The sequence below is a fragment of the Contarinia nasturtii genome, unplaced genomic scaffold (genome assembly GCF_009176525.2).
Source record: "Contarinia nasturtii isolate CC-2019 unplaced genomic scaffold, AAFC_CNas_1.1 Cnas_scaffold_1037, whole genome shotgun sequence".
Classification (NCBI taxonomy): domain Eukaryota; kingdom Metazoa; phylum Arthropoda; class Insecta; order Diptera; family Cecidomyiidae; genus Contarinia; species Contarinia nasturtii.
The window spans coordinates 9024576-9076007 of NW_022198383.1; the positions used below are offsets into that span (position 1 = coordinate 9024576).

Genomic DNA, 51432 nt, shown 5'->3' on the forward strand with positions numbered 1-51432 from the left:
CATTATGCATTCTTTTCTTCTGGTGTTTCTACCGGTTCACTGATCTTGATGTATGCGCTGATCAGCAGGTTTTAAATAAGTCAATCGTAATTGTGCTACGCAATTTTTCCATTGTGTACAGTCACTCTGCTCGATAGTTTTGATTGCTTGTAATTATTCTCAACAAAAAATCAACAAAGTGAATGAATAGATCGTATTTATTTTGCGTGATTAGACATTATTTATTTGTTAGTTTCTTGTACATTATTTAAGCAACTTATATTGAGTGAATTTTAACTCACTCAGAGCGCTCGTATTTAACTCGCTTACAATACCTAGGTTGTTAATGTCCAATGAATACAAAGAATTCACGCATGCAAAAAACTGAACGACAACGTATTAAGTTCGACTCAGAGTGAGTACTTGTGTGAGCTAAAAACTGCTCGCAAACTGTGAGTCGTGAGTAGTTCTTGTGTATATGAATGCATATCGCTACAACATGCAAGCCAAGGTTTGCTCAATTTAATGAGTTGAATTATGAACTGAGTGATCGTATCGATCATAGTGAAATAAAACAGCAGAATGCACTTGTCATTAGGTATAAATATTAGTATATGTTATCTCGTTGAAGTTTTCACAAGAACATTTATTTCATCCTCAAAAAATGACTGATTTCATACCAAATAAAGTATTTCTGCGAGGAGTTTTACTACATTACTTTAATATAACGCAAGACGCTTCTAAAAGTCACGGTATTTTATTAAAAGTTTATGGTGGGCATGCTATATCGGAGCGAGCGTGTCAAAATTTGTTTAAACTATTTAAAATTGACAATTATTTTGGTTGGGAATGTTATGAGTTTGAAGACGAAGATTTAGAGAAAAAAGTCAATGGACTCAAACACTGGCAAATAAGAGAAAAAGAAGAAGTTGATCCTGAATCGTATGTGCATTATTTTACTGGAAAACAAATAATTCAAGAGAAAAAAAAATATTTACCCAAACCAATACCAACACCAGAGAAATTGTTTTTGCGGAAAGTTTTACTTCATTACTTTAATATGAAGAAAAACGCTTCTGAAAGTCATTTACAATTAGAAGAAGTATATGGTTTGCATGTTCTATCTGAGCGGACATGTCAGAAGTGGTTTAAACGATTTAAAAGCGGTAATTTCTACTTGGAAGATGTAGGGCCGGTTGCTCCACCAAAAAAGTTTGAAGATGAAGATTTGAAGAAGTTACTCCGTGGAAATTTTTCGGTAACGCAAGGAGAACTGGCAAAAACATTTGGAGTTACTCAGCAAACAATTTCACAACGTTTAAAAGCAATGGGGATGATTCGAAAGGAGGGAAAATGGGTCCCATCATCAACACAGATAAAATAAAAAAACTATAAATTAGTCTTCATATATGGAAAATTGTATTTTGTGCGTATAAAAATCTTTATTTCCTATGCATCTCACTTGTTCACCTACTTTTTTTTCTCATTTGTAATAAAATTATTTGCTTTCAATATCTTTGCATTATGTTCATTTTATTATTACATTCAGTATAGATATTTCAATATTCTTGTGGGTGTTGAAAACGTAACAAGATCATGTTGATATTTTGTTACTTCTTAATAAATCATTTTTCTTTTTTGGCTATAATTAAATGTATGTGTGGTAAGAAAAAAAAACATATTGATAACAACATATGAGTTGACTGAACTAAAACCAAACGAACAACTAACGAAAAAATGTATGACATCCATTGGTTTAACTTAAAACAACACAAGAAAAATCACTAAATCGTTGATAATGTACCGAAAATCTAACCATAATTCAGCGAGAAATGTTGTTGTTGTTGTTTAGGTTTAACAGCACATTAAGAGTCAATTATATCAGTAGTTGATATGGGATCAAGTTGTTTGATGACATTGTGATACACACTGTGTGTGTATCATTCATAGAGCGGTTGTAAAAAATAAATGCGTTCGTTTTCATTCTTTTGTTTTCATTTTTTACATGCAATAAGCATAATTTATTTAATTGGAGCAGATGCTCCGCATAACTTGTTCATTTTGTCCATACTAGTCATAAGAAATCATGTGTATGTGGAGCCTCTCCACTGGAGAGCGAGACAACATGATACACGATGATGACCTCTAAATTTTTGCGTGCATACACATGTTTTTCTTATATCTAGTTCTGTCCCGCATTAATTGTGTGAGAACAAGAAAAAGGAGAGACTCTGAACACATGAGTATTGATCTTTCCCTCTCTTTCTAATACAATCGGAACATTCGGGAGGTAATGTACAAGTTCTATCTACTTATGTATGTGTTGTTGGTAAATTCTAAGAATCTCGATGCTTTTTTCGAGCGAGATTTTCCGAGCGCTGCATGTTTTAAGTCAAAACAGTTTTGATTTAGAGTATAACATTTCACATACAAAATATGAAATATACATTAGAAAGCCAACTAAAATACAGACCGAACATAAATTTTATAGATTTTTTGATTGTTTACCGCGCCGCCGTCGTCGTCGATCGTTGTTGCTGCGATTCAGCTTAAAGTGCTAAAAACAATTTTCACTTTAGCTAAAATTCACATAAAAGCAAAGCCTTAGCATCTACGGGCAAGTCAGAGTAAAAAATAAAGGCGCACACAGAACTTTATGAATTGTTTCGTAAATTTTTTCACGATTAGTTTATGTGCATATGAAAAATTATACATGTCTGGATGTAAAGTGCCATAATTCTCGCATTTTATTGAGACGACAATTTTGATTTAAACGCACACAGAGCGGCTCTCTTGGCTGCGACAAAGCATCCATGTACCCATATTGAATTGAATGTGTGATTTTTTTTGGGGTAGAACGTGCCGGCGTTGACTTTCAATTTAGTGGTGAACGAATAGAAAGACGACGCCGACGATACTTGTTGAAAATTAAATTAGTCGATGATTGAGATTGACGCATCGACAAAAAAGAATACTTGGGAACTGAATGAAAACATGAAATGTATTTAAACAAGGTGAATACGACCGAAATTCAGCATCGGCAAAATAAATTCGAAATATGTGTCGAAAATGTTACGTCGAATAAATGGAAATTATTTGGCATATGTTCAATGTTCATGTACCGAATATTTGACGGAAGTCGATGCTAACTTTTAGAGTTAATGAAAGAAGTCGAGTGGAATTCATGTTTTCCGCTGTTCACCATCTCTGCGTTATTGCTACTGTCGTAATCTCTCTCTCTCTCTCTCTCTCTCTCTCTCTCTCTCTCTCCACCCAAGGCGAATAGTAAACGTTTTTAATTTATTGTTCAATCTATTTTCATGTAAAGTTATAAACAAACACTCACAATTCACCGGTAATGTTCCACATAAAATCCATAATATGACTCTGAAATTGAATTTTCTTTGAAGAAAATTGTGTTGCAAAAATTTCGTTTGGATTTTATTTTTGCTACAGTTGAAAATTATTATACCCAAGCGAATGGGATGCACAGAAAAAGGAGAGAGAGAGAGAGAGAGAGAGAGAGAGAGAGAGAGAACGACGATATTTGGAACTGAAAATGTTACTCGATCAACGATTAAAAAAACGCCAAGATTAATAATCAGCGTGCTAAAAGTTTTGCGTATCGTAAGAAATTTTCCCACGGCATGAAGATGTGCAACAAACAAGAATAAAACCACACCATCGCTACTGCCTCAAGTCATACGATGTGTATGTGCCCGTGTTCAACTCGCCAAAACATGCAAAAGAAACAGAAAACCGAAAACAAAACAACATTCTTCAAATGTATGTTGCACCGGGTATCAACGAAAGTTAAGCTTATCCACCATTTTACGTATTTAATAACACAACTTTTCTTCGGCCACAAAACGTAAATACGCAGAGAATAAAAAATATATATATATTCACCAAGTCTCGCTCTGAAAAATCTCTGTTATTTATCGTTGTTTTCTTCTCATCCTTGAGTCGATTACCAGCACGAAGGGACTTAAACTCTCAAAACATAGAAAGACAGAGAGTAAATAAATTTTAACATCAACGAAATGGATAAAATGAGAAAATCCGCTAAATTCCATGGTTTAATAGTTTTCAACATTACATTTATGGAAATACTTTGTTTTTTTCTCTGCTTCGTTCACTGCTTTCGTTCTTGACGGCAAAAAAAAATGATGAAAAATACACTCGAAAAACATTTTTGCTCCTGTTCTATTGCATCGCTGCACATTATTCGTATGAATTGAAAAATGCCAGTTTGAAAGCGATGAGAGTTAAGATATGATGCACGCTTAACAAGATGCAATAACAAACCAAGCAGCTGCATGCTTAACGGAAATGAAAATAAATTTAGCGGAACACCGAAAATTATGGAATGAATACGGCCACATTTCTTTTCTCTCTCTCTCGAAGATCGATAAAAAAAACCACGGACCAAAGTGAAAAGAAAAAAAATTGAGTTTTGAAAGCAATAAAATTACTCGATTTCCACCTCAAAATTATGACAGTTAAAAATGGTGCACCTTTCTCAACGATGTTCCTCCAAAAAAAACGTTGTTTATCAACTCAAACGAAAAAAATATAAATGGACGGGGTTGAGAGAAATTGATTTGATGAAAATTGCTTGAGTTTAACCGGATCGATTTGGTTGTGCCCGAGTTGCGAATTTCAAACCGCGACGAATTGGTTCATTGGATTTGTGGTTAAGAGTCTCGAAAGCAATACATATTACATATATTTGGAGCAACGGCACATCAGCGCATTGGTTGTGTCACGACAGAGTGATCAGAAGAGATTGAAGTGAAAATGTGCACTTTCACCAAATGCAAATTGGAATTGATTGGCACATGCAGTGCGATTTGTCGCGAACAAAGCCATTTTTAGACCGATGAATACCAAATGAAAGCAACTCACTCAACACACATACACATACAACCATAATGGGAGTTTGTTCGCAGTTTCGCCCCATCTCATTCCCACCTCGTCTCCTACACATAACATTCACTATTTTTCATCGATTTTCATGTCTAAGCATGCAGACATTGCCACAGACTACATTATAGATTGACGTGGATTGGCAGGCAGATGAACGATAGCGCCACATCCATTGTATGCTAACGTCGGAGTGCTTTTGGTTTTTTGCCAAAACAAAAACGACCAAGAATGGGCCAGAGAGAGAGAACGGAAAGAAAAAAAAATATATGTACAACACCAAACAACCAACCGACTACTCGCATACATCTCATATATATTAAGCATGACGATATTAATGGACTTAACGTGAACATATATTCTTGACGGCAGCAAAAGAAAAGTTAAAGTAAGCCCAACAAAATCAAGAATATAAAAGGGGAGTCGAGGGTGTGAGATGAGCATGTACATTGAATTCTATTTACGTAATTTTGATATTATTTGGTAGACATGATAGAAATGTGGAGCGAGAGAGAGAGTGATTGAACGGTTATTTGGATTTTGTTATGTTATGCATGGGTTAATCCAAACAAAAATAAAGTGAAATATAATAAGCCTCTTGTCATTGTCGACAACATCATTATCGGTACATCATTATGCTTGGAATGAGGACGTCGAGCAAAAAAAGAGAAGAAGGTACATCGCATTGTCTTCACTCACAATTTATTTACGTGTTGCGAGTATCATTTTACACTTTCTATTTGTACATTCTAATTTCGAACCTTAGGTTCTTACACTCTCATCTCGTGTAATAGCTACGGCGTAAGTTTTCATCTAAAATGTTGAATTTGGTGTGAATGATGTCGAAAAATTCGTTGAATTTGTAAAAACGTCCATGAAATTTTGCATGGAATGAAGTACCACCCTCCGTCCGACTTGAGAACTTTATAAATGTTTTGAATGTTGTGGCATATGCCACATGTCCATGGACGAACTAATTGAAATGAGATACAATCGAACCTCAAATGTTCCCACATATTAATTTCAGATTCATTGTGTATTATTAATAGAACGATGGAGATAGAAGAAAAATGACAATAACAAAATAGTCTAATTAAAACCACTAACCTCTTTTGTGAATAGCCGATTCATGTGATTCAGCTGCCGTGCTCCAGATCCATGAAATCCGATTCACCAATAAAATCATTAAGCACACCAGCATTGATTTTATGTACGACATTTTTTACGAGCTTTAGTTAATTACACGTCCTCGACGGTTAATCTAAAGGAAGTGAGGAAAAATGGCATTTGAAGACTGCAACCGATTAACAACATATATTCACACCCGTAAAAGTAAACGACAGGCATATTTATATGCCGATGGCACAATCGGCGATGTGTGGATGTCTTAATTTACCATCACATACACATATTCTTTCAAAATTAAAGTGTCGTTCAGTGGCTCAAGCAAATGCTGGCACACCATCATAAAAAAACGGGACATAAACGCTATCCGCCAAAGTTGCTACTTCAGTCTCTTGTGTGCTGGCATACACATCGCACGAACGTCATCGACAACGAGCGAGTAGGCCATAAACGGGATTGGTTATAACAAACAACCGAAACCAAGGAATGAGGATAAAATCAACTCAACAACGCAATGACATCAAATTGAAGACAAACGACAAGAAAAATAAGAAGAAGTGAAAGCACAGCATTCGAATCGAAGGCATGTGAATGAATTGCATATAAAAAATCCATATCGACTATATAGATATGTGTGTAAGAGCGAAGAGCGAGCGCGAGAATCACACAAACACCAACGCCCTCACACAGCCTCATCAGTGCCGTGTGTGATTCTTCCACGCAAACAGCATCACATACACACTTTGCTCAAGCTCACGTCTATTACAAGGTTTGGTGATAATAGTACACACAGAGAACGGCCATAAAAATAACAACAATAAACGTGATGGATGTTAATGTAAAAATAAACTCGAAAAAAATGATGAGACTCTAAAAATGTGCCAGCATTTTGCTTGTGAATTACACTTCTTAAGCTTTTTTTTTTCATTTTCTCTCTTGATGTTCGTTTTTCCAGTCCAAATATATAATTCACTAATCCGTCTGGTGGCGTATTGTAAAAATTTACTGGTATGTCGTGATTTTTTTTTTGGTTTAATCGGCAGCGCATCTGCTGCCTGTCATACCTAAAATTCAATTAGCCTTATCAAATTTGCAAGACCACAACAGTGTCTTATTCGGTTATTGGTCAATAACAACAACACGGTGCAACGAACTCAATCTTTAATTTGCATACAATAAAATGCAACTGCATATCGAACAATTATTATTTCGGTTAATATTTTATTATCGATATTATGCAGACTACTTCTTGCACTTGAGATTTTAGAACAGATTTTATTTTTATTTTTAAATTATTGATTTTGAACGCACGAGATTCACTTTGTTTTGATTAAAGAGCACACGTATGTATATATAAAAAAAACGTCAAATACTTTTTGGTGGGGGGCAGTGTAATTTCTTCTTTTTTTATGAATGATTTGTTTTTGATTGTGGTTTAAAACAACACCGGTGTTAATAAACCATTGAAATAACTATTCGTCTTCAATTCGTAATAAGCACACTTGAAAATTTCCACACACTTTCACAGAAAACGTGAATAAATCGTACGCACACAGACACAAAAACATACATGCAAAATCTCTCACGAAAATGTTGTTACACACAAACAGCCTTTCTGCCTGCTGCTGCGGCCCCGTTTAGCTTACAATATATATGAAAAAAGGTGAAACGCGTAAGCAATCCAAAATTGATGTGCACAAATACAATGATATTGTCGTAGCGACCGTCAGGCATCACATGCACAACTCAATACTTTAGTTGACAGTGTTTCTCGCATCCATGGATATGGATGATATAGAGTGTACGAGATATTGTGGAAATGTGTTATTGCGCGAAAATCAACGAATATCATGAATTTTGTTGCTTTTATGAGATGCAGCAATGAGCAACAAAAAATCGAATCACATTGAATGCGTCGGCAGCGCACCGTTGTTGACGAGATGCTGACGAAAAGAGACACAAATCGCGGTCTACACGAAACTCATCCAACTGGAACAAACAACAAAAAAACGCATTCAAATCTGTGCCACTCTAATAAATATGTGGCTCACATGAAAAATATATTTTATCGCTTTCAGTTCGGCCACTGTTTCCAATTTACTTATTCTTTCACACGCATACACACATTCATTTTGAATCTAAATCAGAGACAATTTTCCATGCGGCAACAGCGACCATTGCGAAAATGTATGCGTGGTCGATATGCACGAGATGACCTGTGTGTGATTTTATTTGTTTAATGTGTGCGTCTCCTGCGAGAACATAATTTCGCACCAACAACATAACCACCTAAATCACAAGCACGCATCTAGTGCGCGCATCCCTCACAGCTGAGTGCTTCGTGCAAAATGTTATTGATGCTGCCGCCGTTGTCGCTGCTACTGCCATCGTTCCAGTTGTTTTTTTGTTTCGTAACACCGATATTGTCAAATACTCGGATAATGAACTGATGAACGCAACATGCATTTGGAACATGCTTGCGCAACCGTTGTTAACACAACTTGGCGATTATCATTGCACATTTCTGTGCGGAGATACTGTGTCAACAAACCACCGTTGTGCGCACAACGCAACTGCTATCTCAAATATATTACTTTGTACAAGGGATGCATGTATATTTCCACCCTCGAACTTTTCAGCAGCTTATGGTAGCTTCAATGGACGTTTTGATCAATTTTCCACAGAGAGCGCTACGTTGTTTTTGAGGATTTTGTCGAAAATACATTTTCGAGGGAAAATCCTACATCACAGACGTACATACCCTCTGTTCGCATTCTGTGGAAAGTTTTTCATTTGATTTCAGAAAAGCACATTTAACAAAAATAAGCGACAATCGAGAATTCAAACCATTTTCACGCTTTTAAGAAATTTACTTACTTCAGCCGATTGGTGAGTGTTTTAAACCCTTCAATTTCAGTATTCCGTTTTGATAAAAGTAAAACATTTAAGTGGATTTTAAAACTTAAGACATTTTATTTTCCATTTTTTACAATACAGACACATTTTTTTTTTTGATAATCTAGAAAAGAAATCGAAATCCCTTATGCACAAAAATTATTTCCCGTATTTTATTCAATGGAAATTAAATTAATTTTCTTATTTACATTGCATTTTGTTATTAAAACTACTTCAGATTCATATTTCTTATACATTTCCTGTTTACAAGCACTTACACACGATGTAGTCTCTTCGACTAATGAAATGGATCTGCAAAAAAGAAACTTCATTAGAAAAAAAATGCCAAGAAATGTTAACCTAAAATTCGAATGAAAAAAGAAAAAAAACATTTTTAAGAGAGGAAATCCCCCAAATAACATTCAGTTACCCCCAAATCAGTATAATCGGTCATACTCATTTTATTGAGTTTGAGTAAATCAACGTCGAATAGACAAAAATTTGTTCAAAAGAAGCCCAAAGAGATTCGCGATTTTTTATGAAATGCATTTTTCCAAAGGAGTAACTAGAATCGAGGATTTGTACTTGTAAAATATTTTATTGAATAAACGTAACCATGGTCACTGTGGAATTTATCACTTCCGATTGCGACCCAGTGAAATTTACGATACGTATATCGATTGCGTTGCATTTTCTCAACTGCAAAAAGAATAAGTTTTTATTTTGCATTCAATGCAAAAAGGCGAAGTTTATTTTTATCATTCGTACGGACTGGCTGATACATTGTACGAACATAAATCGGTGTTGTGTTTCATTTGAATCAAAAATAGCAAAAATGTTTTGATGAGAATTTTGAGAATGCAAAAACTTTTGCCTTTGTATGGGCCGAAAGTGTTTTGTTTGAAAAGAGATGTTATTTAAAAGCCTCTTCGTCCAAATGCTGATGAAACAACTTCATTTTTTTGGTTTGGTTTTTGTTCGGGGTTTGTTGTGTGTTTTTTTTTTTCATTTCTCAGTTCCTTTTCCATGAAAATCGGCGAAAAATATAAAGTTTTGCTTTTGCTTTATTCTTCATTTAAATGTCTTTTGCAATGTTGTTAGCATTAGTCCTTTTTCGTAACTTATGATGTTGGTAATTGCCTGATAAAACTCTCTTCATCTGGATTACGTCGTGTTGTTGTTTTTTTGTTGCTTTTGTAAAAGTGAAAAACTATTTACGATTCTCTCAAAGAATTTCATATGTTTTTGATCTATTTTCATCGGGCGCAACAAAACCAAATACCAACAACTTTTGGAATAAAATTCAGCTATAATAACAACAACAAAGACAGAGAATTAAATTCAATGATATAATTTAGTTAGTTCATTGTTGTTGCCTTTGCGAAACTGAGCTCGAAAAGACAATTGATTATATGCTGTTGAAAGGCAATGAAAAGTTCGGTTGATCCAATTGTTGATTTTCGTGAGTTCAGTCACCTTCTCTCTCTCTCACTCTCCCTCTGTGTCCTTCTCTCTTCCCTCTCCATCCATTTGAGAAAAAGTTTAATGATTGTCATGTTTGTGTACAAGTTGTTTTATGTTGCCCATTTTTTGGCTGAATACACTTTCTTTCGATTTTCGTCATCTTTTAACTGTTATTATTAATTAATGCGCCTTTTAAATGCTTGTACTGAAAATATTTCATCGACTGCGGCTGATAGTAATCTGTTGACTAGATCAAAAACACCGATTCATAGATCAAAAATGCGTGAACAACTTTTAGTAAGCATAAAATATAAATCGACTGCCATTAACAATTTTAAATTGAAAGAAAGAGAGAAATAGAGCGATGTCTTAGGATTTCGAATTAGTCGAAAACTTTTTTACCAACCGGATACGAGCTAAAGAACACCTATCATCGTAATGGAAACTCAGCGAATAAGTTGTCTTAACTCGGTGAGTCGATGCATTATCGTTATTGATGCGAAATGGAGTAAATCTTGTCGAAAGTGGCAAAAAGATTGAAGTAGAGAAAACTTGGCAATAACGATGCAAATAAAGCACAGTACTTAAATGCATATACTTAAATACATTTTTAGCGCAATAAAATATTTATGTTGCTAATTTGTTCAAGAAAATTGAAATGAAAGGAAAAACCCCGATTCATTCATTTTCTATCGCATCAAATAGCGTTCAAACACTTTGCGTTGAAATTTTGCATTTGAAACTTTTTCGGTCGTTGAAAAACTCAAAACACACACTTTCTTTACCACATGAATGAGTGAATTGAAACTGAAAATTCCGGTTCGATTCAATTACCAGCGCTTGTGAATGTAAACGCATCGATTTTTGTGAATTTTTTTAAAAAATATCCAAGTTTGAAGTGAGAGTCAGAAAAGTTTGAGCGATGTATTGCGTGTCGTAACGCTTGCAATGTTTAATATGAACGAAATGTGATAGTACTTAACGAGGACTGTGATGACATACTTCAAATATATTGCAGAAAATGATATCGAACAAACTTTAAAGTTGCGAGAAATATTTTTTCAAAAGCTCAATTTGGCAAAAAGAAAGGTCTACGCATAAAACCGATAATTGATAGTAAATGAGTTTGAAAAGTCAATAAAGTAGTAAGAGTAAAATTACAATTTAAATAATTTGATCGATTTTTTCTTAGTATTCATTTATTAAATTGAATGGAATAAAGTTTGAGTCAATTTTAATACTTTGGCCTCCCCAAAAAAATGGACGCCGACAGAAAATATATAGTTGTGAAATCGTAACTTTATCGGCAGTAATTGTTTTAATGCTTTTTACTTGTACTTCATTTAATATAAGACAAAGTAACGATTGAATGAAATTAATTTTACCTACATGATTCTTTCATTTTGTCGCTTCAAAAAGTGGACGAAATGCAGGATGGATGAGCAAAAAATGGAAACCGTCGTGTATTCATTTCATTTTTGGAGAAGAGGAAGTGAGAGAAAGTGGAAAGGGCGTTGCTCTGTGCAGAGCGAGAGAGAGAGAGAGGGTGTATAATGGCAAAAGCATTAGTGTATAGTAGCTAAAGTTTTCCAATGACTGTTCGAAACTGCTTGAAACGGACATGCCCAACCGGTAAATACGAAAATCTATGTACAATTATACCAACAGTTCTTACATGCATAAAACTATCACACGCGTACCCATTTCATGTTCTCGCATACAAAACATATACCCGATGACTATTTGAGAAATCAGACATCCCGACGAATGGCGAAAAAAAAAACACACCAGCGAGCAGAAAAAATGGCGAACCATTTATAATTTGCGAAAATCACGAGAGGGAGAGAGTAGAGTGAGGGAGCATACTAAATCATTGCTATGTTCGCGTCGCACGTGCAAAATTGCCACAGCTCAATAAAAAAAAAGAATGTACAAGTATAAAAAATAAAACTAACCAGAAAGACCGAGAAACAAATAGCATTAACAGCCAACATACAAGCACGAATTCGTGAGAGCTTTTATTACATAGACAAATTCCATGTACCGTGTGTTTTCAACCAACTATCTCGGCATCACCAATTTTTTTTTCTCTTCATTTCTCTCGCTCTTCGTTTCTTTCTCCGAAATTATATTTCATGCGCATGAATTATGTACAACATACATTGAGTGCCATACACACATAAGCATTTATGCAATGGAATCTTTTTTTTCTCTCTGTCATCGTGACGGTTTTTCTTTGGCCGAAAGTTTAGCCTCCACTTTTGGTGTTGAGCTACATTTTAATATGAATCTCTCTTGTGTTGCTGTTGCGTTTTTTTATTTCTCTTTTTAGATCGCTCTCTCGTTCAACATGTCGTGATGGAAATACATTATGAGCTATAATTTCCAATGTGTGTACTGTAAACGATGAGTAGAAAAGCGAAAGAAAAAAAAACGTTAGAAAGCAACCAAATCCCAGCCAACCATATTCAACGCAATAAAAAGCTTTTCATGTTTTGAAACATTGAAAAACGAATTTACGTTTTACGCTATGTTTCACGTATCGAATTGTTGCGTGTATCAGGTGAATTGATAGCAATGACGACCACCGTTACCATCCCCGACTTTTTTTATATTCCGCCCAAGAGCTTGGCGACAGCCACATTCTACGCACATTTATTATTTATGTTTCGTTCGTTTGATTCCCACATAGACTTGGAGGTGAAATACGACTCGTGTAATTCGAAAATGGAAAACAATTGCTTTTCTGACAATTTCATTGGATACGTTTATACACATTTCAAATGCTTTTGCCTACACACACACACTCGAAATGGAATTCAAATCGACAAATCAAATTCAAGAGCAGCAGAGAGAGAAAAAAAGGAAAAAAGCACTCGGAGACAAATGCGAGAAAGAAGCTTGTGTTCAATAGAAAATGGATTGCAATGACGCACACTCGATATGAAATTAGTTCAATTTTTGTTTGTAATTGAATTTGATTTATTGGCGTTGGATGTTCTCTCTCTCTCTCTACCACTCTCTTTTTCTATGCGATTCTATTCAACATTGGAAACTTGTCTCGAAATCCACACTTTTTTCCACACCGTCAATGTGGCAGCGGTGATGGTGAATGTGCGCTGCGCATCACGCTGCTTTACCTATCACCGAATAATTTATGGGTGTGTGTAAGATGCTTTTTGGGAGAAACGAAAAAAAAACTTTTATTTTACAATTTCATCTATTTCTTCTGCATTTTATGTTAAAATCCAATGGAAATTCCATTGTTAAATCCATAGCACACAAACTTTTTTAAAAGCATTCAATTGCACAAATGCGCAAATGATTTTGAAATTTTCACACTTTTCTTTCCTTCACACACTATTCACAAATTATTCCGCAGTTTGAACTTAAACATTTTGTTCGATCGACAAATGTTAATGAATTGAATGAACGCATTAACAAATTTGTTCCGTTGGGTATAAACCCAAAGTCTTTGTGTCAATGTAATGGCAATAAATTAGCGGTTGCATTGAATGTCTACATGGGCGCCATCTCTAAAAATCCTTCAAATGAACGAGAAAAAAAACAACAGCGTCGTAAATCAGTGTCAAGAATTAGTAAAACAGTTCTCACACACAAACACACTACTAATAGACTCTTTTTAATGGATTCGCCTTTTTTTTCACCAAATGAAGGGAAAAAAATCGAAAGTTTTCCATTCAACGTGATATATCATGTGCTTGGCTTTGATTTTGGATTACAATAATGTAGTAATAAATTAAGAAAGAATATGGTGTAAAAATGAATGAAAGTCTTTTCATCGCTGGCGATGACAATCAATGGCGGCGAGCCTCCAAAAGTTTTTTTTATTGTTGAGTCTACATTTTTCTTCTTTTTCTCTGTTCGTTTGCTTTATGCTGATTTTTTTTAGTGCGCTATAGATTTTTAACTAACCAGTCAAATTTTCCCGTTCTTTGTTGTGCACCCTCGCGAGCAGCATACACAACTTTTTCGAACAAAGTTTACCACACAGTGTATAAGACATACAAAGTTTTATTTCTGTTTTTTTTTTCAAGGTCAATAACTTTGTTTTAATCGAAACAGGTGAAAACAGAACGAAAAAAAAAGGAAAATGAATTTACTCTTTGGTGTTGTTGAGAAAAATGTGGCGGGATAACAGTGTGACATAAAAGCCGGTGCTTACAATGAATTTTAAATGGCACCCAGAAAAAAAAGTTTATCAAGCAAAATGATTGTTGTTTGATATTTTTGGGTCGTGTTTAATAATGTTTTCAAACTTCCTACTTTCAAAACTGAGTTCATTGATCATTAGACGATTGTTGACAATGCCGCAGTCACTTTCATTTAGTTTGTCCGACAACCGACGATATGAAAAATGTTGGAAAATCGTTTGGTTTTCGATGCGATGATTGTTGCCAATTTTTGGGCAAGGTATTGAAAATCGTTGCCAATGGCCGTACATAACATTCCGTATTATTGCCAAAAGAAATGTGTAAAAGTTGGAATTTTCTCAATTCCAAAATATTATCGAACATTCCAAGGCGGACAACATTTTAGCATGTAATCACTTTAAATGGCATGTTAGAAAATATTTCGTCATTTGAACCGTAATTTTCGTCGTCGAAAACTTTGTCTCATGCAAAATTGCTTGAGACAAAGCCTAACCCAAATAAATGCATTAAAATGCCTGTTTTTGTTATTTTACAGCGTCTTGATTTCAACTCAAGAGAGCAAGTGAGTGAGTGTTGTGACCAGTGGATGGTTTTCGTATGATGGCAAAGTTGATGTTTAAACCACACAACAAAACATATGTCTTGAAAATGAGCCCACATACCAAACCACTTTTCACATTTCTTGACTTACGTAAGCGACCGTTAAGCGACAAAGAGTCACATAAATTCAGCAGACGCACACAATCACTCCCAACAATTCAGTCAATTTTCTTTGTTTCGTTCTTATTTCGAATGGTGGTTGTTGTCCGTTCATATTTCAAATTCATAGCACAAGACGATGGAAAATATTGTGACAGCTATCCAAATGTGCAGCGAACAATGTACACACTCCATCTTTTCTGCAATTTTCAACGATTGCTCCTTGAATTTTTGTGTATGCCGATGGTATGAGAGTGTGTGCATGTGTCCATGGCAGCATTTTGATGTCGTCGAACTATTTTCTTCTTCATGGTCTTGAGCAAACATACTCTTTTGAAATTCATAAATATGCACTTGCACACACTCCAAACTATTTTGCAGAGAAAATTTGTCATTGCCGGTGTGTGTGTTCACACGAGAGTTGAAAAAAAAGAGAGAGAAGAAATCATACGGTTCGCATAGCTGAATAAGTGAAACGACGACGACAATAACTGCGTCCATTGTATTTGTTTACTTTGTAATTTTGTTGAAGTGGCCAAGCAAAAGACTATAAAACATTTTAGTATAAAACACAATCAATTAAAAAGTTTGCCATTTCTTTGGCATTTTCTTTAGAATGTTCGTCGTGCAGGCCGTTTAATGGCACAGTTTAATGTGAAATTGCATACAGTCCACTTGCAATTGTATAACATAAAAAAAAACAATGGCAAAAATGCAATATTTTCACTTTAAACAAACAACTTTTGTACGGGACCATTATTTATTGTCATTTGAATTTACGGCTGTGCTGGGAACGAGAACTTTTTAATGGCCTAAAGTCCAAAATCGAATTACAAAAGAATATTTACGAAATAAAAAAAAAATATCGAACATTATTACTTATGTTTTGACGACTTCAAATTTTAGATTCAAAGATACGATTGTAGTTGCCACTTTGTTTGATAGTAATTGCAAAATAGGGATACATTATTCAATAATTCAATTAGATGAATTGTCCAATTATTACTTGAATACATTTGAAAAACCGGATCTTATTTGAATTCGAAACACAGAAAAACACATTTTCAATCTGAAAACGGTTTACGCTTCGAAAATTCGAGAGACACGACATATTTTTGAATAATTCAGTATGAATGACACACGCAACTGTTAAACGGGTGAAATGTCAAAGGGTTAAATCGTTTATTGAATACACATAAAGCGCATTACTAAACAAAATGAAACACACTTGCCATTAAGTTTTCATGAATGTTTTGTTTTCTGTTTTGATTTGAAGCCATTTTCGAATGAATCTTCAGCGACTCGCCTTTTTGTAGAGAAATATTTCTCATTAAAAGCGTTACACATGCGCTCCCCCATTAGATATTTCATTTCAAATGCATTCGATTTGAAGAAAATGTGAAACAGGAAATTTGAAAAAGTTGCTTCGTCGCTTCGTTGTTAAATAAAAACTCACCGAAAATTCGAATGTTTTGTGTTTGTCGCACTTTGTGCACTTACCCGAATATCCTTTGGAGTAGCACATTTGAACGTCGTCTAATTTTTCCTTTTTTACGCTCGGTTGCATTGACATTGGACATCCGTTTGTCGATCTATTGTTTGAAACAGTAAAACGAAGTTTTAGCCACCCACTCTGGTCGCGCATTCATTTCAACCGTCATCAAATTAGACGACAACAATTTTTTTATTCGAATGAAAATCTTAAGATTTACCTTTGTGTTAGAAATGCGTTGGTCATGTGTCCGTCACCATCCGTTGATGAGCATGTGTTTCCTTCATATTTCATTGCAGCCGCAGCTGCTGTAGCGGCTGCAATTGCCTGTTTATGTTGCTCAATCGTTCCGCCACTTTCCAAAATTCGCATCTTATTTCGAGCCGCTATTGGACAACCTGACGCACTGAAATTAACAAAGTTATTCTATCAATTTTAAAACCGTCTTATTTAAATTACGAATGCCATTTAAAGTAATTTTTTGCAACTCATTCATTTGAAAGAAAATTAAAGGCAAACCTTCTGTGAGACAAAAATTTTCCCGTTGAATGGCCAGATCCATCGCATCCGGGAATTGGGCATCTGAAAAAATACATAAAACTATTATCCATTTTTTCTCACGCCTCGATCACACTCAAATCATTTTGAATCAAATTCGAAAATAATCCGAAAATATGCATACCTTAGCGGTTCGGATTCCTGGCCATCACGCGGTTTACTTTTCGGTTTATTTGCGCGTGGACATCCGGACAAACTACGATGAGATGAATAATTGCCAGTTACATGGCCAGAGCCATCACTGGAACATTTATTTTATATTTTCGCTAAATTTTCGCATTTTCAGACAAAATTGGAGTGGAATATACTTACCATCCACTTGTCGGACATTTTAACTCTTGAGTGGGCTGTAAATGGCTTCGATCAAAACGACCACATAGCAATAAACTGAAAAAAGAGAAACAAAACATTTCAAGCATGCAATGCCAAACTACACCCGCAAAGGATGTAACCATTTGAGAACAATTAAGATGGTTTTTCCATTCATTTCAATAGAAATTTTCTTGAAATATGTTTTCATGTCTGTTCAGCAGAAATGCATAGAAAAACATAATTAAAATATGTCCACCCCCGAAATTGAAACAAATGCGCTGCCATTAAAATCAAAATAAATAACATGGAAAGTGTTTGTTCCTGTCTGAAATGTATAATGCGTATACGCTGTCATTAACGAATGAATGCTGCCGGTCAAGAAATTATTGGTTGTTTTAATGACAGAAGTCATTATGCTTTTTTCGAAGTGTTCTAACCAAAGCGATAAATTTGTCGCTCACATAAATCTTGGCCAATGTTTTGCTAATGATCCTTTTTTGACTGAAAATTTGTCACAATTGTTGAACATTTGCATAAAATCGAAAATTTCCGTACACGGTTTTGAGCAAAATATTGAAATATTTCAGTGAAAAGTGAAATCCACAGAAAAGTGCGAAGCAAAGTGAGGCCAATTCATAAAAACCATTTTTTTAAAAATGAAATTAATTATATGAAAGTGAAAGTGTTTCGAATAACTCTCGAAAATCAATTATTCTCGAATGAACGAGACATGATTTTAATTATATTGCAATTAATTTATGTTTACATTAAATTACATGACAATATCGAATAAGATTACAATGAAAAGATATGGCTAATAACCAATTCTAATAATCAATTCAATTGAAATGCAATTGAAATGTAATATCAACCCTTTACATTTCAAATATCGTTTCAAATGAATTATGTAATGAATGAGGTCAAACGCAGCACGGTAAGTTTACGCAATTACGCATCGAACACGCATTGAAGTAATTCGATTAGAATGTGATTTGAATAAGTGATAACAGATAAAATCCTCTTTAATATCATTCGATTTGCGATGAATTGATTTTTGATCCGTTGGATTTTCCGCGTAAAATCCGTTTACGAGTGGCAAAAGTCAATCATTTAAATCCTCGGTATGTTGATTGTTTCTTTTTTTTAAATATGAATTGTACTTTAGAGCATTTACATAAATCTACTTGTACACGCAGTAAGCTGTTCAGTCAATCGGCGATACAGTCATAAAAGAGCCTCATAAATACATACAGTCTTCATGTGTAAAAAGTGTACATCGCGTCGAATAAATAAGAAATAAAATTGTTACTATTATTACGGCGGTGTGTGTGCATGTTTCGATTATTGCTTTTTCATATGCAAGTCATATGTGCCGATATCACATGTGTAATATCCGTGCCGTCAATAACGCACGGAATTATAATGTTTTCGTCCCCCCTGCATTTTTTTCTCTCTCTTCTCTTCTTCGTCTTTGTTTGCTTCCTGCAACGATATTATAATCGTATTACGAGTAATATACCTGCTAACACATCGTAAAAACTCAAAAGACCGCATTCGAAAAGAAACAGCACAAGAACAATGCAAAACAAATCGAAGAAACAATTTAGAGAGAAAACCATTTAAACAGTTACAACACATTAAATTGTTGTCTGTTCAATGTACATGCGTGTGAGATATGGATATGTATGCATTACATGCGTCGTCTTAGTGTATATTACAAGAGGAGGATTTGGAGTGTGAGAAAAACTTAGATCGATGTAGATACGGCTAAAAACAATTGCGTGTCAAAAACTTATTATCCTTTAAAATGGCACACGACCAGATAGAAAAATGGTTCGAATTTTTCTAATGTATTCCTATTTCGAGTCAAAATGAATAATATGCAATTAAATCGCGTTCAAATATATCGAATACATATGTTAACATGATAGTAACACACTGTAAATTACCTCTGATTTGGTCGAGAACAAGAGAATTTTTCTCAAAGCAATCGAATATACTTTAGTCGATTTATCGTGCTATTAACGACCGTGTGCCCACTAACACGAGAAATTGTCGAAAATTTTCAATTTAATTCCGAAAAATCAACCAAAAATTGGTTTGTAATAAATAATTTACATTCTAAATTGGACAACTTTTGAAATTTATGTGAACTATCACAATGCTGCTGACTGTCACCGTTCTATATTTTATTGGAATTGTAGTCGTATGCGATTTGGTATCATTGGCTTTGTCTCGGGCGACATTTAATAAATGGCATTGGTCAATGGTACTCATGAAACTTGAATATTTTGTGTGTGCGATTGTAAATCATCTCCACTTGACAAATGTCCAGCTTTTTCTGCTTGAATCTGCTAAAACTATTCAAAAAATATAACCAATTAACATTCGCTTCAATCGAACCAAAAACTCATTCTTCTCACTGCTGCCGCAACACAAGCCAAACTATTTGGCTGAACATGGAAATTAGAATCACCTTTGCCAGAAATAGATTTTATTGCTGTTTAAATCAAGAGGGAGAGTGAGAAAAAGGATGAGAAAGGGAAGGGCATAGCAGCTATACTTAGCATTGTGTGACACACAACTCCGATTGCATGTGTGAAAAGTGGTTAGCTGGCTAAACAACAAATGTCACACTTGAACGAAAATTTATCTTTTGTGTGCTCTTTCGAGCGGCTTGCACTCGAAATGAACGAAAAATAGACAATAAATTCTCGTTTTCACAAAGTATTTGCTAACCCAACTTGCCCCCACATTGAAGGCGAGGGTCATGTTTTTGGGGATAATTTCAAGAGTTGTATTTTTTGGAAAGGCCATTATATTCGTTCGAAACGGACATTGATTGCAGTTGTTTAGAGCTTGTAAATTACCATTTACTGGAAAACCGCATGATGTCCAAACATTTTTCCAACATTCTCAATGGTGTCATTTACATTGGTGTTAATTACATTTTAAACTTGCATATAGACTACAATATATTCGATAGAACAGGAAACTGACATCGAAAAAGTGGAAATAGCATCAAGCATGCAATTGCTGATGCAGCTCGAACCAAATGAATTTTGATTTTTCCAACAATTTATCAGCGTCATGGAAAAAAGAACGCTTTTACACCGTAAATCTTTTGGTTCGTTGGTTTAATAAACACTCACCTCTCTTTTGTACAGTTTTTGTCAGTCGGCAAATGTTGCGACGATGGTATTGGATAGCATGATGATACCGATGGAATTCCACCACTTGAAATCGATAGCACATTTGAATATCCATTCGATGAGCCAATAACTGAACTGGCATATGGATTTACTGTGCCAGCAATGCTACTATTTGTTGTTCCGCTGGCGATTGGACCACCCAACGTTGAATTGCCAGCACTTTGATATGCTGCTATCGAACCATAACTACCATAATTACTACCCGTTGTGTAGTCCGTTTGCGTGATCATGCCGTAGTTTGGATGAGGACTGTAACCTACAGGGTATCGAAACGAAAGAGAGAGAGAAAAAAACACCATATCAGACAAATGCACATACACATACAAACATACTTTTTGTTATTTTAGCAAATGAATAAAGCGGATGGAAACGCGCATTTTCATCTTTTTTTCATTTTTTTTTTTGCTCGCTCTCTTTGTCTATTTTTGTTGCAGGCAATGAAACTTTTTCAAACGGAGAAAAATGCTTTGTAAATAATTTATGGTGTGTATGCGCTTGCAGTATGCGCTACTATTCATTTATTTGTTTTTCACTTCGAAACATACATTTCCGAGTTAGCGAACGATTTTGGCGTAAAATATTGCATTTTACACTGCATAAATAATGAATATATGCGAATACTGCACATTTTTTCATACACAGCGAGCGCACACATACACATTACAAACAACAACAATTCAAATGGCGAAAATACTTCATTTTCAAAAAAAAAAATTGTCTGAAAAAAAACCATCAGAACAATTACAAAACTGCTAGAATCGATTTGAAAAATGTCTTTTGTTGTAAATGCATTTGAAGTTGTTGTTTTTCATTTTTGTTATGACAATAGCCAAAACTTACCCATTGGATCGTTTTTATATGCGTCCACAACATAGGGAGATGCATTACTGTCGGATGTTGAATCGCGACTGTATGGACGATTTTGTGCAGTTTCAATTGAATTATCGCCAGCAAATGTGCCTGGTTTTATCTGACTATTGCATAAATTGACCGGTTCGACCGGTGGAGATCGTGAATTAGGTGCGAAATTTTCACCAGAATATGATTGAATTTTCATACTATTCAATGACATTCGATTACTATTATCAGTTGACTGTTCGGCATTATTTGTTTGTGGACTGAGATTTGGAGTGCGTGATGATTTTGTCGTCGAAATTGTGGTTTGTAGTCGTTGGCCGGTCGAATAAATGGGTGGATTGGCCGAACCGACCAAATTTGACGAAGTAACATTGGCCGAAGTTAAGTCCATGATTGGAAGTGTTCCACTTGCGGCAGCAACGGCCGCGGTTCGTAGACTTAAATTCATCGCTGAAAATCCAGCCAATGGAAATGCGGGATCATAGTGATACATTGGCTTTGGATAATATGGTGTTGAGTTCTCACTTCCGGTGTCATTTTTTAACATGCCCGCTTGCGAGAAATGATGTTCATGCAGATATTTCTGTTGATTTGGATCTTCCGCACCGAATGTATTCAAATATGATGGATATGTTAGATTTGATCGTTGCATCGACAACGATGACGCATACAAATTTCCCAAATTCATATCGTATCGATCAAATGTTGGCGCCGTCGAAATGCCATTCATGGCATTTTCATAGCTTCGAACGGCTGAGTATTCATAATTGGCAACCAAAGCTCGATTTGTCATCATATCATTGGCAAAAGGTACTGCCGGCCTCGAAATATCATTTGAATTTGTGTAACCGCGATAGCATAGCTCATCGTTGTTATTCATTGACTGTTCAATCGATGTATCCATTGCACTTGGATAGCAATTCGACGATGATGCACCCAAATTCATTTGATTTATCGAACTGCCATTATTGTCAGCACGTTGATTCGGTATACTGTCGTTGATGCACACATTTTTACTACCACTTTCACTGAAACTTTTCGATTTCTCACTTTTGATCATATGTTCCATTTTAACGTTGGCTGCCGCCGCCGCTGCTGTGCCACCCATAATGCTGGAAAAGTTTGTGTCATTGCCATAATTGCTGTTGTTTAGAGATTTTGAGTCGCCACTTTCAGACACCAATTTTGTGTTGTTCATCGTAACCTTATCACCGTAAACGTTGGCCGTATGAAGAACATTTATACTTTGGCTGAGATTGGATTTCGCTGAAAATACTGTCGATGAACTTTTGAAGTCGTTTGAGCTATAGTTTGTCACTGAAAAAAAACCGGACATAAACGAAAAAAGGCATAACATTGAAATCAGAGTTTTGCTCAACTTTCACTTTTTGAAAAAAAAAAAAAAAAAAAAACTTTTTGTTGCAGTTGTTGTTCTTGTTTTTTATGGGTCAATGTTTTCGATATAAATACAAACCTGATCCCTGTGTGGGACACTTATGTCGAATAGCAGCATGGCAATTTTGATATTTTGCTTCGCGTAATGCGATTCGTTTGGATGCCGCATGAGGACAACCGGACAAACTACGATGCGAACTTCGTTTTGAATTCACATGGCCATGTCCATTGCAACCGGCTGTCGGGCACTTCAAAATTATTTCATGCGTCGCTAATACTTTTACATTATTTTTTTTTGTTTTCGTTTAATTTTTTGAGTGTGTGTGTGAATGTATTTGATTTCGGATGGTTGTGTGAATGAATGGAGGTGAGAGTGTTTTTTTTTTGGTCAAACCCATGGATGAAATGAAACAAAACACGAAAGAATCGAAAAAAATAATATTAATTCATTTTTTGTCGTTTTTTATTCAAATTTTGTTAATATTGAGCATTAATTGTATTCAGAGAGTAGAGGTGAGAGGGTGAAATTTTAAAATACAGGTTAAGGACACAACACAGAATAATTGATTTAAATGCACTGATCACGAAAAAATACAACTTTTTTCTGCATTATCTGAAGAATAAACAGAGCTGTTAGAGGCACCATGGAAGTGAATGTACTTTTCTTGGAAGTGCTGCCGTTTTTTGTGCAGATCTCGACAAATGTGCAGAAGACGTACCCGCACTTTTTCGGTACCAATAACAGCTCTGGGAACGAACAACGGCCAATCAAACAAGGATTTTGAGATAAGTGTCATACAATTTTATCTTGGATTTTTGGCACTATCTGAATACACTCAATATAGATATCACGATTAGACGGAAGAAATGAATGGTGAAATTAATATTATTTTTTGTCGCCAACGCAAAATAAAAACGAATACAAAATGATGGGATGTGTTTGTGTTTCGCATTCGATCAGATATTTTGAAACCAAATTGGGTTGTATGATAAATGAGCACATTGAAAGCAAATATTGTAATAAAAATAATCATAAACAATGTAGCAGCAATAACAATCGCATTTAATGAGTATGTTACGTGAGGGAAAGTCATCTACTTGATTTTGATTATAGTGTAATTAATCAAAAGCACATTATAATGCCGAAATATATTGAAAATACTTGAATTTATTATATGGTTTAACAATGAGAAGAATTTGTTAAACAATCATAACAAATTAATACACAAACATTTTGCTAGAGTCGAAACAATGGGCAGAGACAGAGAAAAAAAACACAGTAAACAAACCAGAGTTGCTAACTAAATGATGAAATAATGAAAGTCCTATTAATTTTATTTAATGAATGAGCGTGCTTATGCCATACTCAACCACCGTAACAAACGCAACCAGTGAACAAAAAAAAACTATTGACAATCAAGCAGAAGCAAAAACAAAATCAAATTAATCGAAAATAACGTTCTATTATTAGCCACAGTATTTCTAATGCATATAAAAGGTAAGTGAGTGTATCAAAGGAAAAGTGTCCTTTATCACAGCGGATAGTAATTTCAAATTAACAAGACCAACTAAATGTGAAATTTTTTGCTATCTCAATGATCAGAGAGTTACAAAAAGAAGAGGAGGAGGTGCATATTTCTTATAATTTGGTCATTGTTTAGAGTAATAGTTGCATTTACTTACTTTCCGGTGTAATTTTATCGCGTTGTGGACATCCCGATAAACTAAAAACATCAAATCAAATCGATAATGTCAAATAAAAGAACGTCAAGTTAAAATAGGTATTTCATTCACCTTCTGTGATGTGTATACAATCCAGTAATATGGCCCTGCCCTGTACATTGAGGAATCGGACATTTTGCACCTTCTGAAAAAAAATAGTTTTCCAAAAAAAATGTGCTATAAAGAATGTGACAAATTACAAATTCATAAATTCATTCGAAATCCAAATTGTTTGGTGAAATTCTTGAAATTTTACGCTGAAATCTGCATTCATTTACCAGATGCATATATTTCAAACGAAAGAAAATGAAAATAATGAATTTCGACACTTGAAAACGCCACTCAACTCAATTGTAATTTCTCTCTGGTCTTTTACATGAATTTCAAGCGTTTGATGTAATTTGTGAGGTAACAACATACAACACACCTCCAGAAAACTATTTATAGAATCGCATCCATTTCAAAATCTCTCCGGCTTTGTAAAATAGTTTGCATTCGAATGTTTGTATTGTAAATGGCGTTGGTCTACCTTAAAAACCATGAACTATGGCGATACGTTCCATCTGCATACTTTCTGTATGCATTTCCGAGCCAAACTGTCATGGTTTTCAAAGCCAATGAAAACTTTTAGCTTTTGCTACAATCAGAATGGATCTCTTTCAAACGAAGAAAAAAAAAACAGACGGCACAACGGTAGCATTTCTTGTTGTTTTTGGTGTTGAATTTTCACCTCTCCTTTAATTGCTCACATAGAACAGACACATTCCGATGAAAATTGCGATGCAATAACAAGATACACATTTAACAAGCTTGAATCATCGAATCGTATGCAAATAATTTGACCAAAGAAATTACAATTTCAGTCTGGTTTCTGCTTAAAAAGACATGCATTCAAAATTTATTTGCAAAAATATAAAACGATACCAAAAATCATACACAAAATGGTAATATAGATTTTATATTCGGCGAAATTATAGTTAATTTGGCATCGTTCAAATGCAGCCCGCATTTTGTAAAAAGAATGTGTGCGGTGTGTGCGGTTTTGATAAATGATCTGAGTGCAAAATGAATGAAAAATGACGTTTCGAATCGGGTTTTTCGTGTGCATTATTCACCGCAACGCAATCACATTTTGCTCAATGTGTGCACACAGTACAACGGGTCTTGAGGCAGGCCATTGAAGGATTCCAAGTGTGTGCGCGTTATTGTGTGAAATTCGTTTTTGAAAGTTGTTACTTTGTCGGTGGGAAAAACGGGTTGTTATGCAAAATGTTTCCATTGTCGTCACTATCGTTACGTATCCCGCTTTTTCGGGAGTGCACTGACACCAAATTGGCACTGTTGTGTATTGTATTTTTCGAATTGCAGTGTGATGACAATGAATTTTGTGCACGTGCTTTCAATAGCGCTCTTGTATTATGAGAGAATCGCGACGAATTCGCTGAATGTGTTATCTGTTTCATTTCAGCTCCAAAACAATCAGTTCGACGATCTGAGCACATTTGATTCTAGACGATGAGAGAGAAAAATGATTCGAAATTTTTGTCTGTTGAAATGAAGATAATGGTTTTGTGAAGAGCGGCAGCAACAGCACAAGGAATAGAATCGCAACAATGTAATGGCCATAAATGTTTATAGCAGTTTGGATTTCTTCGAAACGAAATCATAAAAGCAGTTCTATCATTTTAATGGGTTTAATTTAAAGGGCGAAACGCGACATCAGGTAATCACATACGAAACACATTCAAACCATATGATAACACACAACAACGGCTATGCGAGAGAGCTAAGGTGAAATCACGCGTCTCCAGTGAATCATAGAGACATAACCTCTGTGTGTATTTCGGTTTGTGAGTGTGTATGATACACATTGTACATAGAATGGTAAGATGTCGATAGAGTAACTAACGTAATAATGGCAAAAAATAAAATGTAATCCAGTGCAAAATTCGTCTAGATCTTGTATAATTCCTTGAGCTAAATGTGTGGAGATAACTTTTTGCGGTAGGTTGTGGATTGGGACGCTTTTGACTTGTCTGAACACGCAAATCGCAACCAAAAGTCATAAAAAATCCATACATAGAAATAGAATGTGATTTTAAAGTTTTGCATTTCGAAGCAGTCGGAAATAGGTGTATGTGTGTGTGTGAGTGTGTGCATTGTGCATGATGGTAGTGTGAGTGTTGAACCCCAAATCGTTGGCCAAAAAGCAATTAGATTTCGTTCTATTTCGACTAATTGCACATGCACACAACGTAATCGAATCGATTAAACATGCAAAAGGCATTTATTTTAGTAGTAAGTAAAATAGTTTTCGTACCTTTGTTGCTGCTTCCAGGTGAGAAAGCAGTCATTGGACGTTCAAGAAAGGCTGTACGGTCGTTCGAAGCTGCCGTTGCCACTGTTACTGTTGTCGATGTTGTTGTACTTTGTACACTTGCATTACTCATGCTATTCATGACAACCACCGAAGAAACGCCGCCACCGTCACGTGTTACGTCCTGAATAACTGATGCCGCCTTTGATCCGGCCGCAACCGGTTGAAGTGTTGTGTATTCTTTGTAGTCGGTGACCGTGCTCATGTCATCGTCTTTTGAAAATGTTTTACCAAACGGTCGTTCACGTTCCGTCGAACTATTCGACGATGCATTCATATCCAACGACGAATATGTTGAATAACCGCTTGAATCAGCATAAGGATATGCCGAATGAGACATTGAACCAAATGAATTTGATTTCTTGCTATCGAACATCGAAGGCGGATGGAATGCTGAATTTTGTGAAAATGACTGAACACTACGATATTCACTACTGTTATTCTCGTATTCACTTTTATCACTGTGCAATGTTAACTTGTCGGTTTGATTGGTGACAGCAGCAGCAGCGACGGCGGCGGTGGTGTTGCCGACAACTAACTCATGAAAGTCGTATTTACCATCATTCAATCGCGGTTTTTTCGATTGTTGTAAACCACTTGATTTTGGTTTACCATTTAAATAATAATAATCGCGATGATTTGCCATTGATTCATTCGCATTGTATGCGGCTGTTGTTGTTATCGGTGACATTGTTTTCATGTCGGCTTTTTCGTCGAATAAATTTTGAAACACCGAATTTTCTTCCGTATTTTGTGAATGGTTTTTCTCATTCCAATTGCCCGATAAGCTCTTTAACGCCGCCTGTGTTTCACGTATTAATGTTTCATCATCTTGTTCGCCGTCAGCATATCGACCATTACACACACCAAACCGATTTATCGTATAGTTTTGAATTCGTTTCTTTTGTACACAAATTGATTTATCGATTTCGTCGCGATAAATACGCTTATGACATTTCACATAATCTAACTCATCGTCTCTACTTCCGGCATTTGACTGTTCTTTCATTTTTCACATTAATACGACAATACTCCGTTCTTTCGATAACTACCACCAATTCCATGGAGACTCCTCAAGCTGCAAAACAAAACAGAATAAAAACAAAATTTTGTTGAAAAAATATAAACAATATGAATTGAATGCGCTCGCTCATATTTCGTTAGATTCATATAAGATTGTAAAATTCGCATGCGGTTTTTAACAAGTTTTTGTGATTTAGAGATAAATCCGTGCCTGCCGTTGCACTGAACTCAATTCACTTGTATCGTAAATGAAAATCAGCGCTTCATAAACGGTTTTTCTACACGAAAATCGCACTCGAAGCGACGGCGTCGGCAACGTCGAAGAAAAAGAAAAAAAAACCCGTCGAAACCATTCGCATTAAGTAATTTTCCAAATTGATGCACATACACAATGCGGTTAAGATCGAATTGCGCTCCAAATAGCAACAATTTTTTTTTCTTGATAGCTATCGACCAATTTAATATCCAAAGTTGGTTTATTTATACTTGTTTTGCCAGTCGTTCGACTGCGTAATTTCGAAATTTTTAATCAAAAACTCTATAGACCAATCGGGAGAACGTATCAGAAATTACTTACACCACTTTCGTTTCCGCTTACAAGCAATAATTACATTGCCGCACACCGGGCTCTATTTCGATAATTGTGAAATGAAAAACAAAAATCCACGTTTCTTTCATAAATATTGTAATTTGCCTTTTAAAAAAATCGTGGTTCCAAATGCGCCCTTGTGACAATTTGATGAAGTCTTTTTTTATTTACGCGATTATATTTATTATAATATGTTTTTTTTCTCAACGTCTCACACAAAAAAAAACTCACATCGCAACCACTGCACTGCACGAATGTATAATTATTGACATGTAAACAATGGCACAAAAAATCAAAGAGCAATTTTTTTTCTGTTTAACCCTCCCCAAAATCGAATCTCGTGTGTGTCGATTGCTTTTTCGGTTGCTCGATTTTTTCTTGTTTACTTTTTTTCTGCACCTTTTTATTTGTTTTGACTTTTGAATCACTTTCGGATAACATAACAATTGTATGTGTTCGTTATTTTCACGTCACTTAAAAGAAAAAAAAAACAATTTTTTGGGATTTTTCTTCGCGGTAATTTGATATAGCGTTGGCACATAAATTGCTGTAATACACCATTTTCGTGACAACATGCAATATTTTTTTGTGTTTCTCTGCTAGCGAATTGCCATTTATTTGTTTGTAATTTACTTCAAATCAATGCACATTAGCGTTGACAGTAGATACTTAATCGTTTCGTCAATGGCATTTACCATTTACACCTTTAGTCTTTTCTTTTCAATATTTTGTCCATTAATGTTTTGTTAATTTTTCGATTAATTCATGTAAATCTGGGATATTTTTCTGCCAAAAAAGAACTAATTTTAATTAAAATTCCACCACGTGCTATTGCACATAATTTTAGTATCCATTACATTGAAAAATCATCAAGTTTCTCTGTGTTCCCAAAAACTTCACAACAAATGAAATTAAAATAAATGAGTTTTTAAGCACGCGGGATTAAAACCCGGAAGTAAACAAATAATGAAAATGTTGAGAGCCAAGAATGAGAAAGTGTGATATAGTGTTGACGATACTGCCGACGAGAGAGAGAGTGAAATTGACGACAATAATCACATCTACTAAACAACAAATGGTAGTTCGGTATACCGGGAGATGAGCAAAAAAAGCGCACACAACCGTCCAAAATTTTTGGAAAATCGAAACGGTCGATGTTTCACCTTATATTCTCGTGTAAAATGTTCACGCGACTAACTGGTCGATGTTTTACCGTACGAAAAATTAGTGGATGAGTTTTCCCAAAAGTTCGATTTTTCACCCATGCAGTCGCACACTCTTTCTCTATTGCTGCTGCTCGATATATGTGTGCGAGCATTGTGAATTAGATGATTTTACAATCAACACCCATACGTCGACATGTTTCGAAAGACATACAAAGGAGACAGTCGTGACATAAAATGAGCGCACTGCATATATGCATACACAATCAAAGCGACGAACGAAAACGAATGAGTATACACAGTGTGTCTGCTATTTATTTACCATCACAAATGAACTCAACACAAAATATGCTCACTACCAAAAACCGACCAAAATGTGCTCACGACCAACTACTCTCTCGACTCGAAATCACAATGTCGTCTCAATATACACGTTTTGGCTCTCAATATATATACACACACCGACAGCCAAAATAAATGTTCCCAAACGAAAGAAGAAAATCCGAAAAGAAACTAAGAGAAAAGCACCGAACGAGAAAAAAAACTTTTTCATTCTCTTACAATGAAAAAGCTTGCGAACAAGATCCAACTCAATGGTTGTACGAGCATTTTGCTTTCGATTATGTATAGAAGTATCGTATACAGTGAAAAATGTTTCGTGGTTATATGTTGTGCAAAAAGCGTCTTGTCACATCTATTTTCTAGCTATTGCAATAGCGATTTATCTGTGTGAAACCATTCTCGGATGTGCGACGGGCATGAAAACCCGAAAAACGAACAAATACACAGAAATAAAAAAGAAGACGATGGAGAAAAAAAATTCCAACTGATGGAGGTCTGGGCGGTCATTCTTTTTAAATAATATACTACATAGAAAATGTTATGTATGTGGAATTGTCTTCGTCTTGGTAAAAGTCTTGGATTTGATGCTCTGACGTCGCCGTTTTCTCACCGAACATTTTTCTCTTTTTTTCATTTGCTTTTTCACCCATTCAGTCCTTTTTAAGCGAACACACTTGGCCAAAAATAAACATATCCAAGCACACTCACATATACAAAGAAAGAATGAGACAGACAGACTTGGTTCGTTTGTGACACTGCGACAGCTTCAATCGAACGAGAAAAAAAATTTATCGTGGAAAAATGCTGCAAAATGAAATATGAAAAGTGAAGAAAAAAAAAATCGGTTTGAACTGAGAAAAAATTCCACGAAAAATACTGTTCGATTGAACGCATTGAGTGGGGTATGATATTTAAACGAATATATATGCATATGGTATTGGTATTGGTTCTTTGCTCAGCATTTTCTTACACCAATCCACAGACACGATTTTTTTCTCACTTCAATTCTGTTCACGTTTTTTTTTTCCACTGCCTTCATTTCTTCGCATCGACATTTTTCATAGAACACTTTTTTCCCATTCCTCTGTACGAGCTGTTGTTGTTGTCATTGCATCTGTATGCGTGTATATGTACAATAGCCGATTTTTTTCTGCGCCAACGTAGAACGCGCACCCACATGTCCAATTGAATATTTTCCTATAATGCACAGTGGAGCCATAGGATTCTGATAATGTTGCGCCGCCTATACGAATCAGTGCTTCGCTTTCACTGGTGCTGATAACACAAGCGTTTTATCATTTTCCGCTTTTTCGAATCGACAATTTACACATTCGAGTCGCAAACCAAATTTACTTCCACTGGAATTTTCTATCGCATCCAGTGGAACGATTATCGATTTCGGACCATATTTTGGAATCATATTCAACAAATCAATGACATTTTAATTGCTTTAATAGAAAAATCTAATTTAATTGGAAGACAATAGCTCTTCCTACTGACTATACACTATTTCTATCTCGAAATTTTTGTTTTTTTTTTTTCACTTCAAAAATCGACGAATTAAAATAATGAATTTATTTGAATTTTTTGAGTGACAAAACATTTTTCGATATCATCCATATTGAATTTCGATAAAATTCATATGGATGTCAAAAAATATACGAATGTTTTGTAATTGAACATGAAAATGATTTCACCCTTAAATCTCACCCTATCAAAAATCTAGCATATACTTTGTGGTTTCCCAAATATGCCGTTTATTCCATGCGAAAACAAGACAATTTTATTTACCGCAATTTTATTAACAAAATACCAGTCATAACATTCACCCACTCAAAAAATGCATGCAAACGGCATAAATGTTCGAATATTATTATTTTTTCGCCATAAATCTTCTAAACAGAGTGGTAATCTTTTAAAAAATGCCTTTGATTTCCGTTTTTATAGCGAGTATTTAAAGAATCGAGCTGCGTGGATTCCATAAAATTTATCAAATCAATATTTTATGCGAATATTGTCTTCAATGGGATTTTGTCTGGTCTCACTGTTATGGAAAAAAGCAAATAAATTTTCTTTCAGCCATATTGCAGACTCGGCCCGTTTCTTATTCTAAGTGCGCGGAAAGATTTTGTATCACACTATAAATATGTAATCGCACGCTTTGAATAAAAATTTATTGTTCTTTCTTGCTGCAATTCAAGGGAAATACCCACATAATTTTTGTGACGCAGCGAAAAAAAAAATCTAATAATAAAGCTGTGTTAGAGCCGTAAAATATGAAGTAAATGGCGAGTCTAATTTATTATGCATAAGAAAATTGGGGTTAACACCCAATGAGCAAAACAATGGCCTTATGGAAATCATAGAATGAAATCCAATGTAAACAGTTCAAAATGGGAACAAAAATGAAGCACGTATAAAAACATGTATGCTACATGTTAATGCTGCTTAATTTTTCAGGAAAACGGTCATTTCCTGATGGTCAAATAAATATATTTGTCGGGATTTTTTTTTCCGCCACTCTCATGACACCGAAACCGTGTGGAAAAACGCGTCCATCCGACAGTGTGAGAGGTGATGAAAATTTAGATAAATGATATGATATTTTAATGCATGCCCTTTGAAACGAGCAAAAAATACACTTTGCCCGGTTTAATGTGTGCATGGGGGAATATGTAATGAATCTGCAACTTGTTGACGCGCGCGTATTTTTTCTTCATTCATTTTCTACCTCATTGTTATTCGGCATCAAGAGAAGCGTGAAATAAAAAAAAAACATTTGCATAATTGTTCGAATAGGTGGTGTTCATTGCGTCCAAATGTAAATTATGCGTGTATGTAAAAACGGAAAATGAAACTAATTATATATATTTTTTTTTTGGTCGGTGAGGATTAATTGATTTTTGTTTTGCAACATGAAATTCATAAGCAGAAGAAACATATAAATGTCATTATTTAAGAGCGGCAAGTGCAAGCAAAGTCTCTTGAATTAGATGTAAACAATGGTCATGAAAATAGAGAAATAACCTATTTCCACATTATTTGAATACACTTTGAAACTAGGGTGAATTCTTATTGCTCTATCGAATGTTATACGCATACAAATACACTCGAAACAAGAATATGAACATGTGGTGCAATAACCGCTACTTGAATTTGGTAGGCCATTTTTGAATATGTGTGTCACAAATTCAAGGCGAAGGGAGAAAAAGATAACGAGTCTTGACTTTCGAACCCCATTGACTGAATTTTAAATTGAACCGTCTTTCCATGCATACGGCCAGTTTTATAACAAACTCTTGCCAAAAAAAGAATTCCCTTCGACATTTTTTTTCCAACATTGACCAAAAATAACTGTAAAAAAGTGCATTATACGCACATGCTTCATTTGTACCGAATGACTATTTCGGTTAAACAAAACTAGGTCGAATATTGCGTGTTTTTACGTAAAAAGTTCGATTGAGAGCAGAAGGAGAAGAAATATGAAAACTAAATGAGTAATTGACCCATTGAATTATGCAGTTAGAAGTGCTTGAGGTAGGTATTACTAAAGATTGAATAAAGTTCAAGCAGACACATAATCACAAAGAATTTTCTTTATTTTCACGCAAATCATTCTCAACAAAAAGTTCTAAATGACAATTGTTGCGAGTTCGTTCGCCTTTGTCGACATTTTTAATTGCTTTTCAAAAGAAATCCGCGTCGCTTCGTTCGCAAATCGATAAGTCATCTTGATTTGGTTCCGCCACAACAAAAAGTTGAATTTAACATCATAACTTCTAATTAGTTTACTGGCTGCATTGTCAAATCCTGACGAAGTCGATGCCCTTCAACGCTTACCTATACATCGATTTTTCTTTTCTCTTCAACTTGTGTGTGTGTGTACATGGTATATCAGACGCGCAGACTTGTATGTTGATTAAAAATTAAAGCTATTAACGAGCAAAAACTTCACTTTCGAAAATTAAAGTGTAACAACAAAGACTGCGCGCGTCAACTCAACAAACCATTGGAAAAGAAAATGAAATTGTGGAAAAGTTTTCGGTGTTTTTTTCTCTTCTCACTCTCTCTCTGTCTCTCTTTCGTTGATTTTTGGGGAAAATTTGCGTGAAAGTTTGTTGTTTAGCGTAACTTGTGAAATGGGAATATTCATTCATAAAACAGAATCAAAGCCAACATGAAGGAGAGTTAAAACACACACACACACACATAAACTGTGTACCACTTCCAAGTTCCAACTTTTCACTTTTTTGTTCTTTATTGTTTTCTTCCGGGTTTTCAGTTTTCTCTTTCTTGTTTGTAAAGTGTTTTGTTTGGTCTAAAATCAAGGTCATAACTTTCTTAATTTCGGTTTCCGCCAAAGTTAGTTTTTCAAAGTACGGCAATAAAGACACACAAACAATTCAGTGGCATGTAGCTGAGCGCGAGACGCGCGCTATTTGACACTTCGATTAGTCCACGAGAATTGAGACGAGAAGAAACTTCAATTTTTTGTTGGCCTATATTTCATGCAAGGCAACGCCGATCATGAGCATTCTTTAATACGACAAGAAATAAAACCGTCTGCTGAAACAGTAAAACTTTCGTATGAATTACTTTGTACCGTTTAACTAGTACCGAGACGGCATGGAATTTTCACACAAATTAACTAGTTCAAAAACATTTTTACTTCACTTGGAAGATATATTCTTTGGCCCAATTTTATCAGCGAAAGTGTCTACAACAAACTTTGTACAATGAGAAGATAACCAATTTTATTCTAGCAATAATCCCATACGACGATCAAACCAAAGATATTTGAAAATGAAAAATCGATACTTTACGACAAACAAAAATTCTCATCTGAGATGGTTCTTATCAGTTTTGTAGGTTCGAAAATCTTAATGCAAATGAGTATCATCTCAGAACAGATAGGTTTTATTAGTTTAATATTTAATGTTACTCTTTTCCATATTCACACGATGTAAAAAATTGCTTTGTTCTTTTCGCTTGTCTCAAGAAAAAATGCAAACTGATTCTACCAAAGATGGAATGTGGTAGAAGTTTGGCATTTGCACCATTTAATATGACATTCGAGATGTTTTTTCTGATCTGAGTCAAAAAAAACTCTAACCGCATATTTAAAATGTTTTTTTTTAATGTAAAATTCTTCATTTTCACAAAGAAAAAGCGGCGAATATCGAAAAGGTATATATTTTTTTTAATTTTCATTCAAAGATATTTTCTTGGAATTTTTTTATTAAATCCGAAAAATGAGTGAAGAGTTTGAAAATGTTAACCCTCTAAGAAAAAAAGATGGAAAAAATAAAAATTAAGGTAATGAATGGATTTCCTTTCGAAAAATTATAGTACTTTACCCACCGAAATCGATCTAACATAAACAATGTTTATTTACGGACAAACCAAATTGGAAGGGAAATGTATTCGCAAGAGGAACACGCATATCAAACAATAAACGCTCCCCCTAAAAATCATTATACCAATAGCAGTCAAATCAAAGAAGCGTCAACGATTTCAACTTACCGACGGTCTTAATAGCAGCCAACAACGGAAAAGAAAAACACGAAAGAAATCATCAAATAAAATAAAAGAGTCGGGATGTTCAATGAGCAAATATACCGCACACTTTTTGAATTACGAAATGATGCCATTTTGATATTATCTATTGTTTATTTTCCTTTTATGTAAAGAATCTCGAAACATAAAAAAAATTCTCATCGGGTTCAACGTGATAAATATCAGAAGAATTGGTATTGTAAATATGCGATAGGAATACATTCAAGGGATGTTTTCTTTATGAAGCGTTTTTCGAAGAAAAAAAATAATCCGAAGTAATTTCGGAGTCATTTTTTAAAAATAGGTTTTTGCACTGCACGAAATCATCATATGTTAGAGAAGTGAGTGGATAAAGTGGATCACCATAAAACGTCAATGGATAATTCGAGTTCCTGTTGGTTTAATTGAATGAAAAGTCCACCGTAGTATTGCTCTTTATTTGCAATGAAAGAAAACAAGGTGAGCCTTCAAAACGGAACTGAGGTGCTTAAAATTCCTGATTTTTACACTTGCTACATTCAAGTTAATTGCTTAATAAAATACAATCTGATGCAAATGAATCGGATACTGAATGCGTTTGCTCTCATTTAACTGAACACTTTAATTATGCTAATCCATTCTGTGGTTTGGCTGTTACCGTGTGCTGTACGCCGATAGTACGCCATTTCGCGCGTTTCAATGTTGATTTTCACATGTTTTATATAGGTAAATATAATCCTGTTTACAGAGCGCGTTGTATGCCCTAACTGCGAATACGAACATTACAAACAATGTGTTGGTGTTTTTTCTTTCGTTGTTGCCAAAAACGACCATAATGCGATAGTCAAGCATACTTACCGTTATCATTGTATCCGGGTCTCTTCAACGCTCCCATAGTACAATGTTGGATCATTTCATTCGTGGCATTTAATATTTATCGCATTGCCGTTGTTTTAGCTAATTTTCCATTTTAATATTTATTTTGAAAACAATTAGCAGGGAAAAATATGAACTCCTTATACTCCTTAATGCGTGTGCGGAAGCAACTCAAGTGTCGAAAAAACCATAATGGTAATTTAAATTGCTTACCTTATCATGTGTATGCGTAGTAAATCCTGAAATTAATTAAAACAGATTTTTTTCACCGTTTGACACATTCGGGGCTCAATGTTTCTTAAATTTATGGATTTTCCGTAGATCAAGAAATGGTTACTATCTCTAGCAGAAAGAAAAATCAGTTTAGTTACTACTCTATAGCATCTCGTTTTATTGTTCGAATTCAGCGGTTTGATGTAAAATCACCGCATGATAGTTACCTCATCGGCATTTTACGCAACCATCAAAATTTGATTATTACGATTATAAATGCACATATGATTTGCAAAACATTGGCAATAATTTATTTACAACGTTCGTTTGTACATGGTTTTACATCGGCAATATAATGTTGGGAATAATAAGAACAAGCATAATACATTGACTATCGTGTCACAATATGCACTGGCACCGCTATCGCACCAATTTGAAGACAAGAGACTCAGCCAACAATAAAACCCACTGTGAAATGCTGCAGTAAATGCATGTATTTTGCATTGAAATAATTTTCCCATGGATGAGCACATGTTTTACAAGAATAGTCTGTTCCTAAAACCGGATTCACTAGTCTGCATCCAACAGACAATTTTCTGGTTTTCATGTAGGGAATATGCCGCTTTTAATATTCATTTGATTTTTATTTTACGTGTATTTTCTAATTACATATAATTATTTGTGAATATGTGTTGCATTGCTCAAATTTAAATGAGTGTGCCGAAGCCGACAGTTTTCCTATTTTAACGACACATAAATAATGAACATGGCTATAGAAGCCGTTTGCATAATGTCCTTGGCCGAATATGTGTAATTAATAGACTTTTCTGCATATTTGGTACATATTGGCACTTCAATATGCCATAAAAGTGGAACACTAAAACTTGATAGTAGTAAAAAATAAAGTTTTCTCCCGAATCTTGTGTTTATGACGTCAGCTTTTTTTTCGTGAGTCAACAAAATTCCCATATGCAATCATAGGATGTACGGCATAAGGACGAACGTAAAAAATCATATATAAATTTTTGTTTTATTATCAAGTGTGTTGTTACGAACAGTCGAGCGATTTGATTCGACAACCAAAGCAAGATAAGTGTGTGTGCGTGGGTAAGGGTGAGTAACATGCGGTGCGTGAGACAGCCTAAGCATATTATGTCATTTGATTATTTCCAGCTGATTAGCCAAGAAAAATATGTTATATTTATTAAATAAAGACAAAGATGCTTGCAGATCTTGTGCGAGAGAGAGAGAGAGAGAGAGAGAGAGAGATAAAAAGTAGCAGCCGAGTAAAAATTTTGCGTAAAAACAACGGGGTTAGTATGTTTAGGGCGTGCAATTGAGCACGGGATAACATATGTGAGAAACATTTTTGTGTTTATTTATTATGACAGTATCTTTTATGGTGAATAGACAAGGAACCATTCGTCGAATGCGGTTGTCGATTTGTTCACGAGACATTGTTTTCGTTTCGAGCGTGTGTATGGTACGAACAAGAAAATCAGATTAAATTAGATGTATTTTATTTAATGCATGTTCTTTATCTCTCTAATGTTTGGCTCCTAATGAATCCGTTGCGCTTGAGATTTTCTCATTTTCGTCGAAATTTACTTGGCCAACCAAGTATTGCTAATTTGTCTGACAAAGTCATCGTAAGATATATTAAAATTCTGACGTATTTCGAGCTGTCGATGCTATTCCGTTCCATTGCTGGCCCGTGCCTATTTTGAGCGCATATGAATTTTTTCCCATATCACTTGGGGGTTTTAAACTACACAAATGCCACAGCACCATGTACGTAGGTTATCAATATAATAATGAAAAAAATGGGCAAGGAATGACGGCAAATAGCATAGCATTTATATTAATTTCCTTTCCGAATTGGCGTTCTCCACAACAAGCAGATGTTTTCCATGCAATCACATTTTGACTTTTTCGTTTATGTCATTCAGCCGTAGAAACAATGTTTCTTTGCTATATTATTATAATAACACTTCCAAGTGGATGTTTTTTCATTAGATGAAATATTCTTGAGCGTGTAGGAGATGCTTCTGGTCTGGATGAAATAATAACTTTTATGAGATCTCCGTGCAAAATGTAGGAAGGGCACTCTGTGTTGGCTTTCGATTTATTATCAATTTTCATCGGATTGTTTTTTATTCGCATTAGAACAAGTTTTGATTGGTAAATGGCGGTAATTTACTGAAGTGGCTGCTTAATGACATAACATATGATGGATATTTATCAAGTTGACAACAATGTAATCGCGTGCGCTCAATGAACTGAAGAATTTTTTTTCATTATTATTTATTGAACTCTAGGATAAATTTTTATGTCCTTTCATCGCTTCGTTCACTTTCTTCATCAATAAAAATATGCTCATTGCTAATTAAGAATTGTCTATGCCATTGACATGGGAACATGCCTCTATATTAATTTGAATGCAGACTTTTGTCCGAGTTAATTAAATCGCACGATTAACCGAGAGAAGGAGGGACACCAATGGACGGCTGTGATTCGTTTGATTAACATAAACTTGAACTGAACGCAGTAAAAACAGTTGAATCGAATTAGAATGCAAACACACCAATGATATTGGATTTGCCACCGCCCCCGGCCACCATCGAATTTATCCCAAATGGAAATATGAGAGAAAGTTCAAAACAAATTGAATGCACACAGATTGTTAAATTACGCAAAAAGAATAGCACAAACACAGAAAACAGAATGAACAAAAAAGAAGAAAAAAAAACATGTTCAAATCCATGCCGCATCGTTAATATGACTTTTTCCCTCATTTCGCAATATATTCTTTAATTTGATTTGATTTCCGTTGCGAACATTTGGCAAATGTTTTTATTCCCGCCATTCATTTCCTCGCAGTTTTCTTTTCACCATTTGATTTTTATTATTGTTTTGCGCGCGCGGAATAAGAAAAAACGAAGCGAATGCGAAAGAGGAAAAACAAAATTGTAAAACATATTGGCTTATTTGATGCCGGTTTGATTGCACAATTCTCAGCCTTGCGATGACAAAGGTAAGATTTATTGTTACCGCAATTTTTCAATATGTCTCGCGGATTCGCGAATATATACGCAGTTTTTTGCGTTGACTTACCGTCATCACGATGAATTGGTACTTTTCAAACCAGATTTTTTCCTCTCATTTTAAATATTGCGCAGCATAAGTGCTGTGTGGAAAAAAAATCGCTATTTAAATAAATTTCACGATAAAAATTGGATTGAGAAAATCATATTGAAAAATAACGTGTTCGCATCCAAAAAAAATTGCTGAAATGTTTTCATCAAACTGAAGTTGACTGCATTCTCCAACTTCATCCGAGCTCACTCTTACATTCTCCTTGATTCCACATTGCGTCAATGAGATTGCCACGGAGAAACGAGAGCATAGAAAAAAACTCGAAGCCATTCAAACACATTTTTTCCGCTTGATTGATTGAATGATTGATTGATTGGTTGATACTGCGGATTGTGTATGGAAATGGTTGTTTTGTCGTTTTGTTTTGCGTCTTCGCGAACCACATCTCGTTTGGATTTCAATGCAAAGGGGACGGTTCATTCTGCTAAAACAAACACAAATTGGCGGTAAAACGCACATGCATACCGCGTTAGCATGGAAACATTGTTCGTTATACGCATTTGGGGTTGGGGATTTTTTTCCATTCTATTGCTGCATTTTTTCTGCTCGGTTTTTTTATTGTTAAGGTTTTGTGTATTTACATGGTTCGGTGTGCTTTTGGTTTCACAGGCGGCTATAAACCCGATATAATCAAATTTTTTAAAACACGCAAACGATATTGTTCCCGGCTTTTTTTTTTTGTGTGTGTGCATTTCTGTTAGTCTTTTGTCATCAATTTGTTTGGTACGAATTGATATGAGCTAATAAAACCGCGTTGATACGCCTGTGTGTGGCGTGAAAGGGTGAAAAAAACTGCAAACAAGAATCAGCTTATTGAATTTTCATACCGTTTTTTTTTCTGTGACAGAAATTGTGGAATGACGCGGTCGTTTCGTGTACGATGCACTGTCTTTCAGGTTGAGATGAATTTGATTCGATTACTTGCATATCGTTGACGTTAATTCGGTTAAATAATTTGATTGTCGTTGGCATAACGATTCGCTAATAAATTCGGTTTCATCCCATTCAGATGAACGGCTTAAAATGACACTGGCTTTTGAACTGCGAATCATTAAAACCAGCAATGACATGACGACCACGTTCCTCTTTTTTCTCTTTTTCAATGCTTTTCTTGGAATGCTTCAGTCACGATGGCATTATGTGGTGAACATTTTTGGAATCTATTGAACATTCTCGGCACATGGTTTTGCATTCAAAACGTGCAGAGTATCAGTTGAATGTGTTGGCGTGCGTGCTTGTATGTGTTCTGTATGAACTATATTGGTTTTGGTTATAGAATTTTGTGAGAAAATAATAGATTCGGTGTCGTCAATGTTTACAGTACACGAGTCCGGGTTCAAAACGGATGTAAAATAAGAAAACAATGCGAACTGCATCCAGACATCACATCGGTAGATTTATAATGCAGGTAACATAATCCAATTTAGACTAGATTACCATATAATCATTGCACACGTTGAAAATCCATCGGGCGTCGAGCGTCGTCGAGCAAGCATTTTCAACGCGCAATATATGTATGGTTGTTGACTTTTATGCTAGTCGCACATATTTTATGGAAATGGCAAAAACGACGGCTATTTTCCGCATCCAGCAAAAGAAAATATAGTGCATAAATTAAGAGTGCGATGTGATGTCTACTTAAACAGAGATTTTAATGTCGGCATTATTCCATTTTCGGTGTGGTTTTTCGACAATCGCATATATGAGCGGCATCACAACATCTTACTCACACAGAGTGTGAGAAAGGGAGAAACCGTACATTTCATTCACATTTCCGCACTTGGCATTTTCTTGCTACCAAAATATTGTGCTCTGCCAACGTAGTAATTGCTTCTGTGGACTTTTGCATAAATTATTTTCCAAGTGAATATAAGAGTTAATGCACTAATTTTCCCTCATTGATTTTTCCTACAGCTCCATTCGGAGCCCCCCCGGTTCAGTCCGATTATTATTTATGCGGCGCATAAATAGAATGCGACACACTCTGTCATTTATTATGCAAACGAGAGCGAGAATATTTCTGCCTCGTCGAAAATTAGTATTGCCCGTGAATACGTTTAAAAACCAACAATGAATTATATTTCCATCGTCTCGGCCTCTTTCGGTGGAACAATGAACGTGTTACGATTCGGGAAATAAAATTTGATTTAGATTTTGCAATATCTATGTAGTTTTTGGTTTAGATTGTTTTTATGAGTGTTCCGCTTTGTTGACTTTAAACATTCATATTGTTATTAAAAGCCCTAACATTCGAAAATGCGACACTTGAGCTCGACCATCGTGCTATTAATAGCCATGCGATAATAATCCAAATTAAGAACCAAAATGCGTTAATTCAAATCGGATTTTTTTTTTCGAGTTCTCAAGAAGCTTCGCATACAAATTGAGTGTGAGTTGAATCGCCATAAGCATTCGCTCCAGAGCATACTGATTGTCATGGTCGTTAATTTATTCGGTGTGACATGTGCTTCAAATTATTTATCCAGCTGTTGTTGTCTTGGATCTTCAAACTCACCAATGTCACCAAATCGACTTAGGATTATTATTGCGAACGCGTGGTTTTACTATTCACTCACAATGAACATAGACAATACAAACAACACTGTACAAATGGAAATACAATATTCCACTTCCAATATCAACGCAATGAATTATTTATAATTGGTTTATTTGCGAATAAATGTTACACAATTTCATTTGAGACGTATTGCCATCTTTATTTAAACATTTATGACTTTCTTCAAATATTTAACATATTCATTCAATGAATTTCGTCAGTCTGACAATTTTTTTTCTTCTGCTGAACGTTTTTCTATGTGAGCTCGAACTACAATGTTTTCACCGAAAATCTAAGTAATCAGTAGATTGACGACTAAACTTTGGCTTGACCAAGCATTTTTTTATATTGCCTCAAAATTGGATTTTTATTACTTTGATTACCTCCATAAGCCCCAGACAAATGGACAATTTTACCTTTATGTGCCATCAGGGAAATCCACTTCAACCAAAAGCATTCGATACAATGTAAAAGCATTTCATAAATGCGACTGACTTTGTTGAAGGATCCTTGTAATGTGAACCTTATATCACCTTATATGTGGAGAGAAATGACTGTTAGTGGTGATGAATTTGATGGCGAAGATTTCCGGACAGAAGATTTCTTTGGAGCGATCTAAAAATCATATGAAAAATTCAATTTTTTTGCAAGTGATTCGCATTTTTTGATGATTTTCTTTAACAATTTTATCGCAAAATTTTGGTCATTCAAAAATCATTGCCAAAACCAATCGTTATTGTCCACTCTAATTGTTTTCCATTTCAATATCAAAACCATTTCAATAAAATTAACCACTTTTCTATTAAATCTACGAATAAGTGAGCGAATGAAGTAATTTCGTAACGGTTCATCCGTCAAGTTGGTAAATGCATTCAAAATGGGTTACATCAATGTTCGAAATCCAAAGTCCCAAAATAAAATGAAGTTCAAGTGATTCACTTGAGCATCAAATCTCAATGAAATGCCCGTCTACATTTGTTTAAGAATTGCCCAAAATCTAACCTTATGCAGCAAAATGGGGAGTGAATATAACTACAATAACGTGCAAAATTGATGTGCGAAAGACAAAGTTTGCGACTCTCGATGAGAATAAGCTGTATTTGCATTTTAAATTCAATCATACGCCACTTAAATTGGCAAATTGATTCTTTATCTTCGAACGGTTTGTGAAGTAAAGCACAGTCTTTTCGCCCGTTGAGAGCTAGATAAGCTTAGCAGAGGAAGTATGGGATGTGTGCATCAATTGTATAAACTATTGTAATGTTACTGACGCCACTGCCGAAAAGTCGAATCTAATTTCATGGTATACGGTGCGATAATAATATACTAGATAAACTTGCTCTTGCTTCGAATGTGTAGACTAGTCAAATGCGTATCTTGAACCACTCATGAATATATATCTGATTGTGAATTGGCATCATTTTCATCCTTTGTCTTTTGATTCAATTGATTTTTGGTTACATTCGAAAATGGCAAATGGAAAAGGCATGGCAGCGATTGAGAGTTCGTTGATATTTGCAACACAAACTCAATTATAATTTCTAAAAAAACCGTATCCGATTTATTGAAGACCATTTCATTATTGTTTTGATTAATATTTCAGTTCAATTCGTCGTATAATCGATGAAGACCATAATTTAAGGTGAAGTAACTCCTTAATAGCACCTAATAAATTCTGCTTTCAATGAAGTACTTTTATATTTTGCAAGATCACGTAATCGCTCTTTATTTTTATGACTTCACGAATAATAATGTGCAATAAAATTTGATTAAATGGCCATAATTGTCGGTGTGTAACGGTTTATTTCCACGCAATCCATAATATGTTCGATGCGATCGAGTATCTTCGGCGATTTATTGACGATGAAAAAAGGCAATGCGAATCAAGTGAAGAATGTCGAATAGGATACGAAATTATTTGCAATTTGCTTCACGCCGTTTTGTTGAATTGGGTTTTAATGCATTATGCAATCGATTGTTTTGTCACATCCGCACACTTTAGCGTCTGGGTGTTTGTTTTGCAGTTCAAGCTTCGATTGCTTTATCGCTCCCCTGGGTGACGTTCTCGTTTCCATTTCATTCTAAATATTGTTAGCAATTTTGTTGCTCGCATCGACATGCATTGCAATTCGGAATTTGGGGCGTCTAGGCACTGTGCGTTGATATTTCCCATTATTATCTTGATTTTTAACTCCTTTATTTACAAGAATTTGATTGTCTTTTTCTCTCTCACTCTTTTGGAGTTATTTAAAAAAAAACACATCGAATAATTTGTCGTTAGAGCGAGAGAATTTGTTGTAGTTCGTTTGTTTGGTTTAAAACTATTGGATTTTCGACATGGTGTGACGGAAACCGACGACAAATCTGTGGACTTTGTTTCACTTTGACATTCGAATCATCCACACAATAGAAGAAATGGAACTGAAAATAGAGACACTGAGTTCCGTTTTGTACACATTTTACTGTCTTTTTTGTAGTTTATGAGTCCAATGGAAATATCCGCACAAAATGTGCTCAGCGAGAAATACAGTGAAAAGCAAGAGAGGAAAAACGAGAAATTATATAGAAGTATTTCAACGTTGAGATATATTCGGTTTCTAAAATCCAACAATCGACTTTCTTTTTCGGGGACAAGATGCACGCGAGCCCACATCGACGAAGGGACCAAAGCCTTTTGCCACACACATAAAGTCAAAAGAAGCAAACGAATAAAAAAATATACTCCAACCAGCAAGAAATTACGATTTACATTAGATGATGCGGAATGCGAATAAAGCCCATTAACTTGCACATTCAGAGCTACCGAAAACCAAGATCGACCATACATTGTATCTTTATGTGATCCAAAAATTAAAGGGAAAATCCTTTCGCTATGGATGATACCGATATTGTTCGCTCCTTTCCTTTCTTTCGCTCTCTCGCTTCCTTACTCCGTCGGTCGCTCACTCGTTCACACTTTTTTTTTGTCGGTCGTCGAGAGAAGAAAGAAAATTCATTGTCTCGAAATGCATGCTAACGAAAAAGGGTTAGCGCCATGAGTGTAGAATATCGCTTACGCGAAAATCTAACAAGCTCATAAATTGTCTCCTTTGTATAATGTGTGTGTGCGTGTTTTTGGTATTGGTTAATGCATGTTCGCTTTCACTGTATATTTCTTTACAGTTCGTTGAACGAATCGTTTCCAAAATCTCTCCATGCACAAATCTCCGTCCCATGCAACTCTTTTCTTTTCGTTTTTGTCTTTTCGATATTTCTTTTTTTTTCTCTCTCTCTCTTTCTTCCTCGTCGTTCTCATTCAAACTAAATAACTGGAATTATTCACGGCTCGGTGATTTAATTTATTTGCAAAATATTAAACGGAACTTTACAAAATCGTTGTAAATGGATAATAGAATATCGTAGTCAATAGAAAATGGACGCAAAAAAAAATCAGCTCGCTTTTTTTCCAGAAACCAATTATTGTTATGTCATTGTTTATTGAAATCATCGATGCTGAGACCGATTTGAACTGAATCTGTCAATCGTTCATAAGATAAAAAATCATCGAAACGGAACAACGAATAAAAATAGTAACATCTCTGTTGTTGCCATCATTTGAAATGTTCAAATGATGGTTCGAATATCGTTGTTTATCGCCCATGTTTACCAATTCATCGTGTGTAGGTAAAAGTGTGGCAGAAGTATTTTTAGAAGCGAAAAGCACTTCGGTGACCAGGCGAAAACTTGTTAAGGATTGAATTCCATTGTGTATTGTTTGGCATTGGTATTCAATGTTTTGTTGTCATTCGTGTGTATCGATCTTTCTTGTGTTTACCTGAGTGTCTGAACAAAGTTTTTTCGTCTTCAACTACACTTTAATATATGTTACGATAAAAGTATTTTATAAGAAAGTTCTTTCCATTTTATCGACAAGCAAAAAATGGATGTTGTTCTTCCGTATTTTTAATTTTATATGTGTCAGTTGTGGATGCAATTTTCCAACTATTTGTCTGCACCCATGGGAAATGTTAAAATGGACAATAGACACAGTTTGGAAGATACAGGTAAAATACGGCGATTTTGGTAGTTAGCATTACATCGATGTTTATTTGAGTGCTTTTTGGTAAGAATGACAATTCCTTTTATGGTTTCAAAATGAGAATTATAAAAAAGACGAGAACACATGATATCCATTGTTATCAAAATAATATAAGCGATACGATTGCTCTTATTTATTGATTAATTGTTGTACTTTGAGTGGTTCCAATTCATGTGAGTCGTCTTTTTGTTTTTTAGTTATTTCTCCTTTGCCCTCACCGGAATCACAGTATAAATCTAAATGTTTACCGTAATAACCAATCATGAAATCAAAACAAAGGGCTGTAACCAAGAAAAACGCTCTAGCGGAATGAAAGTAGTGCCGAAATTTAACTGGATCATATAAGAGGCAGTTGCCTTGTTGTCCACCTTTATAGTTCCATATCAAACACGTACTATCGATAATATATCCAAAAATTATCGGGCACGGGATCGAACCGAATAAACTAGACATAAATAGCATGAAGCCTTGAGCTAACGCTTTATCTTGTGGTTCGACTGATCTGCAAAATATTTGAAAGTTTCCTCCAATTAGTTGCTATTCTTTAAAGTCAATTATTTAACAGAAGAGATTCAGATTTTTTTAAAACATTTTTTGCAAATTAAAGAAACGGCAATTATAATTACCGTATACTAATTAAGAAGAATGACAATGTAGTTGTGCTAGAGAGAAAATATGATATCATTGAAATAAATGTGTATGCATAGTAATCAGAATCACAATTTTCAACGCATCCACCAGATGCAACTTGGTGCTCCTTCGATTGTAGTTCATTTGATGCGCCTTCAGTGCATGAGCAATTATTGTAGACATTGTACTTTTCATCGAATGTTTTGCATCCAGCATGGCATGCTGAAAAATATGTTGTACTGGTCGAAAGATCACATACAGGACTGTATGAAATGTCTTCGCAATTGCAATTGTCATTACATGAAACAATCGATTGATTGAGTAGCAATGAATGGTTATTGTCACATCCCAATTGAGTATATGAAATCATGCAACACAGCGTAATTAATCCGATAAAAACATTCCAAAAGTACAGAGAAGATGCGTTTGGCTTATATTTTGTGATAATGATCCCAGCTAACATCATGCCTATCGCTTTTGCGATATTTGTAATTAGACCGGTAAAGGCACTTCCACCAGCCGCTGTTTTATTGAATTGAACTTCCATCATTCGGCCCATAAATATCGTAAAACCGAATCTTTTGAGCACGTGAAAGATCTCGCCAAAGCAATTCAGCATCATAAACTTATTTGTTAAAAGTCTCCATATCGCTTTTTGGAAATCTGAATAAAATATTGGAAAGAGGATTATTCTGGAGATACTTGGTACACGCATAGTTGATTGCATATAGCAGCTCAGGCTGAAATTCTGATAAAAAGATTTTTTCACCTTTCATTACACCGTTTTTATTCCCTTCAATTTTTGGTTTCAATTCAGTGTTATTATCAAGTTTTTCTCTATCTAATTTCGCATTTTTGGATGTCTCTTCCTTCTTTAGACTTCTTGGAAACAAACCAAATATTCCAGCAAAGAAAAAAGTTAACAGTGCAATTATAATACATCCAAGCCACCATGCACCAATCCAGCGATGATCATCTTGCGGTATAAGTGGTGTTAATGTCGGAGCGACAAAAATTCTCAGCATAACGTAAGCAAAACAGAATCCCAGAATGGGACCAAAGGATCGTAGTGATTCCCTACAAGAAAAAATCAGCGGGAAGTTGCACCCTTTAACACTATTATCAATGTAAGTTGTTCCGAGCGAAAAGAAAAGAGTCCATCCAATTCCCAGCACGAATCGCGATAAAAATATCAAAATCAGCGGAACGTATAACAATTCTTCATCACTATCATCACCGAGTATGGTGGAATTCTGGCATATTTTACTATTTTCCGGCCGATTTGGATTTGAAGCCACCTCCGACGAGATGGTCTGTATCGTGAATTGAAGTTAAACATTACAAGGCGTTGAGATTTTTATGTTTATTAATATTACTTGGTTCCATGAAGAGTATTCTTGTGTGTACTGTAGTACTTCTTCGCCCGCGCCATAAATGAAGTGTGACAATGCCACTATAAAGTATGATAATCCGTAACAAACTGCACCGAATGACAGCCACTTTGGAATATTTTTGCGACCACCAAAATATGTTAAAATCAATGATAATGTAACTTGCGATATCTCTTTGCCACTCAAAATAATCCCTGAAAACAGAAATTGGTCCATTTGATGCTTTTAATTAGGTTAAAATTAAAACACAAAACTTACCTGTTGTTTTGCTAGGAATTTTGAATTGTTTTTCAAGCGTAGTAATCGTAGTATTCAAGTAAATGACACCGGCAAACTGGATTGTTTCGAATAACGAATTAAACAATATGAACACACCTGGTTTTGCATATTTTTGCAACCATCGTGGACGCCAGTATGAAAGCCCACAACCATCCATTTTGTACAGAATTTATTCGAGATTGAAGATTTTTTCTATTTAAAAAAATATACTGAACATGTATGAATGACACGGAATGTCACTCGCGAAAACCGAACTACTAAACACAATTACTTTTGTGTTATCTATTAATCCATTTAATCGTCAAAGTACGCGATTACAAAGTTTGAAAATCAGTGTCGTCAATGTAAGTAAATCCATATTTTTTATTTATCTAATCAACTCAGACATTATAATGAGATATTTTCAGCGAGATGAATCACCTCAGCCAGATATCGTCAGGAGCTGAAATGGAGTGAAAACAAAATACTGGCTGAAAATATCTCATTATAATGTCTGAATCAACTAAACTAATATTATAAAGTGGTTGACAACCACTGGTTGTTGTAGTGATTGTATTAACCCTCTAATGCATTAATTTTTTTTCGACATGAGACTTATTTTTCTATGATTGTTTTGGTTTATAATTCCTTAAAAAAATAATCGAAATTCAAAAAATCGCATGGTTTTCTCAAAAAATGCTATTGACGAAATTCGAGAACAATCAAAACCATTGTTTAAACTGCAGTAAAACTGCTATAAACAAAGAAAATTATAATTTTTTTTTGTCAAATTTCTGTTTTCGAGTACAACCGTGTTTATAATTAAACAACCGATTTACATCCAGTTGTCAAATGACCGGAAAATGAAAGCCTGAACCCTACTGAATGTATTTTAATTCATAAATAAAATCTTTCTTTTTAATTATATATTTTAGACAATAATTTGTACACCATGCCTAAAGGCAGGGCTATGCACTAGAGGGTTAAATTCATTTAATAAAAGTAGACCTTAAAAGTAATAAAAAAAAAAAATACCGCAGACGCTTCAACTTATCCCAGCTGGGCAGCCGCTATCTAGCCAGCAGAATCATACGTCTGTTCAAAGTACATTATTTCTTAAGTGCTTTATATTGTTCAATCGAACATGTATGTCGTACAGCAGCTACCAATTGGATTTTCACTGCATTCTTATCTCTAAATTCATCGTTTCTTTATTATCTCACATTTTTTATCACTAAATTTGCAAACGATTGTGTTTGCTTTAGTCTTGCTAGCACAACAAAAATTAAAATGAGCGAAATCACAAATCTCCGTTAAAATGTGCAATAATTAATTAAAAAAAGCCAAAACTGAAAAAAAAAAACAGTTAAACTCTTCCCCATCAATAGATTTGAGCACAAATTGGAAAATTGTTCACGCCAAAAATGTAATTTCCATCATGACGTTGTAGTTTGGCGATGGATCCGCTCTTAAAGCGCAAAAATGCTTTTTCCATCTGATGCATTATTGAATCGGTCGTAATACACTCGATGGGAAAAAAACATTGAAAATTTTCTGTAAATTAATTATTTACCAGTGAATGTGAAAGTGTGTATCTGACACACACGAAAATATCATCCCACTAAAAAATGCTTCAAGTGTCGAACTAAAGTATCGAAAACGTGTATACGAATTGTATATGGCTGTTTAAGTGAGTAAAAAAGGGTTACTTATTTGGCATTTGCCGGTGCTATGCATCGAAACTATCTATCTGTACAACTTTTGAATTTGCACCGGAAAATGCGTCACTCTGTGATCCCTTTTAATTTTCTAAACGACTCTGGAGATGAACCAGTGAAAATGAACAAAAACAAAAAACAAGCCGGCTATGAATATAGCTCGCATCATCTTCATCATCATCATCGTCGTCGTCGTTACTGTTTTGCATGTAAAATTGTTCGTTCGGTTGGTTGTCTGCCGAAATCAGGAAAAGAACAGATATGCATGCTATGTTTCACGATAGTGATGTTGAGCAACCCTTTTAACGGCCACTTTTTCTTATTTTATTCCGGCAAATGGTACCGCTCCCACTCTTTTTTAATGAAATATCAAAAATACAATTTTCAAACAAAACGCAAAAACTCCATCGTTAAATGATAATGAATGATTTGCAAAAATTGCCGAGCACTTTAAATAGCAGCGCGATTATTTATTATTTAAAGTTGCGTACATGCGATGGTTGCTCTGACAACAGTGACAACCATAAATTGTCATCTTTTTCAGGTGCGTGTCATCAGCGCCACCCTGGAATTGTGCTGGCAAACCTATATATGTAAAAAATTGTGCTCGAATTGTGCTGGCGAATGCAATTGCTCCCAGGAATTGTGCTCATCTGAGTGACGAGCACAATTCGTCGAAAGTCGAAAAATCGCTGTTTTTCCAAAAATTTGTAT

General features: G+C 35.0%; 2 protein-coding genes across 3 annotated transcripts; both read right to left on the minus strand.

The window, feature by feature from the left end:
• Window positions 1–9076: 9076 nt before the first annotated feature.
• On the minus strand, window positions 9077–30049 carry LOC116343777 (sericin 1-like). Of its 2 annotated transcripts, none has more exons than XM_031772008.1 (12): window positions 28790–30049; window positions 27133–28267; window positions 24885–24957; window positions 24774–24814; window positions 21678–23012; window positions 20778–21093; window positions 17626–17700; window positions 17438–17509; window positions 17275–17337; window positions 16976–17161; window positions 16764–16855; window positions 9077–9237 (listed from the first exon to the last, which is right to left on the minus strand). In XM_031772008.1, the coding sequence occupies exons 2-12, from the start codon at window positions 28196–28198 to the stop codon at window positions 9224–9226; spliced, it is 3333 nt and encodes a 1110-aa protein (XP_031627868.1). In that variant the 5' UTR covers window positions 28199–28267; window positions 28790–30049; the 3' UTR covers window positions 9077–9223. The 2 variants fall into 2 exon arrangements, with proteins under 2 accessions (XP_031627868.1, XP_031627867.1); XM_031772007.1 differs by having other exon boundaries at window positions 17438–17554.
• Window positions 30050–46700: 16651 nt separating this feature from the next.
• Window positions 46701–49255, minus strand: LOC116344156 (solute carrier organic anion transporter family member 74D-like). Its single transcript, XM_031772582.1, has 5 exons — window positions 49001–49255; window positions 48728–48936; window positions 48121–48664; window positions 47348–48014; window positions 46701–47223 (listed from the first exon to the last, which is right to left on the minus strand). Exons 1-5 carry the CDS (start codon window positions 49176–49178, stop codon window positions 46851–46853), a joined length of 1971 nt encoding a protein of 656 aa, XP_031628442.1. The 5' UTR covers window positions 49179–49255; the 3' UTR covers window positions 46701–46850.
• Between the last annotated feature and the right edge of the window lie 2177 nt (window positions 49256–51432).

Coding starts and splice junctions, on each gene's coding strand:
- LOC116343777 (XM_031772007.1), bottom strand. CDS start 28,198: ATGAAAGAACAGTCAAATGCCGGAAGTAGAGACGATGAGTTAGATTAT. Junction 21,094..21,677: donor ATATAAAAACGATCCAATGG/GTAAGTTTTGGC, acceptor GATACCCTGTAG/GTTACAGTCCTCATCCAAAC. Junction 17,162..17,274: donor AAATTTTTGTCTCACAGAAG/GTTTGCCTTTAA, acceptor TGTTAATTTCAG/TGCGTCAGGTTGTCCAATAG.
- LOC116344156 (XM_031772582.1), bottom strand. CDS start 49,178: ATGGATGGTTGTGGGCTTTCATACTGGCGTCCACGATGGTTGCAAAAA. Junction 48,937..49,000: donor AATTCCTAGCAAAACAACAG/GTAAGTTTTGTG, acceptor TTCTGTTTTCAG/GGATTATTTTGAGTGGCAAA. Junction 48,665..48,727: donor AATACTCTTCATGGAACCAA/GTAATATTAATA, acceptor TTCACGATACAG/ACCATCTCGTCGGAGGTGGC.